At 36.0% G+C, this 53,386-nt stretch overlaps 1 protein-coding gene across 1 annotated transcript; it reads right to left on the bottom strand.

Moving 5' to 3' along the window:
• Nucleotides 1-13,529: 13,529 nt before the first annotated feature.
• Nucleotides 13,530-52,718, bottom strand: LOC133330960 (phospholipase A1-like; the record flags this gene model as incomplete). Its single annotated transcript, XM_061539358.1, has 6 exons — nt 52,636-52,718; nt 19,497-19,504; nt 19,027-19,420; nt 14,110-14,837; nt 13,774-13,821; nt 13,530-13,549 (listed from the first exon to the last, which is right to left on the bottom strand). Coding segments are annotated over exons 1-6 (1,281 nt in total), but the record flags the coding sequence as incomplete, so codon positions are not given.
• Nucleotides 52,719-53,386: the final 668 nt, after the last annotated feature.

Raw genomic sequence — 53,386 nt, 5'->3', positions numbered from 1 at the left:
ACGCCTTGGTTGTGATAATCCTTTGAAAAATATTCCTTATAAAAATCCACGCCTTGGTTGTGATAATCCTTTGAAAAATATTCCTTATAAAAATCCACGCCTTGGTTGTGATAATCCTTTGAAAAATATTCCTTATAAAAATCCACGCCTTGGTTGTGATAATCCTTTGAAAAATATTCCTTATAAAAATCCACGCCTTGGTCCTGTGATAAAATCCTTTGAAAAATATTCGCCTTGGTTGTGATAATCCTTTGAAAAATATTCCTTATAAAAATCCTTGGTTGTGATAATCCTTTGAAAAATATTCCTTATAAAAATCCACGCCTTGGTTGTGATAATCCTTTGAAAAATATTCCTTATAAAAATCCACGCCTTGGTTGTGATAATCCTTTGAAAAATATTCCATATAAAAATCCACCCCTTGATTGTGATAATCCTTTGAAAAATATTCCACGCCTTGGTTGTGATAATCCTTTGAAAAATATTCCTTATAAAAATCCACGCCTTGGTTGTGATAATCCTTTGAAAAATATTCCTTATAAAAATTTGGTTGTGATAATCCTTTGAAAAATATTCTTTAATAAATCCACGCCTTGGTTGTGATAATCCTTTGAAAAATATTCCTTATAAAAATCCACGCCTTGGTTGTGATAATCCTTTGAAAAATATTCCTTATAAAAATCCACGCCTTGGTTGTGATAATCCTTTGAAAAATATTCCTTATAAAAATCCACGCCTTGGTTGTGATAATCCTTTGAAAAATATTCCTTAGAAAAATCCACGCCTTGGTTGTGATAATCCTTTGAAAAATATTCCTTATAAAAATCCACGCCTTGGTTGTGATAATCCTTTGAAAAATATTCCTTATAAAAATCCACGCCTTGGTTGTGATAATCCTTTGAAAAATATTCCTTATAAAAATCCACGCCTTGGTTGTGATAATCCTTTGAAAAATATTCCCACGCCTTGGTTGTGATAATCCTTTGAAAAATATTCCTTATAAAAATCCACGCCTTGGTTGTGATAATCCTTTGAAAAATATTCCTTATAAAAATCCACGCCTTGGTTGTGATAATCCTTTGAAAAATATTCCTTATAAAAATCCACGCCTTGGTTGTGATAATCCTTTGAAAAATATTCCTTATAAAAATCCACGCCTTGGTTGTGATAATCCTTTGAAAAATATTCCTTATAAAAATCCACGCCTTGGTTGTGATAATCCTTTGAAAAATATTCTTTAAAAAATCCACGCCTTGGTTGTGATAATCCTTTGAAAAATATTCCTTATAAAAATCCACGCCTTGGTTGTGATAATCCTTTGAAAAATATTCTTTAAAAAATCCACGCCTTGGTTGTGATAATCCTTTGAAAAATATTCTTTAAAAAATTCACGCCTTGATTGATAGGCCTTTGAAAAATATTCTTAAAAAAATCCACGCCTTCGTTCCTGAGTTGTAAGAAAATTATTTAAAAAATTAACGCCTTGGTTGTGATAATCCTTTGAAAAATATTCTTTAAAAAATCCACGCCTTGGTTGTGATAATCCTTTGAAAAATATTCTTTAAAAAATCCACGCCTTGGTTGTGATAATCCTTTGAAAAATATTCTTTAAAAAATCCACGCCTTGGTTGTGATAATCCTTTGAAAAATATTCTTTAAAAAATCCACGCCTTGGTTGTGATAATCCTTTGAAAAATATTCTTTAAAAAATCCACGCCTTGGTTGTGATAATCCTTTGAAAAATATTCTTTAAAAAATCCACGCCTTGGTTGTGATAATCCTTTGAAAAATATTCTTTAAAAAATCCACGCCTTGGTTGTGATAATCCTTTGAAAAATATTCTTTAAAAAATCCACGCCTTGGTTGTGATAATCCTTTGAAAAATATTCTTTAAAAAATCCACGCCTTGGTTGTGATAATCCTTTGAAAAATATTCTTTAAAAAATCCACGCCTTGGTTGTGATAATCCTTTGAAAAATATTCTTTAAAAAATCCACGCCTTGGTTGTGATAATCCTTTGAAAAATATTCTTTAAAAAATCCACGCCTTGGTTGTGATAATCCTTTGAAAAATATTCTTTAAAAAATCCACGCCTTGGTTGTGATAATCCTTTGAAAAATATTCCTTATAAAAAATCCACGCCTTGGTTGTGATAATCCTTTGAAAAATATTCTTTAAAAAATCCACGCCTTGGTTGTGATAATCCTTTGAAAAATATTCTTTAAAAAATCCACGCCTTGGTTGTGATAATCCTTTGAAAAATATTCTTTAAAAAATCCACGCCTTGGTTGTGATAATCCTTTGAAAAATATTCTTTATAAAAATCCACGCCTTGGTTGTGATAATCCTTTGAAAAATATTCTTTAAAAAATCCACGCCTTGGTTGTGATAATCCTTTGAAAAATATTCTTTAAAAAATCCACGCCTTGGTTGTGATAATCCTTTGAAAAATATTCTTTATAAAAATTCACGCCTTGGTTGTGATAATCCTTTGAAAAATATTCTTTATCCACGCCTTGGTTGTGATAATCCTTTGAAAAATATTCTTAAAAAATCCACGCCTTGGTTGTGATAATCCTTTGAAAAATATTCTTTAAAAAATCCACGCCTTGGTTGTGATAATCCTTTGAAAAATATTCTTTAAAAAATCCACGCCTTGGTTGTGATAATCCTTTGAAAAATATTCTTTAAAAAATCCACGCCTTGGTTGTGATAATCCTTTGAAGAAATTTACGCCGTGGTTAGGCCTTTGAAAAATATTCTTTAAAAAATCCACGCCTTGGTTGTGATAATCCTTTGAAAAATATTTTTCGAAAAAATCCACGCCTTGGTTGTGATAATCCTTTGAAAAATATTTGCCTTGGTTGTGATAATCCTTTGAAAAATATTCTTTAAAAAATCCACGCCTTGGTTGTGAGCAAATACCCTGACTGACCGAACTATTACCATGACGTATCCGTTATTCCACACCCAAGCACTCACAATTGATGAATTTCCATGTCAAATGCTTGAAGGTTTTTTTGAATAGCCAACAAAATCGACCAGAACACTTAAGTGGCATCGTTCAGCCAACTGTCAACTGAATTGTATAGTTTTACAATTTTGTTGTTGTTGTTTTTGCTTTTGATTTTTCTTGTTTTTACTATTTTAGCATTTAATATGGATGGACGGAATGTTGCCAGCTTCACAATTTATTTTGATATAAAATGTATTTTGATATTTCCAAGTGGAATATGAGGATCTATATAAGTAAGATCCCTATTCGATTGGTTACTTCCAAGCAAGAAATCAGTTATTGATGTATGTTTTACTTTGTGATGTCGTTTTTCCTCGAAAAAATGGTGGCAACTCTAATTCTCGCTGATGTGTTCAGTGTACCGAGAGAGAAGAATGTAGCAATGACCAGTTTATAGATAGGTAAATATGTGTTAGCAGCAACAGTTTCCGGTTGACGTGCCATTGCTTGGGTAGGTTATATGGGTGTTTTGTCATCGTTGGATGATATTTTAAATTGAAATGTTTTCCATTTTGTTTTCGCCATCACAACTGATTCAGTTTTCTAGTCGATTCGCATTCAATTGAGTTATTGAACTTCGAAGAATCAGTGAAAACTACAGCGCAAGTAAACAGCTTATGGAAAATTGATGCGATCGTTAATTGATCGAGTGGAACCAATTTCAGGAAACTTAACATATGTCATTTTAGACCTAATTCATTACGATGTGCCAAATTTCGTGCAAACCGAAAGATATTACGGGACTTTGGTACACCATTTACTGTAAATCGGACGAAAATATATATGGGAGCTATATCTAAATTTGAACCGATTTTCACTAAACTTAACACACATCATTCTAGACCTAATTCATTACGCTTTGCCAAATTTCGTGCAAATCGAAAGATATATAGGGACTCTGGTGCACCATATACATTTAATATGTCGAAAATATATATGGGAGCTATATCTAAATCTGAACCGATTTTCAGGAAACTTAACACACAACATTCTGGACCTAATTCATTACGCTGTGTCAAATTTCGTGCAAATCGGAAGATATGTAAGGACTTTGGTGCACCATTTACATTAAATCCGACGAAAATATATATGGGAGCTATATCTAAATCTGAACTGATTTTTCCCAATTTCAATATGGTTCGTCCATAGGTAAAATTAATGAGCTGTGCCAAATTTCATCCAATTCGAATAATAAAGGCGACCTGTACTTTGGTTACAATTTAACATGGACAGACGGACGGACATGCATAAATCGATTCAGAAAGTGATTCTATGCATATTCTTAAAAGGAACCATGTGTCTTTCTCGTTTCCTTTTGCCTGTTACAAACATATGCACTAATACCCTGTACCACAGTGTGGTGAAGGGTATAAAAAGCATCATACATGGCTTCGTAGTCTTCTAAAAATATTTCGCAAAATAAGAATTCCCCAAAATCAACTCGAAATCACTTCGTGGTAAAATGTACTAATGTACATTTTAATTTTTTATATGCTCCTCCATTTATTTTTGTCAACAGATTGCCTAGTTTCGTTTCGTGTTTTTTTTTTTTGCGAAAAACTGATTAAATTTTCTTGCGAACAAAAAATTGTCGATACATTTCCAATCAATTGGGCACACCGATAAAAATTCTGAGAGTAGCTAACATATCGCACAACAGTTATATTTTTTGTTGTTGGTACTTTTTCTGGATTTTTTGTTATAGTCACACGAAAAAGTTGAATTGTGAATGATGGCAATGATTGCAAATACCCAGACCCACCGAACTATTGACATGGCGTCTCCGTTATTCCACCGTCAGCTCTCACCTACCACAATTGATGAATTTCCATGCCAAATGCTTGAAGGCTTTTTGAATAGCCAACAAAATCGACCAGAACACTTAAGTGGCATCGTACAGCTAACTGTCAACTGAATGGTATATTTTTTACAATTTTGTTGTTGTTATTTTTGCTTTTGATTGTTGTCGTTTTCACTATTTTAGCATTTAATATGGATGGGAGGAATGTTGCCAGTTTCACAATTTATTTTGATATAAAATGTATTTTGATAGGTCCAAGCAAGAAATCAGATATTGATGTATGTTTATACCCTACACAACTATTTTGTGTAGGGTATCTGTTTTGATAAAGATCGGTCAATATTTAGAGGGTCAAATGGACCCTAACTTTTGTGTGAGAAATGACAAAATTTGTATTCTATAGAGTATATATTTACCACTGAAGGACATAGACCCGCGAAGTTGACAGTATATCCAAGAGGAGTGGTTGACCTTTAAATTGATACCAATTATATTGTCGTAGGTACTCGGATTCGGGAGTTACACTTAAATATTTACGGGTGCTTACGTATTCATATATTATTTAGTAACCTATTACCACACTTGAGGGTGGAAATATAGCGCTTTGAAATATTCCGTGAGGTTCCAGTTATGGTCAAGGACATGTTAGGTGATGATCAGATAATAATTTTTCGGATGAAGTGGACCGAAAACTTAATTATTTGTACTTTTCGAGTCGAAAGCCGAACATCACTATACAACCCACGGTGAAGGGAATCTGGACAAGTAATTAGAGGGGCTGTACTGATTATTAGTAACATTTGCTGACCTCTAGGCAGTCAAAAGTGTGCAAATATCGCGAAATATTGCCCAATTTCAGAATATAGAACCACAGAATTTTAGATTCATGGAAGTATAGGGTATCGTATGGTCGGCCCCGTCCGACTATACTTCTCCGCTCACTGGTTTAATTTTGTGATGCCGTTTTTCCTCGAAAAAATACCCCATGGTGGCAACTCTAAATCTCGCTGATGTGTTCAGTGTAACGAGAGAAAAGAATGTAGCCAGGGCCAATTTATAGATAGGTAAATTTGTGTTAGCAGCAACAGTTTCCTGTTGACCTGTCATTGCTTGGGTAGGTTATATGGGTGTTTTGTTATAGCATTTTTACGGATGCTGATGAATCTAGTCATAATTGGATGATATTTGAAATTGAAATGTTTTCCATTTTGTTTTCGTCATCACTACTGATTCAGTATTCTAGTCGTTTCGCATTCAATTGAGTTATTGAACTTCGAAGAATCAGCGCAGGTAAACAGCTTATAAAAAATCGATGATATCGTTAATTGCTCGAGTGGAGTTAAGTAAAAAGAAATAAAAAATGTTTGTATGAAATGGGAAAAAAGTTGAGAATATGAAACTCGGCTGAAAATATTTCTTAAAAAACAACGATTGTGGTTGTGACGGTACTTCAAAAATGTATTTTAAACAATTGACGACTCTGGTTGTGACGCTACTTCAAAAATATCCTTTAACCAGTAAGGAAAGTAGTTAAGTCGGACTGTATAATACCCTACATCACTCAGTACGTTTTGTCAATCGGCCTCACTATGATTCTTTACTTTTTATTTAAAATCTGACGAAAGTATATATAGGATCTGTAAATCTGAACCAATTTCAAGTTGACCCACGAAAGGTTAAGATATATAGGGACTTTGGTGAACCATTTACATAAAATCGGACGATAATATATATGGGAGCTATATATAAATCTGACCCGATTTCTCGAAACGTGATACACGTCATTCTAGACTCAATTCAGTACTCTATACAAAATTTCCCGCATTTACATAAAATCGTACTATTTAACATCTACATACGGACGGACATGTATAAATCGGCTTAGAAAATGATTCCATGCATATCCTCAAAAGGAACCATGTGTCTATCTCGTTTGCTTTTACCTGTTACAAACATATGCACAAAGACATAATACCCTGTACCACAATGTGGTGAAGGGTACAAAAGGGGGTTATATGGGGACTACCCCTACAAGGGGGTGAATTGTAATAATTTTTGGTGGGGATATTTTTTACCATATACGACTACAAAATTACAGCCAATTCGGTTCAAAAACGCGCTGAAGAACCTCAAAATATCGATAATTGGGGGTACCCTTATATGGGGACTACCACAAAAAATTTACCTATATTTATAATTTTTTGCGGAGGGATATTTGCTACCAATAAGAATTCAAAGTGCCAAATTCCAGCGAATTCGGTCGAAAAATTTTGATCAAAACCCCCAAAATACCGCAAAATTAGGGGTACCCTTATATGGGGGCTGTCCGAAAAAATGGGCCCATATTTATAATTTTTAGTGGAGAGATTTGCTATCCAATAAGAACTCAAAGTACCAAATTTCAGCGAATTCAGTAAAAAACGCGCTCAAGAACCTCAAAATACCGAAAATTTTGTGGTACCCTTATATGGGAGCTATGCCAAAACGTGAACATAGAATTTTACGCTGATCAAGAATATATATACTTTATAGGGTCGGAAATGATTATTTCGATGCGTTACAAACGGAAAAACAAAACTAATATACCCTCCATACTATGGTGGAGGGTATAAAAATCCGCTCCTATAATTTTGTAAAAAAAAAAATCTTTAAAAATCCGCGCCTATAATTATGTGGACAAAATTATTCTTTAACAAGTGAAAAAGCGTTAAGTTCGGCCGGGCCGAACTTTGGATACCCTCCACCATAGTTATACTGACAGATACACGCAATGAAAATATAGGGAACATAACAAAAGTGGGCATATACCGATAATTCCGATTTATGTAAACCAAATACAAACTTCAGCAATTTTTAATGGGGATTTTTCCTACAATCTGTAAGATCCAAAAAGTGGACTGATACTGATAACGAATGGTAGAGTATAAAATCCTCAAACTACTGTAATTTAGATTACAAAGTTATATGAGGGTATGCCTAAAGGGGGTATGCCTAAACGGAAAAACAAAATTAATATACCCTACATACTATGGTGGAGGGTATAAAAAATTCACTCCTATAATTTTTTGGAAAAATTATTCTAAAATTTCCTATCTAATCTAAATATTCAACACCTTTCCATTTCAATTTCCAAAAGAATAGTTGCATAATCCTTTTCCTTATATTTCAATTTTATTTGATTAAATTTCACTTAACTTGACTACTTCGGATTGCATGGATGATGCAGATCAAATAAAATATTTTTTAATTCAATTTTTCGAAAATATTGTGTCTGTTGGGAGTATGTTACCGTGTGTGTGTGCTCTTGATAAGCTTAACCATAACGATTTCTAGTTTTGTTCTGCTCTTGTTGGGGAAGGTCGAGTTCAGTAACATCTGTGAAAAGTTTATTTCCCTCGACTTTTAAATGAAAAAGAGCAAACTTTTTTCACAGACACCAAGCAGACATAGAATAAATGGGATATCTTACGTGTACGTGTGCGAGTTAGTGTGTGTGTGGCAACATATGCCGCCAAAGGCATTCGTCTGGAAAATTGTTTCCTACGAATGTTGTTATCCATAGTTTTTCAATCAGGTCGCATAAACAAGACAAGGCAAACATAACACATTCATAGAGGATTTTTGTTAGTTTGGTTGATTGTATTTTATTTGGCTACTATGGAAGATAAGAGAAGATTTAATATTGAAAGGAAGTTAGTTAGATTTATTTATATTTTCAATTATGAATACTCACACCAGGATGAACACATTTTCATAATTTAATAAATAATTCAAATATTCGAGATTGACTGTTTTTGTGTTGCTAAGCCATAGTTAGACTTCAATATTCAATTTCCCTCGTCTGTACATATTACAAAAATGATTGTACTATTGAAATAGAACCGTCAAATAAATTTATTTGCGGCTCACATTAACCGCTGACGTGTGGTTTGTAAAACAATTCCGCAACCAGAGACAATTTTTTTTTGGAATTTTGAATGACAATCTGGGAGTTTGGCAACATGTTTTTGTTATAAATATGGTCACAAATAATCAATGTGGTTTTCACATTCGTATATCAATAAAAGTTTAATTTGAGTATGGTTTATTTTAGTTAGCATCTAATTAGCGAATAATTTATGATGTACAAAAAATGTTTTGAATTAAGAGAGTATTTACTCATTTGGGGAATTCAGTGTGATTTGTTTTTATTGGTATAAACAAAGTTTTATTTTTAAAATAGATAAATAATATAAATATAAATAATATTGATATTTGGAAAAAGATTTTCGTCACATACTACAATTGCATCAAGGGGATTAGATGGTACTTAAGTTGTCCACATCGTGATTCACAGATCCTCTTCTCCTCTATTTCTTCTTCTATAGATTCGTTAAATACTTTTGTACTCAATATGATTGAAGTCTTTTGAAAGTTTGATTTGCCTCTTGAAATACTCTAAATAAAGTGGCGGAAGTTTTCGGAGATTTTCAAAAAACTTAAATTTAAAATGGTATAGTAACAATGATTGTGCAGAAGTGAAATTTGATTTAATAATCCCAAATATCAAATTAGAGCAAATTCGCTTTAATCACGTACCTCATATATCGAATAATGGGGAGCGCATGTTAGAAGCTACGTCATATCCTTTACCTCTCAAAAATATTGCATTCAAACTCAACCTGATTATTGTGTTTATTATGACTTTGTTTATTACGTTTATTATAGATACTTCGTCGAAAAAACTAATACATAGTGACAGCTTCTCCTTTCCGGAATTATCCGCTAAAACCGAAAAAGAATACAGCACTTTTCACTTTTTATACCCTTCACCACACTGTGGTACAGGGTATTATGTCTTTGTGCATATGTTTGTAACAGGCGGACCATTAAAAAAATATTTTATGAAAATCGCCGATTTTTGACCAAAAACCAAGTTAAAAAATCAGTAAGGAAAGTAGTAAAGTCTGACGGGGCCGACTATATTACACCCTTCACCACTTTGGGTATATTCAACAGATGGAATCCTAACAGAACAGCATTTTTGAAGGACCATTAACATGAAATTAAATTTTAGCCAGATATGTAAATCAATTTAAAGCAAAATATCGAAATCTAAACCGATTTCATCGAAACTTGTCAAATGTTAGGTTACACTTATTTCAGTATGTTTTGTGCAATCGGCCACATTTTTAGTTCTTCATTTACTTATAAATCCAAATTTCGTGCATATCGAAGGATATATAGGGACTTTGGTGCACTATTTACCTAAAATCGGACGAAAATATATATGGGAGCTATATCTAAATCTAAATCGACTTTCACGAAATTTAACGCACATCGTTCTAGACTTAATTCAGTACGCTATGCCTCAAATCGGAAGAAACTATATATGGGAGCTATATCAAAATCTGAACCGATTTTTTCCAATAGGGTTCATCCTTGGGCCAAATGAATGAGCTGTGCCAAATTTCATTCGATTCGGATTATAAATGCGACCTGTACTTTGTTAACAATTTAACATCAACAGACGGACGGACAGGCGGACGGACATGCAAAAATCGACACAGAAAGTGATTCTATGGATATTCTCAAAATAAACCATGGGTCTATCTCGATACCTTTTACCTGTTACAAACATATGCACAAAGGTATAATACCCTGTACCACAGTGTGGTGAAGGGTATACAAGTGGGTTAAGACGTCGGGTTAGTTGCCCACACTCGGAAAAACCCCCCTATTATGAAAAAGCGAAGAAAAAGAAAACCATAATGTTGACGACCACCGCATAACGTATAAAGGACCACTATCTGCGAATCTGCACTTGGAGTGTGCGCACGTTGTACACAACAGGCGCAGTTTTCGCTTTGGATGTACAAGAAGTATAAAGCCGATATTATTGCCTTACAGGAAATGCGATGGAAAGCCACTGACGTAAGTAAATCAGATGATTACGTACTGTATTATAGCTGCTATGAAACGAGACATGAATTGTGCTGTGGATTAATGGTTAACAGGAGAATAAAAGACCTCGTCTCCAGATTCACTCCAGTAGATTAATGAATTGCTATAATCCGCATAAAAGCGAAGTTCTTCAACGTCAGTCTTATTGGCGCCCATGCTCCGACGGAAGACAAAGATGAACAGCCCAAAGACATTTTTTACGAGCGCCTAGAAACTGCATATAACCCCTGGCCAAGACATTAAAATTCTGCTAGCAGATTTTAATGCAAAAATCGGAAGGGAAAATATCTTTGGCCCCACCGTCGAAAAATTCAGCCTTCATGAAGAGACATCCGACAACGTCATCAGGTTGATTGACTTCGCGGCAATAAACATGGTAGTTAGCAACACCAGATTCAAGCATCTCGATATACACAAGGCCACCTGGATTTCTCCTGATCAAGCAACGAGAAATCAAATTGATTATGTTGTGATAGACGGAAGGCATTCATCCAGTGTATTAGACGTTCGATCGATCCGAGGAGCGAATACCGATTCGGACCACTACCTTGTAGCAGCCAAGGTGCGTACTTGTCTTAATGTTGCAGCAAAGGGGCAATCTAACACAACACGGAAATTCGACGTTGAAAAGCTGCAAACACAACAGGCAGCCGAGGCCTATTCCGCTCAACTTACCCACCTGCTTGACAAAAGCACTTCTTGTCCCGATAAAAGTATAGAAGCACAATGGCAAAGAATTGCCCACTACTTACAAACTGCAGCAAAAGCAACATTTGGGTACCAAAAACCACCACCAAGAAACCCATGGTACGATCAGGAGTGTTGTAATGCTACTGATGTGAAAAACGCAGCGTATAGGTCAACCCTACAGACAGTAGCAACACGTAACGTGATGGAGAACTATCGGGAGAAAAGGAGAGGAGAAACATATTTTCAGAAAAAAGAAGAAAGAACAAGAAAAACGTGAGCGTGAGCAAATCGAGATGTACAGGATTCAGAATGAAGTCCGGAAATTTTACCAACGAGTAAAACACCAAACCGAAGGCTTTGGTGCAGCCACCTGTAGATATAAAGAAGGAAACCTGGTGACATATACAGACAGCGTGTTGTGTATCTGGAAGCAGGATATTAAAAAGCTTCTAGTATCAAATAATAATGATGAAGAAGATACCCCAGAACCAATGAGAGATGACGGTATACATTCTATACCACCTAGCCAAGATAAGGTCAGAATAGCAAACAATCGGCTGAAGAATAATAAAGCAGCAGGTGCCAATGGGTTACCAGCCGAACAATTTAAGACTGGTGGTCAGATGCTGGTCAGGAGCATGGTGATTAGTACAATTTGCCCAATGATTGCAACATCAGCATCCTGTGCCCCGAGCACAAAAAAGGCGACAAGACAAAATGTGTGGAATAAGTCTCCTTCCCATCACATATAAAGTGCTACCCAGTGTGCTGTGTGAACGATTGAAGCCAATGGTCAATGACATTATTAGACCATGCCGATGCGGCTTCAGACCTGTCAAATCCACCATTGACCAGATTTTCACTCTGCGCCAATCCTTAAAAAAACCCACAAAAATACATCGACACATTTCATCTATTCGTCGACTATAAAGCCGCATTTGACAGCCATATCCGTTCAGAGGTGTTTAAAGCCATGTTGCGTTCGGCATTCCAGCAAAACCAGTGAGGAAAGTAGTAAAGTCTGACTGGGCCGACTATATGTATCCGACTAGACTTAATTCAATACGCTATGCCAAAATTCGTGCAAATCGAAAGATATATAGGGACTTTGGTGCACCATTTACATAAAATCGGAGAAAACTATATATGGGAGCTATATTTAAATCAGAACCGATTTTCACGAAACTTAGTACACATCATTCTGGACTTAATTCAGTACCCTATGCCAAATTTCGTGCATATCGCAAGATATATAGGAACTTTGGTGCCCCGTTTACCTTAAATCGGACGAAAATATATATGGGAGCTATATATAAATCTGACCCGATTTTCTCGAAATTTGGCACACATCGTTCTAGACTCAATTCAGTTCGTACAAATCGAGAGATATATAAGGACTTTTGTGCCCCATTTACCTTAAATCGGACGAAACAATATACGGGAGCTATATCTAAATCTGAACCGATTTTTCTCAATTTCAATAGGGTTCGTCCTTGTGTGAAATAAGTGAGCTGTGCCAAATTTCATCCAAATCGGATAATAAATGCGACCTGTACTTTGTTCACAAAAATACATGGACGGACGGACCGACGGACGGACATGCGTAAATCGACTCAAAAAGTGATTCGATGCATATTCTCAAAAGGAACCATGGGTCTATTTCGATTCCTTTTGCCTGTTACAAACATATGCACAAAGACATTATACCCTATACCACAGTGTGGTGAAGGGTATAATTAATACGGATATGCAGGATAACTTTAATCCGCACAAAATCAGCAGTTAAAGTTGGGAAAGACCTCTCCAAATACCGGACGAGGATTCAGACAAGGTGACAGTTTGTCGTGTGATTTTTTTAACATCCTGTTGGAAAAGGTTTTACGTGAGGCAAAGGTGAACAGAAATAGCACTCGGTACACCAAACAACACATGTTACTCGCCTACGCCGATGACATCGACATAATGGGTCGAACATTGAGAGTGGTATCAGCTACCTATGAACAAATTGATAAGGAGTCTGCCAAAGAGGGTCTGGAAGTAAACGTAGAAGACCAAACTGATGGTATCAACGCGCAAGACGTCCAGTAGACTCGGGCCAACTGTGGAACTTGAGAACTACAGCTTCGAGGTATTCAAAGATTTTATATACCTTGGTACCGCCATAAATAAAATTATGACATCAGTTTTGAAATTTGGAGAAGGATTGTGATGACCAAAAGATCCTACTATTGTCTAAGTAAGCAGTTTAGAAACAAGACCACCTTCCGCCAGACCAAACCCACGCTCTACAGGCATGGATACCTACACAAGCAGCTAAGGCAGCTCTTGTGGTGTTTGAGAGAAACATTCTTCGGAAGATCTGTGGGCAGATCTGCGTCGACGGTGAATATCGGTGATTAGACATATAAAAGCGAGCCAAATGATGGTTCACACAGAAGGGTAAGGCCACGAATCCGATGGAAAGATCAAGGAGAAGACAATATCGAAACATGGCATTTGAAATAATTCCAAAATGTTACAATTTATTACAAAAAATAAGTATCTATATAAATAATTAATTGACACATGACTATAAACATACAAAATTTAATGCAATACCTATAATATCAGTCTTTGCAAATTTTCAAAAGTGATAAAATAATCACACACATCTTCTATTAATTCATGTCCTCCATGGATATCTTCCCTAAAGCATATGGAGCTTTCGAACGTGTTTTTACATAAAATATACCACTTTTCGGCTGCGATGGTTCACCACCCATACGATATTCACGAGCCGACATACTATCACAATCCCATTTGGGGCTGCGGCTGCGACAACGTATACCCCAAAAACCAGCTGGCGATGTTATCGATTCGGCAAACATACGATAGGCACGAATATGAGAACATCCAACATAGAAACATTTTCGCTGATATTTACCATAATTTGGATAGAAGGTTGCGTTTCCCGTCGGTTCCATAAAACCTAAATTTCCGCTGGTTTGAATACTCTCAACGTACTTTGCATCTGTGGGATCAATACGAAATTCTGTGCTGCGTCTACGGAACTTGGGTCCAGCAGGATCTAAGGCAAATATGGTGTTATAGCGATTGGGCCAACTTTGTTTACCTGCCGCTCCGGCAATTTGTGCTCCCAACGAATGTCCGATTAGATAAATGTCATTGTAGTTTACGCGTCCTTTTTCATAGAGATGGCGGGTGAATCTTGCCAAGTGACTTCCAAATATTTCGATTAATTTCACAACACGAAAATAATTGATATTGGCAGCATTTGTACTCCAATCGGCAACAATGACATTATAATCGCCACGTTTCAGGTAGGCATTTTTAACGTCTAAGTTAAAGGATCCGCGAGAGTGACTCATCCAACCGTGAATTATGATTCTGCAAATAAAAGGGAAAATAAATTATTTATGAGTTATTTCAAAAAAATATACCCTTGGAATTATACTATTTTTTGGGTCTATGCAATGGAATTGAAACCCAGGGCTACGGAATCGGCAATTTTTGCTGATGACTGAAAATATTTCAAAATATTTTTACACCCTTCACCACACTGTGGTACAGGGTATTATGTCTTTGTGCATATGTTTGTAACAGGCAAAAGGAAACGAGATAGACACATGGTTCCTTTTGAGAATATGCATAGAATCACTTTCTGAGTCGATTTATGCATGTCCGTCCGTCCGTCTGTAGATGTTAAATTGTAAACAAAGTACAGGTCGCATTTATGATCCGATTTGGATGAAATTTGGCACAAGTCACTTATTTGGCCCAAGGACGAGCCCTATTGAAATTGGATCGAACCCTATTGAAATTGGAAAAAATCGGTTCAGATTTAGATATAGCTCCCATATATATATTTAACCGATTTAATGTAAACGGTCCCTATATATCTTTCGATTTGCACGAAATTTGGCACAGCGTAATGAATTAGGTCTAGAATGATGTGTGTAAAAATTCATAAAAATCGGTCCAGATTTAGATATAGCTCCCATATATAGGTTCGTCCGATTTAAGGTGAATGGGGCAGCAAAGTCCTTCTATATCCTTCGATTTGCATGAAATTTGGCATAGAGTACTGAATTAGGTGCAGAATAATGGGTGCCAAGTTTCAAGCAAATCGGTTCAGATTTAGATATAGCTCATATATATAGTTTCGTCCGATTTAAGGTAAATTATAGACCAAAGTCCCTATATATCATTCGATTTGCACGAAATTTTGCATAGAGTACTGAATTAGGTCCGGAATGATGTGTGCCAAGTTTGGAGAAAATCGGTTCAGATTTAGATATAGCTCCCATATATGGTTTCGTCCGATTTAAGGTTAATGGTACACCAAAGCCCCTATATTTCATTCGATTTGCTCGAAATTTAGTACAGAGTACTCAATTAGATCCATAATGATGTGTGCCAAGTTTCGAGAAAATCGGTTCAGATTTAGATATAGCTCCCATATATAGTTTCGTCCTTTTTAAGGTAAATGGTGCACCAAAGTCCCTATATATCTTTCGATTTGCATGAAATTTGGCAGAGAGTACTGAATTAGGTCCAGAATGATGTGTGCAAAGTTTCGTGGAAATCGGTTCAGATTTAGATATAGCATCCATATATAGTTTTTTCCGATTCTATGTAAATGGTGCACCAATGTTCCTATATACCTTTCGATTTGCATGAAATTTGGCATAGAGTACTGAATTAGGTCCAGAATGATATGTGCCAAGTTTCGAGAAAATCAGTTCAGATTTAGATATAGCTCCCATATATAGTTTCGTCCGATTTAAGGTAAATGGTGCACCAAAGTCCCTAGATATCATTCGATTTGCACGAAATTTGGCATGGAGTACTGAATTAGGTCCATAATGATGTGTGCCAAGTTTCGAGAAAATCGGTTCAGATTTAGATATAGCTCCCATATATGGTTTCACCCGATTTAAGGTAAATGGTGCACCAAAGTCCCTAGATATCATTTGATTTGCACGAAATTTGGCATGGAGTACTGAATTAGGTCCATAATGATGTGTGCCAAGTTTCGAGAAAGTCGGTTCAGATTTAGATATAGCTCCCATATATGGTTTCGCCCGATTTAAGGTAAATGGTGCACCAAAGTCCCTAGATATCATTTGATTTGCATGAAATTTGACATAGAGTACTGAACTAGGTCCAGAATGATGTGTGCGAAGTTTCGAGAAAATCGGTTCAGATTTAGTATAGCTCCCATATATAGTTTCGTCCGATTTAAGGTAAATGGTGCACCAAAGTCCCTAGATATCATTCGATTTGCACGAAATTTGGCATGGAGTACAGAATAAGGTCTAGAATAATGCCTGCCAAGTTTCGACAAAATCGGTTCAGATTTATATATAGCTCCCATATATATTTTCGCCGATTTAAGGTAAATGGATCTCCAATGTCCTTATATGTCCTTCAAATTGCACGAAATTTGGCATAGGGTACTGAATTTGGTCCAGAATGATGTGTGCTAAATTTCGTGAATATCAGTTCAGATTTAGATATAGCTCCAATATATATTTTCGTCCGATTTAATGTAAATTGTGCACTAAATGCCCAAAGAGTGGCCGACCCGCACACAATTTTGTACAATGTACTGCAGATACTATAACCTTTCGTGTGTCAAGTTTTCTTGAAATTGGTTCAGATTTACATATGGCTCCTATATATACTTTCGTCCGATTTTAAGTAAATGGTGTAAAGACCATAGCTATGCCGATTGGCAAAACGTACTGAAATTAATATATTAAGTTGGGTTCCCTTAACTTAAAAACATTTTGCATTCCGTTTGCAAGACGAAATATTCACGGAGGACCTCATAAAGTATATATATTCTTTATCAGATATGATTAATATTGGTCCACTTTCTAGAATAGCCCCCATATACCGGTACCCCCATTATTCGGTTTTTTGGTGGGTTTAGACGCGTTTTCAACAGAATCAGCTATAATTTTGTATTTTGGATTTACTGTGGCTATCAGATCAACCTGCTAAAAATTCAAACTACCTACCTTGTTGGATGTAATGCATTTAGTCCACAAGTATATATCGAATCATCATAGAGACTTATTTCACGACCACAATCACCTTTTCACCTTTTAGGAAAGCCCCATATAACGCTACACCCCTATTATCGGCTTTTTGCGGAGTTTGATTACGCGTTTCAACCAAAGTAGCTGTAATTTTATAATTTGGATTTTCAATAAGTTTAATTTTCGCACACCTGAAATGTTAATATCGGCTAAAATTTCCCATATATTGACAGACCCATTATTCTGTATTTTGGGGGGTTTGGGCATATTTTTCACTGAATTGAGTGTCTAATAGTACTAACAAATGTTATAAATGTCAGTTTACGGTTTCGTATAGCTCGCATAAAACGGTACCATCTTATTTTCCGTATTTTGAGGACTTTAGCCGCATTTTCCAACTGATGGGGTTGTAATTTGGTATAACTTATATTGAAGTTTCTGCTAAAAGTCCCGCTTTTTTCGGTATTTATAATTTTTTTTAAAAATTCCAATTTAAGTTATCCATTTAAGGGGACCCCCCCATTCTCGGTGTCAAATTTTTTTGATTTAATTCGAATCTACTCTACTTCTAGAATGTTCCTACAAAATTTCAAGTGAAAATCTCAAGAACTCTTGAAGATATAGCCGATTTATTGTGTCAGCATCAAGTAACGGCTAAAGGGCTTCTCAAACTTTAAACGCGTTTTTCTCAAAACGAATAGCGGGCACGATAACTCAAAAACTAATAATCCAATCGGTTTCAAATTTTGACACGTTTCTCTGAGAGTGCGTAGCTCTCGTATGAACTAGGATAAAGCCAATCGGTGAAGATCTTCCTTATTTTTTAACTTAGTTTGTGGTAAAAAATAGGCGATTTTCCATAAAAAAATTTTCAAAGTTCCGCCATTTTGTTAATTGTTGTGCGAAGCTAATAATCCTAGTTCATACGAGAGCCAGACATGTCCTCTTTCTAACACAGTTGGAATTTTCGGATTCCGATGTTCCAGTGAGGAGTTATCATGCCCGCCATCGAAAAAATGGACTTTTCTTTGAACCCAAAAAACAACAACAAAACAACAACAACAAATTTTGGTAAATTATTTTTCTTCCTTTTTAAATCTTCAAATATATATGTGCCAAGTTACAAACCTTAACAAGCATTGGTATTCATTTACCAGCCCATTTAAAATCTTAAAAATAAAAAATCGTGAATGGGGGGGGGGTCCCTTAAAGTATCTGTAATTTGGAGCACTAGTTGTGGAGCATGAAAAACCAACTATCACATAACACAATAAAAAGTTCGGCCCGGCGAACTATCGAAGTTTTACTTGTTTTAAATTTTGTTTAATGTGTATATATAGCGCTCATATATATTGGTACCCCCAATCTTCGGTATTCTAATTTTTTAGGACAAATTTACATCTAAATGTCTATTACGAGATGCCCTGGCAGAACACGTTTTTCACTTGTTATTACTAGGTTTTCCATATTCACATATAAATGTATAGTAAAAATAGTATGTTTGTGCGTGAGTGGTTCAAAATACTTACCTTGTTGGATGTGATGCATTTAGTCCACATGTATATATCGAATCATCATAGAGACTTATTTCACGACCACAATCGGGAAATCCACGTTTAAATAAATAGAAATTCATTTGTAATTTCGGTGCGGCATATGGCACAAGATTGCGAAAGAATTTCTTTAAAAATGTTGTATCCAAATATTTCTTCGTACCCCTCGGTTGACTTAGATAATTATCACATTTATTCCATTCCATAAAATTATCATCGCTATTTTCATCGTAAAGAAATCTATCGTCCATATCTCTTGTTCGCAATTCACTGAGATTTCGATTGGCATCGTCGTCACCGTCATAGTCGTTATATTCATAATCGGAAGTTAATTCAAATTCATTCACATCCTGTTGTTGGGCAAAGATGACTAAAAGTAACAAGGGGAAAATAATTTTACAATTCCGTTTGGGCTTTCCACTCTGAATAATAATCGGGGGACTTACAATATTTTCTGGATGTTAGGCAAAGTGTTATTACAATGATTAAGAATAATTTCATTCTTTCGAGATTGTTTTTAAAATTCCGTTCACTTTAGTTCACTTCGCCGATCGCTTAGCTTTGATAATGAATTTATATCCGTTTTAATTTTATTTATGTTCTTAAAATATCCACAATGTTATTGTTGTTGTTGGTTTATTTTAAATTGTACGTTTAAACTTCTTAAATTGATGCAGCCAATTATACCCTGCAGGTTGGTTTATTAGTCAGTCTGCAATCACTACTTTTTGTTTTTGTTCTCAGAGGCTATTCGAAACGTTCGTTTTTTATTTCAATTATTTTCTTTTTTCGTTATGTTTTGTTCGCTTATTTGTTCGTTCCGTTCCCGCTAACACCTTTTGTCGAACTGCACTTGATGCCAGACTTGCGTATTCTATTCACCTGTCTGAGTTGCATTCATGGTTTTTATACGGGCTTTGGCCCCTTTGTTTTGTTTTTAGATTTAAACTTGTTTTGGTCTTTTTGGCCATATAATTTGTTTTTGTGCGAACTTTGAATGCGCGAGACTGATAGGTTTTGTATGCTGCTGTTGTTGTTTTTGCAACCGTTACATTCCGTATTGCTCTCAATGAATGAATTGCTTTGTAGTATTATTTTAGTTTTTTGTTGTAATTGCTTATTTATGGAAAATGCTATTGTTTGTTGTATAAATTTTCCCATTTTAGTTTAATGCGGAATTTGCTATCAATTTGGATGACTATGATGATAAATTATCTAGGCATAAAAATTAGCAAGCCCGTACCAGGTTTTTTACAAGGAACACAAAAAGCGTAGATCAGAGATTTTAATTGACAGGGTATTTGATATATACATAGTCGAAGAAATTATCGAAGTTGACTGGCATGTTAGCAGTCGTAACATTACAAAGATGCTCGATGTTTGGGTGCCACACCAATTAACAGGAAAAAATAGAATGAATCGAATTTCCATCTGCGAAGCCTTGGCCATACGGAAAGATATAGATTAAACGGTGGTCAAACCAGGACTAACGGCCAGGAAGGTTCTGCTATACATTTGGTGGGACTGGAAGGGGTTTATTTATTATGAGTTGCTTCCATATAGCCAAACGCTAAATTCTGATCTCAACTCGACCGTTTGAAGACAGCAATTGACCAAAAATGACCAATGTTCCACCAGAACAACGCTAGGACATACATCTATAGTAACTCTCCAGAACCTTCAGATGCTTTGTTGGGAAGTTTTAATGCGTCCGCCATATAGTCCGGACTTGGCACCAAGCGATTATCATATTTTTTTGCATTTCAAAATTTCTTTAATGATACAAAATTGGTATCTAGGGAGGATTGGGGAAATCGACTACTAGAGTTTATTACAAATAGAGAGCAGGACTCCTATGAGAGAGGCATTATGAAGTTACCTTTAAAATGGCAGCATATCATACAACAAAACGGTGCATATTAGGTCATTCCGAAGCATGTTAAATAAAGTCCTATAGTTCATATAAAAAAATGGATTTATTTTTACCTAACCTAATATTAATCACAATATAATCTCAGATATTCCGTTTGCATAACGTTGTTGATCAGAATAAAATGTCGATTTATGCGAGTCCATCTATCTATTTGTCTGATGAAATCACGTAGAGATCGCAATATTTGAGATAGAGCTTTGAAATTTTGCACTGGCATGCTAATAGGGTATATCGATCTAAGTTTTTTATAACCAAAATATTTGGTAATGGAATTTTTGACACGTTTTTCAAGCGAATCGGCAGTAATTTGCTACGTTTGATTCTCATTGGCTATCACGATTTCCCGCCTAAATTGATCAATATTGGTCCACGTTTCATGGTAGCGCCCATATAACGCTACTCCCCATTTATTCGGGTTTTTGGGGGTTCTAGAAACGTTTTTCAAAAGAATTTGCTGTAAGTGGAATTTCGGATTCAAAGCTCCTAAAATTATTAATATCAGCCCAAATATTCCAGGTAGCCCATATATTATGGTAGACATATTATTGCGTATTTTGCGGACGTTGGGTATGTTTTTTAACCGAATTCGCTCTAATTTGATTTATAAATTCTTATGCGGTGTCAAATCTTCGCATTCCGTTCTTATCTTCCTTGGGTCTGTAGACTGAGTGTCATCACAATTGAGTAATAAATACGACATATACTGCGTTTTAAACGTAGATCTGTCCATGTATGCACGGACATATTACATAGCTGGCTTGTGACAGAACGGTTTTACATAAGCCCAGCTTAAAAAAGATTTTCAAGTGCGTCGGTCTTGTGGGCATCTTATTTAATTTGAAAGATCATGTTCCGGTATGTTGTATTCTACTCGATATTCGGATTCGTGGCCTTGCTTTTGAGTTGCTTATTCAGACCATAGTAGCATCTGTTGGCCAAAACTATTCTCCTCCGGATTTCAAAGCTGATGCTATTAGTTTTATTTATGGCCGTACAGAGGTATATAAAATCGTTCAGTACCTGGAAGCTGCTGTTTTCAGGTTCCACAGTTGATCCGAGTCTACGTCGATACCATCAGCTTGGTCTTGTGCGTCGATACCATCGGCTTGGTCTTTTCGCCGTTTACTGCCAGTCCCACTTTTGCAGGCTCCTTAAAAATGTGTTTTAATGCAAAATTGCAGCGAATAGGATGGTTCCCCGAAGGTCTTGAAAAGCGTAAATATCTCGAATCAGGCATCGTTTTGGTAATATAGGATGAATTTATTAGAAAAAAATAGTTAGTGTTTGATATCAGTTTGTGCTCCAGATATTGTCATAGAATCTGCAATAATATTACAAGAATTGTTTACTTTGTAATCACAAAAAATAATCGATTCAATTAAAAATGCTAGTTATTTAATTATACTACGGTTTCCCCTAAAACAAAAATTAAATTAATTTTATATACTGATACGCTGAGTCTGCCATAGGATAATCATAAAATATAAATTATATAACGCACTGCACTTTTAAATACTTATGAATGTATTTGCTTGTGTGTGTGCGTGGTATGCCAAATGTGTAATTAACATTGTATTATAATAATCGTATAAATAATTGATTGTAAATAAACGTAAACCGCCAAAGCGCACATAAATTCGAAGGCACCCTAGATGTCAGTCCGCTGCATAATATAGGTACGAACATCCAGATCATCGATAAATTTAATTATTTTCAAATATACATAGGTTTATTGTATGCATGTGTGTATATGCGAAATGTAATTAAATACCATTTAGCGACTGTAGGCGGATTTGCAGAATAATTATAATTAAATTTGGTGCGAAATATAATTTGCCAGATTTTGTGGCTTACGAATTTAGTTTGGAAAACAAAACTTGTTTTCATTTACCTTAATAATAACAATAATTATATTATTGGCTAATAGCTATGTATGGTGGAAACAACTAATTGTCATAACACAAAATTCATTTTGTACGAGGGCATAATTGGTGGTTAGTTAGAGGGTGAGCTATAATTAATGGAAATCAGAATAGTAGATTGACTGAATTACAAGATTAAAAATCAATGTTTGGAGAGCAAAAGTGGAGCATAATAAGAAATAGGTTTGAATCAGTCATTTGATCTGAAAACATCTTTTGAGTCCGTCCCTGCGACAATCTATTCATGGATTTGTGTAACCACATTCTTCAATAGCAAGCGACATGTTGGTTATCATATGACCATAAGACTTGGAATTGACGGTGACAGGCACACAGAGGTGTTTTGAGGACGGTGGTATTTGGATGGTCGGAAATTTATTACTGTTATATATCGGTAAGGAAGGGATAAAACTGACTGCTGGAATTATAGGAGTTAGTTTCATAATTAATGTAAAATTTGGAGACAGAGTCTGTGCGAAACATCCGCTACTCTAGCAGCCGCATATCCTTTAGTTTCTTTATTATGCTTGAGAAGGATATACTTTCCTTTGCACTGTTAAAAAAAAGGATTATTAAGGCTACATATACAATATATCTGTTTTATTAAAACATGCCTATTTTTGATACACCCTGTGCAACAATAATTACTATCATATCAATAATATAACATATTTACAATTACATTTTGTTCGTATAAAATAGATTTGATTATGTTATACGAATTAATAATGAACTTGAAGTCAGTAAATGTATGCAAACATAAATTATAATGCTGTTGATGGCTTGAAAAAATACAAAGTTTTTGATATACGTGAGTGTTGTTTTTAAATAATAACTAATATATTCAAAATTTTGAACAAAACAGCGTAAAGTCGAAAAATTGGCCAATAACTGAAGTATGAGTGAGAATGGAATAGCTTTGTGTTTATACCCTCCACTATGAAATTGAGTATATATTAAATTTTGTATTCCCTTTGTAAGACCTCAAAATATTCCTCGGAGACACCATAAACTATATTTTTTATCAGAATAAAATCCTATTTAGATTAAGCCAAGTCCGTTTGTCTGTCCGTGTGCCTGTTGCAATCAAATTTAAGTCAGAGCATTGCATTTTTTTGCACATTTGGCTATTACTTCAAGGATTTTTATACCCTCCACCATAGTATGGAGTGTATATCAATTTTGTTTTTATACCCTTCACCACACTGTGGTACAGGGTATTATGTCTTTGTGCATATGTTTGTAACAGGCAAAAATAATCGAGATAGACCCATGGTTCCTTTTGAGAATATGCATAGAATCACTTTCTGAGTCGATTTACGCATGTCCGTCTGTCCGTCCGTCCGTCCGTCCGTCCGTCCGTCCGTCTGTCCATGTTAAATTGTAAACAATGTACAGGTCGCATTTATGATCCGAATTGGATGAAATTTGGCATAGGTCACTTATTTGGCCCAAGGACGAACCCTATTGAAATTGGGAAAAATCGGTTCAGATTTAGATATAGCTCCCATATATATATTTAACCGATTTAATGTAAACAGTCCCTATATAACTTTCGATTTGCACGAAATTTAGTACAGCCTAATCATTTAGGTCTAGAATGATGTCTGCCAAGTTTCGTGAAAATCGGTCCAGATTTAGATATAGCTCCCATATATAGTTTCGTCCGATTTCATGTAAATGGTGCCTCAAAGTCCCTATATATCTTTTGATTTGCACGAAATTTGGCATAACGTACTGAATTAAGCCTAGAGTGATGTCTGCCAAGTTTCGTGAAAATCGGTCCAGATTTAGATATAGCTCCCATATATAGTTTCGTCCGATTTCATGTAAATGGTGCCCCAAAGTCTCTATATATCTTTCGATTTGCACGAAATTTGGCATAACGTACTGAATTGAGTCTAGAATAGTGTCTGCCCAGTTTCAAGAAAATCGGTCCAGATTTAGATATAGCTCCCATATATAGTTTCGTCCGATTTCATGTAAATGTTGCCCCAAAGTCCCTATATATCCTTCGATTTGCACGAAATTTGGCATAACGTACTTAATTGGGCCTAGAATGATGTCTGCCAAGTTTCATGAAAATCGGTCCCGATTTAGATATAGCTCACATATATAGTTTCGTCCGATTTAATGTAAATGGGGCCCAAAGTCCCTATATATCTTTCGATTAGCACGAAATTTGGTACAGCCTAATCATTTAGGTCTAGAATGATGTCTGCCAAGCTCCGTGAAAATCGGTCAAGATTTAGATATAGCTACCATATATAGTTTCGTCCGATTTCATGTAAATTGTGACCAAAATCCATATATATCTTTCGATTTGCACGAAATGTGGCATAACGTACTGAATTGAGCCTAGTGTTATGTCTGTCAAGTTTCGTGAAAATCAGTCCAGATTTAGATATAGCTCCCATATATAGTTTTGTCCGATTTCATGTAAATTGTGCACCAACATCCATATATATCTTTCGATTTGCCCGAAATTTTGCACAACGTACTGAATTGAGCCTAGAGTGATGTCTGCCAAGTTTCGATAAAATCGGTCCATATTTCTATATAGCTCCCACATATAGTTTCGTCCGATTTCATGTAAATGGTTCACCAAAGTCGCTATATATCTTTCGATTTGCACGAAATTTGGCATAACGTACTGAATTGAGCCTAGAGTGATGTCTGCCTTGTTTCGTGAAAATCGGTCCAGATTTAGATATAGCTCCATTTTATTATAGATTGATTTTATGTAATTGACGCACCAAGGAACCAATAGGAACAAAACGTTCTAAAGTTAGTATAACCTAACCTGTGACAAGTTTGTTTGAAATCGCTTAATATGTGGATATAGCTTACATATAGTTTTTCGCCCGATATCAAGCAAATTGGGCATCATACTCCTCATGTTAGTCAGATTGACATCAAATTTTGCACAACGTACAAAATTGAGCATAGAATTACGTAGTTGCGTTTTCTAGAAGTACAGACATAGTCAACCGGATGACCTATTTATATTTGTTTGAAGTCGATTTACACACTTTATGGACAAATCTAGGTAGATTCACATTTAGATAAATATCACATATTTTATTTCATCCAATTTCATGTTAATAGTCCTGTTTAATGTACCCATAGTGGTGAAGGGTATCCTAGAGTCGGCCCCGTCCGACTTTACTACTTTCCTTACTGGTTTTACCTTTCAACACCATACCTTATTGTTTGTGGTGTTTATACCCTTCACCACACTGTGGTACAGGGTATTATGTCTTTGTGCATATGTTTGTAACAGGCAAAAATAATCGAGATAGACCCATGGTTCCTTTTGAGAATATGCATAGAATCACTTTCTGAGTCGATTTACGCATGTCCGTCTGTCCGTCCGTCCGTCCGTCCGTCTGTCCATGTTAAATTGTAAACAAAGTACAGGTCGCATTTATGATCCGAATTGGATGAAATTTGGCATAGGTCACTTATTTGGCCCAAGGACGAACCCTATTGAAATTGGGAAAAATCGGTTCAGATTTAGATATAGCTCCCATATATATATTTAACCGATTTAATGTAAACAGTCCCTATATAACTTTCGATTTGCACGAAATTTAGTACAGCCTAATCATTTAGGTCTAGAATGATGTCTGCCAAGTTTCGTGAAAATCGGTCCAGATTTAGATATAGCTCCCATATATAGTTTCGTCCGATTTCATGTAAATGGTGCCCCAAAGTCCCTATATATCTTTTGATTTGCACGAAATTTGGCATAACGTACTGAATTAAGCCTAGAGTGATGTCTGCCAAGTTTCGTGAAAATCGGTCCAGATTTAGATATAGCTCCCATATATAGTTTCGTCCGATTTCATGTAAATGGTGCCCCAAAGTCTCTATATATCTTTCGATTTGCACGAAATTTGGCATAACGTACTGAATTGAGTCTAGAATGGTGTCTGCCCAGTTTCAAGAAAATCGGTCCAGATTTAGATATAGCTCCCATATATAGTTTCGTCCGATTTCATGTAAATGGTGCCCCAAAGTCCCTATATATCCTTCGATTTGCACGAAATTTGGCATAACGTACTTAATTGGGCCTAGAATGATGTCTGCCAAGTTTCATGAAAATCGGTCCCGATTTAGATATAGCTCACATATATAGTTTCGTCCGATTTAATGTAAATGGGGCCCCAAAGTCCCTATATATCTTTCGATTAGCACGAAATTTGGTACAGCCTAATCATTTAGGTCTAGAATGATGTCTGCCAAGCTCCGTGAAAATCGGTCAAGATTTAGATATAGCTACCATATATAGTTTCGTCCGATTTCATGTAAATTGTGACCAAAATCCATATATATCTTTCGATTTGCACGAAATTTGGCATAACGTACTGAATTGAGCCTAGAGTTATGTCTGCCAAGTTTCGTGAAAATCAGTCCAGATTTAGATATAGCTCCCATATATAGTTTCGTCCGATTTCATGTAAATTGTGCACCAACATCCATATATATCTTTCGATTTGCCCGAAATTTTGCACAACGTACTGAATTGAGCCTAGAGTGATGTCTGCCAAGTTTCGATAAAATCGGTCCATATTTCTATATAGCTCCCACATATAGTTTCGTCCGATTTCATGTAAATGGTTCACCAAAGTCGCTATATATCTTTCGATTTGCACGAAATTTGGCATAACGTACCGAATTGAGCCTAGAGTGATGTCTGCCTTGTTTCGTGAAAATCGGTCCAGATTTAGATATAGCTCCATTTTATTATAGATTGATTTTATGTAATTGACGCACCAAGGAACCAATAGGAACAAAACGTTCTAAAGTTAGTATAACCTAACCTGTGACAAGTTTGTTTGAAATCGTTTAATATGTGGATATAGCTTACATATATTTTTTCGCCCGATATCAAGCAAATTGGGCATCATACTCCTCATGTTAGTCAGATTGACATCAAATTTTGCACAACGTACAAAATTGAGCATAGAATTACGTAGTTGCGTTTTCTAGAAGTACAGACATAGTCAACCGGATGACCTATTTATATTTGTTTGAAGTCGATTTACACACTTTATGGACAAATCTAGGTAGATTCACATTTAGATAAATATCACATATTTTATTTCATCCAATTTCATGTTAATAGTCCTGTTTAATGTACCCATAGTGGTGAAGGGTATCCTAGAGTCGGCCCCGTCCGACTTTACTACTTTCCTTACTGGTTCTGTTTGTAAATCATCGAAATAATAATTTCTGACATATTCCTGATCAGCGTGAAAGTCTATGACGATATAGCCATGTCCGTCTGTCTGTTGTAATCACTCTAGCGTCTAAACGAATTGAAATAGATCGCCAAAATTTTGCAAATTTCTCTGCAGGCAGGTCAAGTTCGAAGATGGGCTATGTCGGTCCACGTTTAGGCATAGCTCCCATGTAAGGGTAACCCCCCAATTTTCGGTATTTTGGGGTTCTTGAGCACGTTTTTCAACTGAATTCGCTAAGATTAGGTACATTGGGTTTTTATTGGGTACTAAATTTCCTCACTAAAGATTGTAAATATAGGCTCAATTTTTCTGGTAGCCCCTATATAACGGTGCCCCAAATATTCAGTATTTTGGGGGTTTTGAGCGTATTCGTCGACTGAGTTAGCTGTAATTTAGTACTTTAAGGTCTTATTGTGTAGAAAATCTCTCCACAAAAAATTATAAAGATAGATCCATTTTTTCGGTTAGCCCTTATATAAGGCTACCCTCCAACTTTCGGTATTTTGGGGTTCCCCCATATTTTGGGGTTCCCCCATATTTTGGGGTAGTCCCCATATAACCCCTTTTTTAAATGAATCTGATTTTTCCGTATGTTTGGATTGTCTTCATATCGGCGTATTCTACCATCGTATGGATGATATTCGTTACTCGAAATTGTCAGTTTTTTACCCTACAATGTATGGAATTCTAATACGATTTCGCCATCTTTTGTAATCATTCCGCTTTCTAAGGATATCGAGATAAAAAAACTAGAACCTGACAATGATGAAATATATCGACCAGCATTTAGGCATCTCCCTTATATAATAATACCTTCTGAAGGAAAGTATTGAGATACAAAACTAAAACATTGGGTTCGAAATTGAGCTATTTCGGTCATTAATTCGGCATAGCCCCTCATATAATGATGACCCCAAATATTCCCTAATTCCTAAGCTATGTAATCAATATTGGTCACCCTTTATGCATAGCCTCATATAACTTTGCACTCTAAATTGCAGTAGTTTGAAGATGTGTGTATAATACATATTCCATTCTACCATGCTTCACGTTTTGGGGGTTTCAGATTTTAGGAAAAATCCCCATTTAAAATCGGTGAAATTTGTATTTGTTGTGCATAATGGTTTTCATGAATAGGTTTGTAGAATTTTCGGTATAGGTCCACTTTCAGTATACCTATGGTGGAAAGTATCTATAGTTCGGTTCGACCGAACTTAACCCTTTTTTCACTTGTTAGTTTTGTGAATGGGAAATATAGATCCACATTTTGGTATAACTCCCAAACAATGATACCGCCCCATTTTCGGCATGTTGAAGGTTGTAGTAGCATTTTACACCAAGTTATGTTGTAATTTGGCAATTTTATTTTTTGGAGGGTACAGAGATATTTGCAGAAAAGATTCAATATAGGTCCAGTTATGACATAACATCGATATAGAGGTACATTCTCATTTCTTATATTTGAAAGTTTTAGACACATTGTCTGTGTCTTGAAAATTTTGTTTACAAAGTATTGTCCATATATGTCAAGTTGGTCGAAGATGCACTTGGTGAGAGTGTGACTAAAGTGTACTGAACGGGTGAACGATTTGTCCCAGGCACCTACATAGTATAGAAATTAGCGAATATTTGGTGTTATCATTATATGAGAACTATGCCTAATTAATGACCGATATATGTCAATTTTGAACCCAATATTTTAGTTTTATATCTCAATTCTTTCCTTCAGGAGAATACTGCAATTTAGAGGGCACAGTTTTATGAGGCCATCACCAACGTACCCAGGTTTAATTTCGGGAGGTTGGGTGGAAGCTGCTGGTTCAATATGAAAATTGTAATTGCAGAAAAAATTTGTATAAGTACGTCCCTGGAGACGATACCTAAAACAGGACCAGTATTGATTACATCGTGTAAGAATTACCGAATATTTGGAGTTATCATATGAGGTGCTATGCCTAATTGAGTACTAATATAGCTCTATTTCGAAAGTAACATTTTTGCATCAGAATTCATTTCTTTGCGCTTACCGAAAATCTGTAGGTATCATATAAATAATTTTTAACATGGATATTTGTGACCAAATACGACTACGAAATATTAAATAACAGCGAATTCTGATGGAAAATGCGTTCAAGAACCCCAAAATACCGAAAATTGAGGGGTACCGTTAAATGAGGGCTACCAGAAAAAATTAACCTATATTTTTAACTTTAAGTGGACAGAACTCGGTACCCAATAAGAATACACTGTACGAAATTTCAGCGAATTCGGTTGAAAAACGCGTTCAAGAACCCTGAATTACCGCAAATTGGGGACTACACTTATATGGGAGCTATGATTAAACGTGGACCGATATAGCCCATCTTGGAACTTAACCTACCTGCAGACAAAGGACTCTATGCAAAATTTGGGCGATCTATCCCAATTCGTTTAGACGCTATAGTGATTACAACAGACTGACATTCTTAGTTAGTTAGAATTTCACGCTGATCAAGAATATATATACTTTATAGGGTCGGAAATGATTATTTCGATGTGTTACAAACAAAAACCAGTGAGCGGAGCAGTATAGTCGGACGGGCCGACCATACGATACCCTACACAACTAGGACGGAATTCTAACTTTCCAAAGAAGTTTACAGCACATCTTCCACGCACTTACATATTTTCCGAATATTACTAATATTCAGTACAGCCCTTCTTATTGACATCAGCGTAGGTTGTATGGTGATGATCGGCTTATAACTGTGGCCTATATATATCGATTCGAAAACTTGCAAAAAAATAAGTTTTCGGCCCACTTCATCCCAAAATTATTATCTGATCATCACCGAAAATTACAAGCGCTGTCCTTGGCCATAACTGGAACCCCATGGAAAATTTCAAATCGATCAGTGTTATATTTCCGCCCTCTAGTGCGGTAAGGGTTACTATATAATATCTGAATACGTAAGCACCTGTAAATATTTAAGAGTAACTCCCACATCCCAGAACATACGACAATATAATTGGTATCAATTTAAAGGTCAGCCACTCCTCTTGAATATACTATCAACTTCTCGCGTCTATGTCCTTTAGGAGTTAATATATTCCCTATAGAATAAAAATTTTGTCATTTTTCACACAAAAGTCAGGTCCATTTGACATGCTAAATATTGACCTTTATCTTTATCAAATCAGGCATGTTTATTCTTCGGCCTGACCCCCTTCTCCATGTAAAATTTCACGATGTTCGGACCAGAAAAACCGACAAAAATTTAGTATTTGGTCCATTTCATCCCCTAAATATTAACCGATCTTTACCAAAAACAATAGGGGGCTTCGTTGGCCAGAACCCATCCTACACGCAAAATTTCGTGAAGATTGGTCCATAACTGTTGTATCGTGTTTACAAATTATAATGGACAGACGGACGGAAGGACACACATGTCTAGATCGACTCAGCTAATCGAGATATGACGATCGGTATACCTAAAGGTGGGTCTAGGATCAATATTCTTGGGGCTGCACAAAGCTATAATACCCTGACAACATAGTTGTGTAGGGTATAAAAAAACAAAACTAATATACCCTCCATACTATGATGGAGGTTATAAAAATCATCCCTAATCATAATCTAAATCAAAATTGTGCACTTACTTTGATGTGTATCCCTTATGACCTTTATTTAAAACATTTCGAATCAACGAAGCAAATAATTTCCTTTAGGCATCCACAAGTTTGTCAAAAGTGTATCATTGTGAATGATAGTAGTAAAGTAACCTGCAATCCTCACTCGACAATATAGAAGCTATATTTCAAACTGATGGCACTTGAATGATGTTACAGTTCTGCATCAAAGCCTCCTCCACTGTCATTCGTAGAATAGGAACAATATCAAAGGTTTCACTCATCGGTACACAGCAATAATGGATGGTTGGAGAACACAAGAAAAGGATATGAATTTGTAGCTGTTGTTGTGGAATAGCATGTGGGGTTATTGCATCGATTAGGTAATTTATTAAAATTTACATGGTCATATTTTATAGTAGCCATAACTAATTGATAAAAGACATTGTTTAAAAAGTCAGAAAATGAATTTTTCTGGTTTTATGACCTAAAGACTTTTCTCCGTATCGAATAACCCTATCAAATTTTCCAATTATACGATTCTCCAAATTGCAAAGCCACAAAAGATGTTGAACTGAACTGAACAATAAGCAATAATGGTGGTGTTGCCAATGGTACCAGAACAATATCAAGCACGAGCAAACAGAAACCTTGGTGTTACTGTCGTCGTCGTTGTTGCTGTTTTCTTTGCAACAAAGAAAACTGCAATGAATAGTGCAGGTAGGATACCTACCTACTCATTTATAGTTGGTATTGTATCCTGATGTCAGGTGTCATAGCATAATTGCTGTTAATATTGAAAATGACAATTCTGTGTGTGCGTCGTAATTTATGTTTACCATGTGCTTGTTGCAGTTATTGGAGTAATATTTTCATTGTTAGAAATCCTTTTGTGGAAGACAGGAAATAATTTTGTTGCGATTTCTGCATCACTGCACAGCTATGTGCGAAAATCAAGTAATCAAGGATATAGTTAACGGGGACAATTATTCCAGTCAGAATCTTATAACACCACTAATGTATAATTAAATCACCAAGGCATGAAAGGATAAAATAACAAGTGAAAATGTTATTTTATTGTTATGAGGTGGACAATTAAAATACCTAAAATCAAACGGAAACGAAAATACAAACACTTAGGTTGTAAAATTGGACGAAAACCTTCAGAGAAGAAGTTGTTTATTCACTCGGATCGATCACCCGAAGAAGTTTCATAATGCTAACATAAAGTCACTTCGGTGAGAAATTGCGAATAAAACTATCTAAATATATTTTAAATATTTATACAAGCTCAAAATACCGACAGTTAATAGTATCGTTGAAAGTACCGTTAAAACAAGTGATAAAGCCGTTAAATTCGACCGGGCCGAACTTTGGATACCCTCCATAATATTGTAGCAAACCATAATGTACACCAAATACAAAATTTCAGCAATTTTACTGGGGTTTATTCCCAAAACTCAAAACCCAAAAATTTGGATCTACTGCAATTTAAAGGGCAAAGTTATATGAGCTATACTTAAAGCGGGATCAATATTGACAAAATTGTGTATGAATTAGTGAATATTTGGCGTTTTTATAACATGAAGGGTTATGCCTAATTAAGGACCCATATAGCTCAATTTCGAAGCTAATATTAATACCCTTCACCACACTGTGTGTGTTACTGGCAAAAGGAAACGAGATAGACACATGTTTCCTTTTGAGAATATGCATATAAGCACTTTCTGAGTCGATTTTTGCATCTCCGTCCATCTGTCTGTCTGTCCATGTTAAATAGTAAACAAAGTACAGGTCGCATTCATGATCCAAATTGGATAAAATTTGGCACGGCTCGTTTATTTGGCCTTAGGACCAGCGTTGCCAAAACTTGATAGAAAAAAATGCTAGATTTTGTTGAAAAATATGCTAAAAAGTGCCAGAAAAAAATTGCTACAAATTAATATAAAGACATTTTATTATAGTTTATAATGAGATCTATATTTCTTAGAAAATTCTTAAATACGAATAAGGAAATACAAATTAACAGCTATGTTGTGAGGGTATTATAAGTAACTTCACGAAATATTGGTACTGGACTCACATTTTAGTATACGGATCGTAATAATATGTGACGTAAATGACTTACATATCCGACGTATAATACATACGTCCGAAACGTCGGAAAGCTACTCAAAACCATTAGGTTTTTGACAAAATAGCTGTTTCCTTTAATAAATTATCAAATTACGTATGCTTTACTCAAATCCATATCAAATTTCAAAATTTTCTTCTCCAAAAAGTTTGGAATTGTTTATCAGTTCCAGTAAGGAATATTCAGATATATATATAAAATGATATATATTCTACAAAATACCTATATATGGTAATGATATTCAAATAAATGACGTTTACTACATTTATTACATTTTATACAGGTATATGACGTTTTCGACGTTTACACCTTTTTGACAGTCGAAAACCTAAAAATTCGTCGCACGGACCATCCCTGATCTCGACTAGCTGAGTCGATATGTGTGTGTCTGTCAGTTTGTACATTAACATTTTTAAACAAAGTAACGGTCATAGCTATGAAACATTGTCACGATATTTTGCATATCCGGTTCTGGCCAGTAGGGACACTTATTGTGTTTGTTAAAATCGACCAATATTTGCCGGTTGAAGTCAACCAAAAATATTTTATATGTTTTTCTGGTCTCTCTAAAGGTCACAATATTCTACAAGGGGGAAACGCTAGTGAATAAGCATATTGATCGAGTCAAATTGGCCAAGACTTTTGTGTGAAAAATACAAAATGTGCATTCTATGCCGTATACATTTATTCTGGAAGGACAGAGACCGGGTGTGGGAGCTATACGTAAATATTTACAGGGGTATACATATTCTAATAGTGTTTAGTATTAACATTACCACACCACCATAAGGAGGAGTGTATATTAAATTTGTCATTGCTTTTGCAACACCTCGAAATATTCTCCGGAGACACCACAAAGTCTGTATATTCTTCATCAGAATAAAAGTCTATGTCGATTTACAGATGTCCGTCTATTGAAATCACGGTAGAGATCGCAGTATTTACGAAATTTTGCACAGACATTTCTAATACTGACCCAAGTTAATATTTTGAGAATTTTGGACAGGTTTTGCAAACGACTTGCTTGTAATTTGGTATTTTGTATTCTCATTAGCTTTTAAATCTCACTTCCAAAAATATCAACATTGATCTCTGTTTTATTATAGCCCCATAGAGCTCCACTGTTAGTTGTTTTGAGAATTTCAATATCCTATCATAACATGAGTTTTTTTCCTAGGATATTTTGATGGTCATCCTTATGGTGGAGGTTATCGGTTTTTTTAATACTCGTTATATTCTGATATTGTAGTATTATTATAATACCAGGATATGGATATCCCACAGAAGTTTTCACCAACGCGGCATTTAGTTTCGCAGATAATTTAAGTCTTGCGGTATTTACGTAAGGTATTAGCCCCGTCCTACTATATGGCTCCGCTCACTGGAAAAAATGGAAAATCAAATCCACCATGTGAAACATATGAAAACTTCAAAGTATCAATGTAAAATAGAACCAGTAAGGAAAGTAGTAAAGTCGGACGGGGCCGACTATATGATACCCTTCACCACTATGGGTATATTAAAAAGGACTATTAACATGAAATTGGATGAAATAAAATATGTGATATTTATCTAAATGTAAATCTGCCTAGATCTATCTATAAAGTATGTAAATTGACTTCAAACAAATATAAATAGGTCATCCGTTGGTCTATGTCTGTACATCCAGAAAACGGAACTACGTAATTCTATGCTCAATTTTTTACGCTGTGCAAAATTTGATTTCAATCTGACTAACATGAGGAATTTGATGCCCAACTTACTTGAAATCGGGCGAAAATATATATGGAAGCTCTATCCAAATATTAAGCGATTTCAAAAAAAATTGTCACAGGTTAGGTTATACTAACTTCAGAACGTTTTGTTCCTATCTGCCTATTGGTTCCTTGGTAATAAAAGGGAGCTATATCTAAATCTGGACCGATTTTCACGAAACAATTCAGATATCACTATAGGCTCAATTCAGTACGTTATGCCAAATCTCGTGCAAAACGAAAGATATATAGCGACTTTGGTGCACCATTTACATGAAATCGGACGAAACTATATGTGGAAGCTATATAGAAATCTGGACCGATTTTCACGAAACAAGGCAGACATCACTCTAGGCACAGTTCAGTACGTTATGCCAAATTTCGTACAAACCGAAGGATATATAGGGACTTTGGGGCACCATTTACATGAAATCGGACGAAACTATATATGGGAGCTATATCTAAATCTGAACCGATTTTCACGAAACTTGGCAGACATCATTCTAGACGTAAATGATTAGGCTGTACCAAATTTCGTGAAAATCGAAAGATATATAGGGACTTTGGGGCACCATGTACATGAAATCGGATGAAACTATATATGGGAGCTATATCTAAATCAGGACCGATTTTCATGAAACTTGGCAGACATCATTCTAGCCTCAATTAAGTACGTTATGCCAAATTTCGTGAAATTCGAAGGATATATAGGGACTTTGGGGCACCATTTGCATGAAATCGGACGAAACTATATATGGGAGCTATATCTAAATCTGAACCGATTTTCTCGAAACTTGGCGGACATCACTCTAGGCTGAATTCAGTACGTTATGCCAAATTTCGTGCAAATCAAAAGATATATAGGGACTTTGGGGCACCATTTACATGAAATCGGACGAAACTATATATGGGAGCTATATCTAAATCTGGACCGATTTTTACGAAACTTGGCAGACATCGTTCTAGACCTAAATGATTAGGCTGTACCAAATTTCGTGCAAATCGAAAGATATATAGGGACCGTTTACATTAAATCGGTTAAATATATATGTATGGGAGCTATATCTAAATCTGAACCGATTTTTCCCAATTTCAATAGGGTTCGTCCTTGGGCCAAATAAGTGACCTATGCTAAATTTCATCCAATTCGGATTATAAATGCGACCTGTACTTTGTTTACAATTTTACATCGACAGACAGACGGACGGACGGACATGCATAAATCGCCTCTGAAAGTGATTCTATGCATATTCTCAAAAGGAACCATGTGTCTATCTCGTTTCCTTTTGCCTGTTACAAACATATGCACAAAGACATAATACCCTGTACCACAGTGTGGTGAAGGGTATAAAAAGGACAATTGTTTGGAGTTATACTAAAAAATTTGAAAAATATCCTGGATCAAATTAAAATTGCTAAAAAAAGTGCTAGATGCTAGATCAATTTTTTTGGTGCTAAACAAGTTTAAGAGTGCTAAATCTAGCACTAAAAGTGCTAAATTGGCAACACTGCTTAGAACAACACCAATTGAAAACCAGTAAGGAAAGTAGTAAAGTCGGACGGGGCCGACTATATGATACCCTTCACCACTTTGGGTGTATTCAACAGATGAATCCAGACATCGAATTTTTGAAATGAATATAAAGCAAATATCAATCTGGGTTATATCAATCATGAGTAGTTTGGTGCACCATTTACTAAAAATCTGAGGAAAATATATATAAAGCTATGTGGAAATCTAAACCGATTTCATCGAAACTTGTCACAGGTTAAATCGTACTAATTTCAGTATGTTTTGTGCATATCGGCCAAATTTTGAGTTCTTGGGGCATCATGTACTTAAAATCTAAATATATATAGGAGCTCTACCCAAATCTGAACCGATATCAAAAAAAAATCCCTAACTTCAGTACGTTGAGCAAAATTTTGTGTCAATCGGTCTGGGTCTTTGATGAACTATTTACTTAAAATGGCACGAAAATACATATGGGAGCTATATCTAAATTTGAACCGATTCCTACAAACTTAGCATAGGGATTTTGGTATACCATTTAAATCGGGCGAAAATATATATGGGAGCTATATCTAATGCTGGACCGACTTTCAGGATACTTAACACACATCATTCTAGACCTAATTCAGTACAATATACCAAATTTCGTACAAATCGAAAGATATATAGTGTAACGACACAAGTTCCCTCCGGTTTGCTGGGATAGCTCACGGGGACCAGGGTCTGCCACAGAAATTTATAGGAGTGACCGAGAGAGTGATAACGCAGATAGATTTGGCTTTTAGGCAAATGGTAAGATTTATTGAGTTGTTTGGGTTTGGTGAGGAACACAGTTTTTATTATATTTTATTTTCAAAACAACCAGTGGAGTAACGATCTTCCTTCTGCGGTGACCTGGCTAAGTACACCGGTAACTACCAAGTCCTTTAGGAAGACCTGGATCCGAACTCCGAATGGGCCCGCCCTAGGGGAGACCTGGGTAAGTACTCCGAATGGGTCCTTCCTTAGGGAGACCTGGATAAGTACTCCTGTCAGCTTGTCGGTAATGGGCTGTCCAGTGAATTTAGAGCGACACCAAAGCTAAGGCCGAGATGCCAGAGGTACAAGGGCTATGGACACCTTAAGAAGATTCCTGGTAAACCAAGAAGGGCGGGGATCCGAGGGTTGCGGACACCTCAAGGGGGTTCCTACTGAGCTGTATCGCGTGGGATCCAAGGTCGCGGACACGTCAAGGGGTTTCCTAATGAGCTAGATCGCGGGGACCCAAGGGTTGCGGACACCTCAAGGGGGGTTCCTAACGAGACAAGACACGGGGGACCCAAGGGTCGCGGACACCTCAAGGGGGTTCCTACTGAGTTAGATTGCGGGGACCCAAGGGTTGCGGACACCTCAATGGGGTTCCTACTGAGCCAGATCGCGGGGACCCAAGGGTTGCGGACACCACAAGGGGGGTTCCTAACGAGACAAGACACGAGGATCCAAGGGTGGCGGACACTTCAAGGGGGTTCCTACGGAGCTAGATCGCGGGGACCTAAAGGTTGCGGACACCTCAAGGGGGGTTTCTAACGAGACAAGACACGGGGGACCCAAGGGTTGCGAACACCTCAAGGGGTTTCCTAATGAGTTAGATCGCGGGGACCCAAGGGTTGCGAACACCTCAAGGGGGTTCCTATTGAGACAAGACACGAGGGGTACCAAGGGTTATGAACACCTGGTAAAATGTGACGCACCACTCTGACTCACCTGTTTTTCACCTGTACCGACTAGAATTCTCGAATTTCGGGCGAAAATATATATGGGAGCTGTATCTAATTCTGAACCGATTTTCACCAAACTTGGCAGACATCATTCTAGGCTGAATTCAGTACGCTGTGCCAAATTTCGAAAGATATTTAGGGACTTTGGTGCACCGTTTACATTAAATCGGACGAAAATATATATGAGTTCTACATAAAAATCTGAACCGATTGTTCACAATTTCAATAGGGTTCGTCCTTGGGCCAAATAAATGATCTGACGGACGAACGGACATGCATAAATCGACTTAGAAAGTGATTCTATGCATATTCTCAAAATGAACCATGTGTCTATCTCGTTTCCTTTTGCCTGTTACAAACATATGCACAAAGACATAATACCCTGTACCACAGTGTGGTGAAGGATATAAAAATCCACGCCTTTTTTCTTTTAAAGAAATTTTTTTTAAATAAAGCCACTAATTTTATTTTTATTAACAAAATTTTATTTTTTTTAATTCTTCCATCCCTGCTTATTAAAGTACAAATAATGGTTATCAAACTTGGCATCACTTTTGTTGATGCCATGCATGAATTGTATAAACAAGAGATTACAATTTGGCACTTGCTAATATTCACCATTCTCTGTGACACACACACACATACTCTCACACTCTCTGGCTACCATATGGTATTTGTTTTGTTTTTGTGTGTAACATAAGGGAAATGAAGAGCCTGTGAAACCGTAATGGAGACACTGAGCCAGAGAGTGTGCCTGAGTGAGCGAGAGAGAGAGAGAGCGCATACCAATTAGAATTAAACGAGAATGGCATTTGTTATGCCAGTTAGTTGTGTCGTGTAAGAAGATAGTCGTCATGCGCCGAGTAAAAAGGAATTGAAATTGGATTTTTTTTGCGAACGCATTGGGAATGGGAAAACAACCCCGAAAAATACCGGACAACAACAAAAACAACATCGGCTCACCAAAATGTAACTCTTTGTAAATGAACTGATGATGAATGCCAGTTAAAATAATGGTTGAAAATTCAGTTGCTCAGCGATTATCAACGGGAAAACTACCGGTTAACGGGAAAAACAACATAACCACAAAAGCATAGCATGTATGCAAAGTGAATTAACAGTCAGTGAGTGAGTGTTTTCACAGTGTGTGTGTGCGTGCGTGCAAAAGCATTGAGCAAAAAGGGAATACAAGAAAAACAACAACAGCAAGGCTTTGTAAAGTGAATTCGAATCTATTTAGCTCTCCAGGAGCCCCCCTCCTCACTCCCAACGAGGTGACTATGTACTGGGGGAATAATTTTGCCATAGAGGAACCTTTGGAACCTAAGGGACATAAGTGGTCCCATTGTGGACCCTTTATGTAAAATAAAAAAATCGGAATTTTCGGTTACGCTCAATCGTTCGGCTCGTATCGCGTCGTCGTAAGAACGGCACAACGTTTCGCTTTAAAACCAATTGCCACAAATGGATAATAAATCAGTCTGCCACCATAACAACAACAATTGACAACAACAGCAAAAAAAAACAACTACAACAATAACAACAATTCAATATGCGTATAATAAAATTCTGCATTTAAACAATAAATCAGTGCGAAATTTTACTATAAATATTGGGTCTCGAAAACTAGACGGATTTATTCGAACCCAAGCCAGCTTTGGATAAAGAAGAATGTTTTACACGGCGGCAAGGTCATAACTCCCAAGGGAGAAAGATAACAACAACACAAAAAATAAAACAAAACCAAAGGAAACCTGTAAAAGTTTTTCAAAAAAGTGAGGTGAATGAAAATTTGAATTTTCTAAAAAAATATTGAAAATAAAAAATAAGAAAATTTTTTTAAAAATATCCAAAAGAGAAATTTCTCCCCCGAAGTGTCTGTGTAACAAAAAAAATTACATTATTGTGCATTTTTAATTATAATCGCAATATTTACAACAACAATAACAACAACAGCAAGAATACCTCAACAAAACAGAAAAGCCAAAAACAAAGCAAAAATACCAACAACAAAAAATATTCCAAACAGAATCTTGGTTTTATTTTGCTCTTCAATTTTCTCTGTCTGTCTCTCTGTGGTGTATATTTCATCTTCATTTGCGCCTTTGTTTTTATTATTTTTTGTTTGTCTGTGCTTCGTTTTGTTATCAGCTGCAAGCAACGACAGTCGTCAATGCTTTGTCCGTCCTTATTAAAGCAGTAACAACAACAGTAGTCGCAGTTACAGCAGCCGCAGTAACGCCAACAGCCGACAAACAACGACGTCATTGTAGCCATTAACTTCATCGGCTTGCAATTCTCAACCGGTACTCTACTCAACTGTTCGGTGGAACGCGCCAAGTGAGTATTAAACCTTTCTCTCCCCTCTCCCCCATCCCTCTTCCCCTTTAGAGCCTTTCTCCAACAATAACAACAACAAAAAAATCTGAATTCATTCAAAACAAAGTGCAAAAAAAAAGAACCCAAATGAGAACAAACAAACGCACCAGACCTCTTCACAACAACAACAACAAAAACACGACAACTGTTTTTTTTTTTTCAAACAAAACTAAACAAAACACAAATTGCACAAAGAGGCAATGGCAAACACAACACAAACTCTCTCTCACAAACATTCGCACACACACTCGTACACCGTTATGGAGAGACGCACTTAGGCGCTCAGACAACATACACAAGGCAAATCAAAGGTACAAAGAATGCAAAAACAAAAAAGAAAGATACACAAACAACAGCAACAACAACACACAGAATGGCAATCAGATAGATTTGCAGGGATGGGAAGTGTGAATTTAAAGGGGAATTATTAAATAAGAAATACATTTTGAAATGAAAAGGAAAACAATTAGTAAATCACAGGCAATGCAGTGGGATAATGAGTTTTTGGCTTAACTCTAGTTTAGTAAAAACGATCAGATTTTTCTGAAAATTTTTCCAGAGGTAGGTATTTTTACCCTAATTATGGGGATATCTTTTTTTCTTGGGGGACGTACCCGGTTACCCGGTTATTTGACCCGGAAGTTCGGGTACGGGTACCCGGTTATATCCGGTTCTACGGATCCGGTTAAAATAATATGGGTATCATTTTAAAGGTTATATAAATACCTTTCCATTGAGTGGTAATATGATGGGGTTATCTCAAACCATTTTGGAGATATAGTCAAAAAACTGGGTTTTGGTCCCCGATTTTTTTGAAAAACTCCCTAAAAGTCGAACTTGGGCCCATTATAGTACCTCCCTAACCCAAACTCAAATGATAGACCACAATTTGCCCTTTCCAAAATGGTGCGATATGTGGCTGTATCTGTTGTGGATCAAAAGATATGGGCCTTAGAACCCTACAAAAACAAGAAAATTCTGTCGCGTAGCCGGTGTTGGTATCTGTCCATAGGAGAAAGTCTTAAATCCCCGGCCGAAGGCCGGCTACACAAAAAATATTCTATTTAGAAGGATTTTCTGCCGCGTTAGCCGGTGTTGGCATCTGTCCATAGGAGAAAGTCTTAAATCCCCGGCCGAAGGCCGGTCACCCAAAAAAATATTCCATTTAACAAGAGATTCTGTCGCGTAGCCGGTGTTGGTATCTGTCCATAGGAGAAAGTCTTAAATACCCGGCCGAAGGCCGGCTACACAAAAAAATATTCTATTTAGAAGGAGTTTCTGCCGCGTTAGCCGGTGTTGGCATCTGTCCATAGGAGAAAGTCTTAAATCCCCGGCCGAAGGCCGGTCACCCAAAAAACACCATGCTATTTAAAAGGAGATTCTGTCATGTAGAAAGATTTTCCTTGTTTTATAGGGTTCTAAGGCCCATATCTTTTGATCCACAACAGATACAGCCACATATCGCACCATTTTGGAAAGGGCAAATTGTGGTCTATCATTTGAGTCCTGTTTGGAGAGGGACTATAATGGACCCAAGTTCGACTTTTAGGGAGTTTTTCAAAAAAATCGGGGACCAAAACCCAGTTTTTTGACTATATCCCCAAAATGGTTTGAGATAACCCCATCATATTACCACTCAATGGAAAGGTATTTTTATAACCTTTAAAATGATACCCATATTATATTAACCGGATCCGTAGAACCGGATATAACCGGGTACCCGTACCCGAACTTCCGGGTCAAATAACCGGGTAACCGGGTACGTCCCCCAAGAAAAAAAGATATCCCCATAATTAGGGTAAAAATACCTACCTCTGGAAAAAATTTCAGAAAAATTTGATCGTTTTTACTAAACTAGAGTTGTTCCCACGGAATATATCGGGACATCTTTGGAATGATGCCATTTTAGGTATTTTGAAGTAATAACCTAATTTTTTTACTGATCATTGTAATGAAATTTCGAGTTCATAGAGGGTAAGGTGAATACCCCCTATAAAATGAATATGTATGTGACGTAGCCACTAGGGATAAGTAAATCGACTTTCGACTAATCGACTTTTCGTATTGAAATGTCTAATAGTCGAAGTCGACTTTTGATTTTTGAGGAAATCTCAAAATTGACTTTTCAATATCGTATTTCGATTTTCTTTATAAATACTTGGTTTAATATCGCAAAGCTCAAATTGTCCAATACTTACACTTTTCAGTAAAAGTCGAAAGTTTTGACAAAATCGAAAGATTTAACTGTCGACTTTTTCGTCAGAGGCAAAAATCGAAAAGTCTAATTTTGTGCTCGAATGCGTATCCGTAGTTGTAATTTGGTATTTCGGGTTCGTAGAGGGCAAATAAAATCTTATAAAAATCTATATTTTGTGAGGTATCATTCAATATAAATGATCAGATCATTTATAGGAGCTTTTTAAAGGCTGTAATTTGTCATTTACAATTCTCAGAATGTATTTAAAAATCTCACTGCAGAGATGTTTTTTATAGGCTCATGTTGTGGAATGCATCCCATAAAAGGGTCCCGCATGGTAAATGCTTCGAAGTATTCATTTGAAGTACTTTGAAAGTCCCAGCTAAAATTTTTAAATCATTATTAAAACTAATATAGTTCGCAGAGGGTGGATTTTCTCGTAGAAAGTCGCCTCAATTTAATTCTTCTCCACACTTTCAAATCAATGTGGAATTGGCGTCCAAATTGTGAAATATTGAGTTATCTGAGGATAAAGCTAAGCATAATACAATTGTGAGTGTATTTACAGACCTTCTGAAGATTTAGTCAGATATTTACCAACATAAGAGCGTCTATATAGGTGTTTCAAAGTCCTTCATAAAAAATGGACCAGTACGTTTGGTACTTATATATTTCCCTTTGCTAATGATGATATTCGGTTCCCATTTCGTGCCGATATATTCTTTATAAGAACACATTTTCTAATTCATCTGCAAAAGAAACTCTTGCCATAAAAAGGTTTAATACCCTCGGCATGTCTTTTTAAATCCTTCTAAATATCCCACCACTTATTATACTCAAGTTATGCTATCTACAGGTAATATTAATAAGGTATTCAATACATTTCTTCTATAAACAAGATACCGACTCTTATGTAGTCAGAATTTTAACGTAATAAATTGTCTAAGGTTCTGCAATCGGATGTTCCTGATTTGTAAAGTTTCACAGCTCTATGTTACTTAGGCTGTTGGCCACTATATTCTGCATATGATCCTCAGACATTTTTATAACTATATGTAGTCAAATTTCACAGACATATAGCATACTCGATTCTATATATGGCTCGAATATTTTAAGCTTTGATTTCCTGCACATAATGCTCGAATGATGCTCCAACAAATGATTGGTCTGGTAGCATAATGTTTTCTATACTGGTTTGGTAAAATTTCAAGGCCTTAATTTTCTTGACATTAATCTCAAGTTCAACATTACAACACAGTCTTGTACAAGTGAAGACCGATATCATCCACTTTTACTTCGAGTTGTCCAGAAGGATTCCAGGTTATACCACAGGTTTTTTACGCAATACTTTCAGTATGACAATTCGTCTGAGGGTCTTGAAATCGATGAACGGTAGATACAGGGGGTGCACCACCCAGCTACTATTTGGTCTGAAGACAGCTTGTTCATCTCTTAGAACGTTTTCTACTTTCCTCTGGAGATTGTTTATGGTGTTGGGCAGAGTTATTCCTCTCCAGATGCTACAATCTGCATGCAGGCAGTATTTATTTTGTGAGTTCTTTCCATGTATAAAATTGGCATATTGATAACTTTTTACGTATTGCCGTGGCTACGGTGTTTCTGACTGCTATAGGTTCTAGCTGTTGCAAGTAGTGTTATTTCTGGTCTGGTGTTTCCTCTTGGACATTTATATGTTATCCTGATTTTAACTATGGTGACCTCGTTGTCACTATCGGCCCACCCGTTTCTTTCTGACGCCAGTCAGAGAGGTTTTCGATTTCCTACTAACGCATATATGATCTATTTGGTTCCAATGACCAGCTTGAAGATTTCGATCATATACGATACCAATTGCTGTTATAGCTATGCAAGTCTCTACGCTCACGAAGTGATGTGACAATGCACTTCCTGTTTCGAGTGCTAAAGGTCTTATGGCAATGACTGTTCATTTAGCGGTGTTTCCGGACACCAAACTTTTATTGCATATATCCGGAAAATATCAACATTGATATGAAACAATAAAGAAGTGTTTTTGTTGCGTAACTTTGGAGTATTTCGAATTGCGGTCAACTTCACATTAGATATTGGAAACTAATGATGAAAATAATCCTTACAAAATTTAACTATGGCTCTTCATTTCCAAGAAATATGTAACTACAATATATCTTTAAAACATCGAGGGCAATTATAAAAATGACCGAAAAATGTATCTATTCCATTTTGTCTTCAGTAATATTTTTTAGGGGCAATAAGTGACCCCAGAGTACATTTTAGCTGGGTGCTATAAAGGCAAAAAATATTCTGCATCAAATTTTATTAAGGGTCTTCAAAGAACACAAATCGTTAGATATATTATATAGCCGGAAAATATCGACGATAATCAGGAACAAAAATTGATTGATTTTTTTCGTACTTTTGAGTAATTTGAATTTAGGGCAATTTCACCAATAAAACTTCACTTTAGGAGTCTGATACTAAAGTATAAAATGATCTTCATCAAATTCTACTATGGGTATCCATTTCAAGGATTTGTGTAACAATAATAAGTATCGGCAAATATCGGTCACAATTACAATAATATAGGAAAAATGTATATATTGCATTTTGTTTTTAGTACTATTTTGTAGGGGTAATTTTTACCTCCTGTATTCATTTTAACGGGGTGCTATAAAGGCAAAAAATATTCTGTATCAAATTTCATTAACGGTCTTCTAAGAACACAAATCGGTAGATATATTATATATCCGGAAAATATCGACGATAATGAGGAACAAAAAAATGATTGAATTTTTTCGTACTTTTGTGTAATTCGAATTTCGGCACTTTTCACCAATACAACTTCATTCTAGGAGGTTAATACCAAAGAATAAAATGATCTCCATCAAATTCTACTATGGGTCACCATTTTAATGATTTGTGTAACTATATAGGTATCGGCAAATATCGGTCACAATTACAATAATATAGCAAAAATGTATATATTGCATTTTGTTTTCAGTACTTTTTTGTAGGGGCCATTAGTGGTACCAGAATTAATTTTAGCAGGTTGCTGTAAAGGCAAAAAATAATCGTCATCAAATTTTAGTAGGGGTCTTCAACAAACACAAATCTGTAGAAATGATCGGAATCGGCGTAATAACAAATGATTAAACTGGTAAAATTTTTCAGATCACAACTTTTCGTTTGCTGGTGGACATTTTGAAGGTGCGGAATCTGCTTGGGGTGGTTAGGACTAACTACCAATAAGTCCATCTTTTTTTCCTAGGACGTACTCCCATCTCTGGGTGCCAGCTCATGAACACAAAGCACATTTTATTCATTTTTCTTTCTATTTTTTTTTTTTTTTTGCAACATTTACACACACTTCGTTGTTCATTGACGGCGTCAAGCATACTTAATGTGCAACCATGTGCCAGAAAGAGTCAAATGTATGGCCATGTGTATGCGTGTCATTTGTATGTACGAGAGTGAGTTTATTGGATTGTCTGTCTGTCTGCCAGACAGTGTCTTATTGTGACTGAGAACGGTGATTGCTCCATTGTTATGGTCACAAGAAGAAGAAGAAGAAGAAAAAAAACACCGAAAATACAACTCTTAAATGTCCGCTATTTAGTAGTGCATTAGTATTAGTGAAAATAGTAAACGACGAGACTCTAGTTTGCCGGCTTTGGAGCAACTGTGTGAATGCTGTCCACTGCAATCTGTCCGGCAGTCATTTAAACAATTTATTTTGTTGTTAACGTAATGACTGTGTGTATGTGTTCAGTTAAGTAGGGACGTGCTAACGTGACGTACGACCATATTTACGTACTGCTAACGATAATGACTAACTGCTTGGGTAGTTTGTTGAGCAGCTGAACAGCTGATTGGGTCTTTAATTTGAGTTTTGAGGGAAAAAGTGAAGGAGTTGGCTTTAAAAATTTCTACTGAAAGGGTTTTTGTTTTCCTTGTCCCTTCTCCGGCTCCCTTCACGGTTTGTTTTTATAAAACTGCGTTCCGGTAAATGTTTACTTTTCTTGTTGCTGTTATTGTCTGCCATGTTATGGTCCCAGACATTTGTGCAATGACGCTTACGTTGTCATTGACACTGTCGGGTTGGTCGGTTGGTTGGCTGACCTTAGTTTTTCCCTTCTTCGTCATAGCCTCTGAGTAAGGCTGGCAGACCTCGTTCCACCTTACAGCCTGGTTTGGATTTTTTTATTATGTCGTCTACGAAACGTCACTTTTTTGTGTGTGTGTCTAGTTGCTAGACAATCAGCCAGCCATCAGGGCATGCAGTCAGTTTTTATTCATTCATGCATGCCCATTCTCTATGCTCTTGGACATTTGTTTGTCAAGCACTTTTACTGCAAAAAACTTAAAGAGTAATTGATGATAGTTTTACTCGTTTTCTTGTGTACTCGGGAGAAGAAGAAGAACAAGCAGCAGTTCCTTTCTATTTATTATAGTCTCCGTTTTTCACTTTGGCAGGGAAATTTAATAAATTGTGATTTACTGCCTTAGAATGTCTGTGTGGATAGATTTAAAATGTGGGAAAATTAAAAATGTTAGGTTGAATAGAATTGTTGCCTCTAGAATTCATGTTAGCAGGAAGCTGTAAAGTGAAGAATTGATCTGCATAAAATTCCATTATGAGCCTCCAAAGAACACAAATTTGTCGAAGTAATATATATCCGGAAAATATCGATATTAATATAGAGTAAAAATATTTATGTTTTTAGCCGAACTTTGAGTAATTTGAATTTTGGACAAATTTTCCAGTAAGGTTTCAATTTAAGTGGTTGGTACCAAGGAAGAAAATATTCTTTATCAAATTCCACTATATTACCAAGATATTTATAGCTATAATATATTTCCCCAAAATTTCGGTCACAATTAGGAACATCAACAAAAAAGTAACTATTGGATTTTGTGTTCAGTAATATTTTGTGGAAACCATTATTGACTCCTGGAATCACTTTAGCGGGTGCTAGAAAGGGAAGAAATATTCTACATAAAATTCCACTAAGGGTCTCCAAAGAACACAAAGATGTAGATATGATATATAACCGGAATATACCCTATTTAATAGGGAGCACAAAAATGACTAAAATTTCCCGCACATTTGAGAATTTTGAATTTGGACCGAATTCGCATATAAGACAAAATTTTAGAAGGTTGATATAAATGGAGAAAATAATCCTTATAAAATTTCAATACGGGTCACCTTTTTCAATATAGGTGTAGCTATAACCGATATCGGAAAAAAATCGGTCACTATTACAAAGGTTGATAGAAAATGTATCTCTTGCATTTGGTTTTCAGTAATATTTTGTGGGTGCCATTATTAGCCTCCGAATTCATATTTGTGGGTTCCCATAAAGGGAACAAAGAGTCTTCATCAAATTCCACTAAGGGTCTCCAAAGAACACAAAGCTGTGGATATGATATATAATCGGAATATACCCGATTTAATAGGGAACACAAAAATGAGTGAAATTTTCCCGCACTTTTGAGAATTTTGAATTTGAGCCGAATTCGCATATAAAACAGAATTTTAGAATGTTTGTATAAACGAAGAAAATAATCCTCATAAAATTTCACTATGGGTAACCCTTTACAAGATAGGTGTAGCTATAACCGATATCGGGAAACAAATCGGTCACAATTACAAAGGTTGATAGAAAATGTATCTCTTGCATTTAGTTTTCAGTAATATTTTGTTGGGACATTATTACCTTCCGAATTCATTTTAATTGGGTTCCATAAAGGAAAAAAAATGTTCGTCATAAAATTTCATTAGGGTCTTCGAAGACCACAAATCTGTAGATATACATAATATCCTTAAAATATCGGCTTTAATGGGCAACAAAAATACTAGCCTGTATTCTTAAATTTTAACGCATTTTGATTTCTGGCCAAAATCTCCAGTAAGGCTTCACTTTAGGAGGTTGGTATCAACAGAGAAAATAATCTTCATAAAATTTCACAATGAGTCACCTTTTTCAAGATCTGTGTAAATACTGTAGGTGTCGGTAAAAAATCGCCCGTAATTATAAAAATTGATCTAAAATGTGTCTATTGCATTTAATATTTAGTAATATTCTGTGGGGGCCATAATTGGTCCTCCGGTTAATTTTAGCGGGTTGTTGTTAAGGGAAAAAATATTCTACATCAAATTCCACTAAGGGTCTCCACAGAACATAAATCTGTAGCTACAATATATATCTTTAAAATATTGACTCTAAATTGGTTCAAAAAATTACATAATTTTTTCATGTTTTTGAGTAATTCGATTTGTGGTCAATTTCACCATCAAGACCACACTTTAGGATATTGGTATCAATGAAGAAAATAATCTTCATCGAATTTGAGTAGGGGTCACCATTTTAAAGATCTGTGTAACTACAATGGGTATCGGTGAAAAATCGGTCAGAATAATAGAAATTACCCAAAAAGTGATATATTGCCTATTGTTTTCAGTAGTATTTTGCGGGGGCTATTATTACACTATGGAATCATTTTAGCGAGGTGCTGCAAAGGGAAGAAATATTCTTCATCAAGTTTTAGTAGTGGTCTCCAAAGAACCTGAATCTTTATATATGATATATATCTGGTATTTTACACTCTTATTACTATTAAATCTTAAAAATATACAACAATTCTGTTCAATATATTTTCAACACGATGTAAAGCAAAGACCTCGGAAGGAACTTTTTTTGTTATACCTTAGCCAATAAAGAAAATAATCCTCATCGAATTTGAGTAGGGGTCACCATACTAAAGATATAATGGGTATCGGTTAAAAATCGGTCACAATCGTTAAAATTACCCAAAAAGTTATATATTGTCTTTTGTTTTCAGTACTTTTTTGAAGGGGTCGTTGTGGACCTTTCAGATCATTTTAGCGGTTCGATGCAAGGGGAAGAGACATACTATATCAAATTTCACTAAGGGTCTCCAAACAATAAAAATCTGTAGCTACAATATATACCAGGAAAATTTCGAATCTAATTTGAAACATGTAATTAATGAATTTGTCTGTACGTTTGAGTACATCGATTTGTGGTCAATTTCAACATTATGACAACACTTTAGGATGTTGGTATCAATGAAGAAAATAATCCTCATCGAATTTGAGTATGGGTCACCATTTTAAAGATCTGTGTAACTATAATGGGTATAGGTTAAAAATCGGCCACAATTATAAAAATTTCCCAAAAAGCGATATATTGTCTATTGTTTTCAGTAGTATTTTGTGGGGGCCATTATGACCTCCCTGATTCATTTTATCGGGGTACAATAAAGGGAAGAAATATTCTACATTAAATTCCACAAAGGGTCTCCAAACAATAAAAATATGTAGCTAGAATGTACACCCGGAAAATTTCGACTCTAATTTGGAACAAACAATTATTGAATTTTTCTGTACTTTTGAGTACTTCGATTTGTGGTCAATTTCACCATTATGACAACACTTTAGGATGTTGGTATCAATGAAGAAAATAATCCTCATCGAATTTGAGTAGGGGTCACCATTTTAAAGATCTGTGTAACTATAATGGGTATCGGTTAAAAATCGGTTATAATCATAGAAATTACCCAAAAAGTGATATGTTGTCTAATGTTTTTGTACTTTTTTGAGGGGGTCGTTATGACCTCCCGAATTCATTTTATAGGGATGCAATAAAGGGAAGAAATAATCTACATCAAATTCCACTAAGGGTCTCCAAATAATAAAAATCTGTAGCTACAATGTATACCAGGAAAATTTCGAATCTAAATAAGACCTAAAAATGATTGAATTTTTCTATAAATTTGTGCATGTCGATTTCTGGCCAAAAACTCCAGTAAGACCACACTTCAGGATGTTGGTATCAATGAAGAAAATAATTTTCATCGAATTTGAGTATGATTCGCCACTATAAAGATTTGTGTAACTATAATATGTATCGATTAAAAATCCGTCAGAATCATACATAATACACAAAAAGCTATATAATGACTATTGTTTTCAGTAGTATTTTGTGGGGGCCTTTATTACACTTCGGAGTCATTTTAGCGTGTTGCTGTAAAGGAAATAAATATTCTCCATCAAATTATAGTAGTGGTCTCCAAAGAACCTGAATCTGTATATATCATATATATCTGGTATTTTAGACTCTTATTACTATTAAATCTTAAAAATATACAACAATTCTGTTCAATATATTTTCAACACGATGTAAAGCAAAGGCCTCGGAAGGAACTCTTTTTGGACAACAACGCATTTTTTGTTATACCATAGAATACTCTGAGCCCTTCTGCGTTGAAACAAAACTCCTTTGAGATTGATTTCGTTTTCATCGGTGAATATTCCGCTTCTTTCAGGTTGTAAGATCATTTGCAGTCTCATGTAAACCTTTAGGGACCTTCGATTGTATTTTTAGAATACCATCTCTCCTAAAATATTCATCCAGACTTTCCGTATCCATAACATCACTTAATCAAATAACTACCACCAAAAGAATCATTGAACTTATTTGTTTGCTCTGCTACTTCGCTTTCAAAAAACTTTTACTTTCAATTTTCCGAAAAAAGAAACAACATCTGGGAAAAATATTTACCAGAAAAAATTGCTTAAAAAGTCCCCACTCCTCTCTTTCCCTAACATCAACAGATTTCAGAGTCAATACTCGACCATATATTATTCCTGGTATTACATTTAAGAATTCTTAATACCTCCGAATGACAGAGGCGAAGAGTATGGATGAATGTATGGCTGACTGGTTGGTTGTTTGGCTTATTGGAAAAATGCAGAAGCTTGAAAAAAAAAATTAAATAAAAACCAACAGACAAAAATTGCCAAACAGAGAAATAACAACAACGAAAAAATGCAGAACCCTGAAACGGAAAAGTGGGGAAAAGACCTGTGCAGAAAAAACAAGCCATTGCCATTTTTTCCACATTTGATTCAATTCCCTGCAGTCTAATTGAGTTTGTCTGCTGCCATTAGTAAAGCTTTACAATACTTTTCCTTTCTCTCTGTTTGGCTGGCTGGGTGGCAGGCTGACTGGATGGTTGACTGGCACTTAAGGTCAGGGTCTGGGGTAGGCTGGCTGGCAGTCAGACTGGTTGAATGGTCTTCGCTTGTAAAAAGAGTCAGGTTATTCAGCCAACCTGCCAGCAGCAGCCTGTGTCTGTTGCTGTGGCGTGCGTTTGTGCTCGGGACCTCGGAAAAGTATGATGCCCAATGCAGCCATTTTTTTCTGTGAGCCTCAGCCCCAGCCTGCCTGGCATTACAACGAAAGTAACTGTTCCATTTGTGGCTGCCATTATTGTCTGTGAAAAATTTCAATGTGTGTTTTTGTTGGTACTGTTGTTGTTGCAATGGTGCTCCGGTGTAAACCATATTCGCAGCAATGCATTTGTTGGCCGCTTTAAGCCTTTGTCGGATAACCACCCAAGCCCAACACCTCGACCATTACCTCAATCAAACAAACAGCAACACAAAAAAAGAACACAGAGTGATCCAATTTGAAGCAGCTTGGTGGCTGATGGTGGTCTTGCCTCTCTGCCTGCCAGCCAGCCAGACAGGCTGTGGGTAACACAAATATCTAGACATCTTGCAGATGGATGGAACTCCGAACAGCAATAACAACTAAATATGAAAACAAAACACACGGATCAACGAAACCAGGAGGCATTTGTCAAGCAACACACCTGAATTCCGAACAACAACAACAACATCAGATGACACGCGACAAAGAATTAAGAGCAGAAAACAAAAACAGAAAAAAAATCCGCACCTCACAGATGAGGATGATGCTTCATCATCATCCTGACGATGATGGGCTATAAAAGTCGCCAGTAACAAATTGTGAACCGAACATACAAAAAATCGTCATAATGATGACAATCTCACACCGCA

Source organism: Musca vetustissima, unplaced genomic scaffold (assembly GCF_032173495.1).
Source record: "Musca vetustissima isolate MV318-11 ecotype Yass unplaced genomic scaffold, APGP_CSIRO_Mvet_v1 utg86217, whole genome shotgun sequence".
Taxonomy (NCBI): domain Eukaryota; kingdom Metazoa; phylum Arthropoda; class Insecta; order Diptera; family Muscidae; genus Musca; species Musca vetustissima.
This window is presented reverse-complemented; position numbering and strand designations above follow the sequence as displayed.